The sequence below is a fragment of the Tursiops truncatus genome, chromosome 6 (genome assembly GCF_011762595.2).
Source record: "Tursiops truncatus isolate mTurTru1 chromosome 6, mTurTru1.mat.Y, whole genome shotgun sequence".
Lineage (NCBI taxonomy): Eukaryota > Metazoa > Chordata > Mammalia > Artiodactyla > Delphinidae > Tursiops > Tursiops truncatus.
The window spans coordinates 14,211,673-14,283,761 of NC_047039.1; the positions used below are offsets into that span (position 1 = coordinate 14,211,673).

Here is a 72,089-nt window from a genome sequence, read left to right on the forward strand (position 1 = left end):
TATTGAGAAATATAATGATATCCCTGATTTTGATTCCTCTTTATAACCTATAACTTGCCTCTGAGGTTTTGAGTTCTTCTTTTTAAAACTGGTGATTTGAAATTTCAGTACACTATAACTTTTTTTTAATTAATTAATTTTTGGCTGCATCAGGTCTTCGTTGCTGCACGTGGGCTTCTCATTGCGGTGGCTTCTCTTGTTGCGGAGCACGGCTCTAAGCACGCGGGCTTCAACCATCATGGCTCGTGGGCTCTAGAGTGCAGGCTCAGTAGTTGTGGTGCACAGGCTTCGTTGGTCTGTGGCATGTGGGATCTTCCCAGACCAGGGCTCGAACCCGCGTCCCCTGCATTGGCAGGCGGATTCTTAACCACTGCGTCACCAGGGAAGTCCTTTTTAACATCTTTATTGGAGTATAATTGCTGTACAATGTTGTGTTAGTTTCTGCTGTATAACAAAGTGAATCAGCTATATTACACTGTAACTTTTAAGGTGGGTACTTTCTATCTGGAAACTCACATGCCTTTTTGAAGGCTTCTCCACTCTGCCAAATGGTACACACCTCCTCTTCCTTCCCCTGGGCAACCCCATCTACTGCCTTCCTCCTTTGTGCCTTTCATCACACTATTTTATGACCATCCATTTAGAGGCCTATTTTGCTTTCCCGTGAGGGTTGGGTTTCTTAGGGCAGAGCTTTATCCACCTGTATATCTTCATGTCCCTAGAACAATACCTCCAACACAGCAAGTATGCAATGAATCCTTGTTGAATAATGAAGTAAATGGATAATGAAACAAGAAGAACCTAAATGCTATCAATCCATATTTGTGATTCATTTTGTTATTTTTATGCCATTTTTTTCCCCTCTGAAATTTACCAGGATTATTGGTCTCTGTTTCTAGTTTTTGCTTGTTTGCTTTTAGAAGTGTCACTGAGTGGGGGAGTTCCTAGTGAAGAAGATCATATTTTGGCTGTTCTGTGATCCTGAAATGCTGTTCATTCTAGCACTCTCCTTTCCTTTTTTTTTTTTTTGCGGTTCGCAGGCCTCTCACTGCTGTGGCCTCTCCCATTGCAGAGCACAGGCTCCGGACGCGCAGGCTCAGCGGCCATGGCTCACGGGCCCAGCCGCTCCGCGGCATGTGGGATCTTCCCTGACCAGGGCATGAACCCATGCCCCCTGCATCAGCAGGCGGACTCTCAACCACTGTGCCACCAGGCAAGCCCCGTCTTTCCCTTTTTTTAAATTCACTTGTATTAGAGTATAGTTGCTTTACAATATTTTGTTAGTTTCTGCTGTACAGCAAAGTGAGTCAGTTATCCATGTACATATATATATATCTCCACTCTTTTTTAGATTTCTCACTCTTCTTTCTGAGCGTTCTCTCAGTTGAAGATCCAAGTGAACCCAGGCAGGAGTATGACATTACATTGGCCTTGTGTCTGATAATTCAGTTCTGAAGGTGGGATGTTGAGTGGCACAGGGTCCAGCTGGTGAGATTTTCAGCATAGAAACCTGTTAAAACACCAAAGCATCACTAATGAGATGGGATGAATTGATTTCTATTCTGAATTGCTTGGCAGTGCCTCAGTACTGAGGCATCAGATGTGCTCAGTGTGCTACATGGAAGACCATTTCTTTTTTTTAAATTTTATTTTATTGATTTTTATATAGCAGGTTCTTATTAGTTATCCATTTTATACATATTGGTGGATACATGTCAATCCCAATCTCCCAATTCATCCCACCACCACCACCCCCGCCACTTTCCCCCCTTTGTATCCATACGTTTGTTCTCTACATCTGTGTCTCAATTTCTGCCCTGCAAACCGGTTCATCTCTACCATTTTTTTAGGTTCCACATATATGCGTTAATATACGACATTTGTTTTTCTCCTTCTGACTTACTTCACTCTGTATGATAGTCCCTAGATCCATCCACGTCTCTACAAATGACCCAATTTCGTTCCTTTTTATGGCTGAGTAATATTCCATTGTATATATGTACCACAACTTCTTTATGCATTCATCTGTCGATGGGCACTTAGGTTGCTTCCCTGTCCTGGCTATTGTAAATAGTGCTGCAATGAACATTGGGGTACATGACTCTTTTTGAGTTATGGTTTTCTCAGGGTATATGCCCAATAGTGGGATTGCTGGGCCATACGATAGTTCTATTTTTAGCTTTTTAAGGAACCTCCATACTGTTCTTCATAGTGGCTACATCAATTTACATTCCCACCAACAGTGCAAGAGGGTACCCTTTTCTCCACACCCTCTCCAGCATTTGTTGTTTGTAGATTTTCTGATGATGCCCATTCTTACTGGTGTGAGGTGATACCTCATTGCAGTTTTGATTTGCATTTCTCTAATAATTAGTGATGTTGAGCAGCTTTTCATGTGGTTCTTGGCCATCTGTATGTCTTCTTTGGAGAAATGTCTGTTTAGGTATTCTGCCCATTTTTGGATTGGGTTGTTTGTATTTTTAATATTGAACTGCATGAGCTGTTTATATATTTTGGAGATTAATCCTTTGTCCGTTGATTCATTTGCAAACATTTTCTCACAGTCTGAGGGTTGTCTTTTCATCTTGTTTGTAGTTTCCTTTGCTGTGTAAAAGCTGTTAAGTTTCATTAGGTCCCATTTGTTTAGTTTTGTTTTTATTTCCATTACTGTAGGAGGTGGATCAAAAAAAATCTTGCTGTGATTTATGTCAAAGAGTGTTCTTCCTATGTTTTCCTCTAAGAGTTTTATAGTGTTCCATCTTACATTTAGGTCTCTAATCCATTTTGAATTTATTTTTGTGTATGGTGTAAGGGAGTGTCCTAATTTCATTCTTTTACATGTAGCTGTCCAGTTTTCCCAGCACCATTTATTGAAGAGACTGTCTTTTCTCCATTGTATGTCCTTGCCTCCTTTGTCATAGATTAGTTGACCATAGGTACATGGGCTTATCTATGGGCTTTCTGTCCTGTTCCATTGATCTATATTTCTGTTTTTGTGCCAGTACCATATTGTCTTGATTACTGTAGCTTTATAGTATAGTCTGAAGTCAGGGAGTATGATTCCTTCAGTTCTGTTTTTCTCCCTCAAGACAGCTTTGACTATTCGGGATCTTTTGTGTCTCCATACAAATTTTAAGATTTTTTGTTCTAGTTCTCTAAAAAATGCCATTGGTAATTTGATAGGAATTGCATTGAATCTGTAGATTGCTTTGGGTAGTAGAGTCATTTTCACAACGTTGATTCTTCCAATCCAAGAACCTGGTATATCTCTCCATCTGTTTGTATCATCTTTAATTTCTTTCACCAGTGTCTTATAGTTTTCTGCATACAGGTCTTTTGTCTCCCTAGGTAGGTTTATTCCTAGGTATTTTATTCTTTTTGTTGCAGTGGTAAATGGAACTGTTTCCTTAATTTCTCTTTAAGATTTTTCATAACTACTGTATAGGAAAGCAAGAGATTTCTGTGCATTAATTTTGTATCCTGCAACTTTACCAAATTCATTGATTAGTTCTAGTAGTTTTCTGGTGGCATCTTTAGGATTCTCTATGTATAGTATCATATCATCTGCAAACAGTGACAGCTTTACTTCTTCTTTTCTTATTTGGATTCCTTTTATTTCTTTTTCTTCTCTGATTGCCATGGCTAGGACTTCCAAAACCATGTTGAGTAGTAGTGTGAGAGTGGACATCCTTGTCTTGTTCCTCATCTTAGAGGAAATGCTTTCATTTTTTCACCATTGAGAATGATGTTTGCTGTGGGTTTGTTGTATATGGCCTTTATTATGTTGAGGTAGGTTCCCTCTATGCCCAGTTTCTGGAGAGTTTTTATCATAAATGGGTGTTGAATTTTGTCTAAAGCTTTTTCTGCACCTATTGAGATGATCATATGGCTTTTAACCTTCAATTTGTTAATATGGTGTATCACATTGATTGATTTCCATATATTGAAGAATCCTTGAATCTCTGGGATAAATCCCACTTGATCATGGTGTATGATCCTTTTAATGTGTTGTTGGATTCTGTTTGCTTGTATTTTGTTGAGGCTTTTTGCATCTATATTCATCAGTGATATTGGTCTGTAATTTTCTTTTTTTGTAGCATCTTTGTCTGTTTTGGTATCAGGGTGATGGTGGCCACATAGAATGAGTTTGGGAGTTTCCCTTCCTGTGCAATTTTTTGGAAGCATTTGAGAAGGATGGGTGTTAGCTCTTCTCTAAATGTTTGATAGAATTCACCTGTGAAGCCATCTGGTCCTGGACTTTTGTTTGTTGGAAGATTTTAAATCACAGTTTCAATTTCGTTGCTTGTGATTGGTCTGTTCATATTTTCTGTTTCTTCCTGGTTCATTCTTAGAAGGTTATAGCTTTCTAAGAATTTGTCCATTTCTTCCAGGTTGTCCATTTTATTGGCATAGAGTTGCTTGTAGTAGTCTCTTAGGATGCTTTGTATTTCTGCAGTGTCTGTTGTAACTTCTTTTTCATTTCTAATTTTATTGATTTGAGCCTCTGCTTCTTTTGCTTGATGAGTCTGGCTAATGGTTTATCAATTTTATCTTCTCAAAGAACCAGCTTTTAGTTTTATTGATCCTTGCTGTTGTTTTCTTTGTTTCTATTTCATTTATTTCTGCTCTGATCTGTATGATTTCTTTCCTTCTGCTAGCTTTGGGTTTTCTTTGTTCTTCTTTCTCTAGTTCCTTTAGGTGTAAGGTTAGATTGCTTGAGATTTTTCTTGTTTCTTGAGGTAGGCTTGTATTGCTATAAACTTCCCTCTTTGAACTGCTTTTGCTGCATCCCATAGGTTTTGGATTGTCGTGTTTTCTCTGTCATTTGTCTCTAGGTATTTTTTGATTTCCTCTTTGATTTCTTCAGTGATCTCTTGGTTATTTAGTAACGTATTGTTTAGCCTCCATGTGTTTGTGTTTTTTACGTTTTTTTCCTTGTAATTCATTTCTAATCTCATAGTGATGTGGTCAGAAAAGATGCTTGATATGATTTCAGTTTTCTTAAATTTACTGAGGCTTGATTTGTGTCCCAAGATGTGATCTGTGTTGGAGAATGTTTCGTGCACACTTGAGAAGAAAGTGTAATCTGCTGTTTTTGGATGGAATGTCCTATAAATATCAATTAAATCTATCTGGTTTGTTGTGTCATTTAAAGTTTCTGTTTCCTTATTTATTTTCATTTTGGATGATCTGTCCAGTGGTGTAAGTGAGGTGTTAAAGTCTCCCACTATTATTGTGTTACTGTCGATTTCCTCTTTTATAGCTGTTAGCAGTTGCCTTATGTACTGAGGTGCTCCTATGTTGGGTGCATATATATTTATAGTTGCTATATCTTCTTCTTGGATTGATCCCTTGATCATTATGTAGTGTCCTTCCTTGTCTCTTCTAACATTCTTTGTTTTAAAGTCTATTTTATCTGATATGAGTACTGCTACTCCAGCTTTCTTTTGATTTCCATTTGCATGGAATATCTTTTTCCATCCCCTCACTTTCAGTCTGTATGTGTCCCTAGGTCTGAAGTGGGTCTCTTTTAGACAGCATATATATGAGTTTTGTTTTTGTGTCCATTCAGCGAGCCTGTGTCTTTTAGTTGGAGCATTTAATCCTTTCACCTTTAAGATAATTATCAATATGTATGTTCCTATGACCATTTTCTTAATTGTTTTGGGTTTGTTTTTGTAGATCCTTTTCTTCTCTTGTGTTTCCGACTTAGAGAAGTTCCTTTAGCATTTGTTGTAGAGCTGGTTTGGTGGTGCTGAATTCTCTTAGCTTTTGCTTGTCTGTAAAGCTTTTGATTTCTCCATGGAATCTGAATGAGATCCTTGCCGGGTGAAGTAATCTTGGTTGTAGGTTCTTCCCTTTCATCACTTTAAGTATATCATGCCACTCCCTTCTGGCTTGTAGAGTTTCTGCTGAGAAATCAGCTGTTAACCTTACGGGAGTTCCCTTGTATGTTATTTGTCATTTTTCCCTTGCTGCTTTCAATGATTTTTCTTTGTCTTTAATTCTTGCCATTTCGATTACTATGTGTCTTGGTGTGTTTCTCCTTGGGTTTATCCTGTGTCGGACTCTCTGTGCTTCCTGGACTTGTGTGGCTATTTCCTTTACCATGTTACGGAATTTTTCGACTATAATCTCTTCAGATATTTTCTCTGGTCGTTTCTCTTTCTCTTCTCCTTCTGGGACCCCTATAATGCAAATTTTGTTGCATTTAATGTTGTCCCAGAGGCCTCTTAGGCTGTCTTCATTTCTTTTCATTCTTTTTCTTTATTCTGTTCCATAGCAGTGAACTCCACCACTCTCTCTTCCAGGTCACTTATCCGTTCTTCTGCCTCAGTTTTTCTGCTATTGATTCCTTCTAGTGTATTTTTCATTTGTTACTGTATTGTTCCTCTCTGTTTGTTTGTTCTTTAATTCTTCTAGGTCTTTGTTAAACATTTCTTGCACCTTCTTGGTCTTTGCCTCCATTCCTTCTCTGAGGTCCTGGATCATCTTCACTATCATTATTCTGAATTCTTTTTCTGGAAGGTTGCCTATCTCCACTTCATTTAGTTGTTTTTCTGGGGTTTTATCTTGTTCCTTCATCTGGTACATAGCCCTCTGCCCTTTCATCTTGTCTGTCTTTCTGTGAATGTGATTTTTGTTCCACAGGCTGCAGGATTATAGTTCTTCTTGCTTCTGCTGTCTGCCCTCTGGTGGATGAGGCTATCTAAGAGGCTTGTGCAAGTTTCCTGATGGGAGGGACTGGTGGTGGGTAGAGCTGTGTGTTGCTCTGTTGGGCAGAGCTCAGTAAAACTTTAATCCGTTTGCTGATGCGTGGGGCTGGGTTCCCTCCCTGTTGGTTGTTTGGCCTGAAGCGACCCAACACTGGAGCATCCTCAGGCTCTTTGGTGGGGCTAATGGCAGACTCTGGGAGGGCTCATGCCAAGGAGTACTTCCCAGAACTTCTGCTGCCAGTGTCCTTGTCCCCGCGGTGAGCCACAGCTGCCCCTGGGCTCTTCAGGAGACCCTCCAACACTAGCAGGTAGGTCTGGTTCAGTCTCCTATGGGGTCACTGCTCCTTCCCCTGGGTCCCGATGTGCACACTACTTTGTGTGTGCCCTTCAAGAGTGGAGTGTCTGTTTCCCTCAGTCCTGTCAAAGTCCTGCAGTCAAATCCCGCTAGCCTTCAAAGTCTAATTCTCTCAGAATTCCTCCTCCAGTTGCTGGACCCCCAGGTTGGTAAGCCTGACATTGGGCTCAGAACCTTCACTCCAGTGGGTGGACTTCTGTGGAATTGTTATCCAGTTTGTGAGTCACCCACCCAGTGCTTATGGGATTTGATTTTATTGTGATTGTGCCCCTCCTACCATCCCATTGTGGTTTCTCCTTTGTCTTTGGATGTGGGGTATCTTTTTTGGTGAGTTCCAGTGTCTTCCTGTCGATGATTGCTCAGCAGTTAGCTGTGATGCCGGTGCTCTCGCAAGAGGAAGTGAGAGCAAGTCCTTCTTCTCCGCCATCTTGAACCAATCTCAGAAGATCATTTCTTTTCCTTTCCTGGGCAGCCTAAAGACTGCAGAAGATAATGATATCTAAATCTAAGTCCCTCTTCAGAGAGAGCATCACACACATTTCTGAGATCAAACTAATCTCCAGCTACTTTGCCGGGTGGACCTGAAGAAGCATGTTCCAGAGTCAGGACCTCAGATTTCTTCTTTTTTTAAAAAAATGTCACCTTTCCCGGGCCATCATCATAAACTTTTATATCAAGAGGCTGATCCTGATAAAGTGAGGAATGGAAAAGTTTAAATATGGGATGAGAATGATTTTTAAATGCTGGAGGATTTGCCTAAAATCATTCATGTTTTTCTATCCAGCAAGTCCTTTTTTTGAGTCCTTTTGGAATGACGACAGACCTTTGAATATTTTCTTCCCTCTAATCATTACTTCAAAGAACCTGGAGAAGGTGTGAAAAATGAAATTGATATCTGTTGCTTCATGGCCAAAACCCAGGCCCACCCACTGCTCTTCGTTGGGCAACCCCTTTCTAGATCAAAGTCGCGTTCCCCAGGAATAAACTCTTAGGTCGTTCACCGGCGACCTGTTATGTTGTTGTTACATTGGTGCCTGACTGTTACCCACTCCAGCCTCAAAACTGGAATGGGTGACAGTTCAGATCATGCTTTTAGTCTGAGCCCCGTTTACAGCTGTATGTCTGGGGACCACTTATCATTAGTTTCCTTGTCTATAAAATAATCGTTGTCATAGAACTTTGCAGTGGACATCCCAGGAGAAGTGTGTAAAGGTCTAGCAGGTGCCTGGAGTCTGAAAGGGTGCAGTACAGATACCCTCTCTTTCCTTACCTGTGAAAGGTGACCACTCATCTGGGGCATTTTTTTATTATTATTAAAGCAAGGAAAAACGCTTCATCAGAGGGTTCTGCCTCTTTATTGATGCCTGCCACCCCGTGACCCATCAGCTGCTAAGTGTCAATAATTCTGCTGGTTTTCCTTCCCTGAACACAGATGGTGGAGGCAGCATCAGACAGTTCCCAAGGCATGCTAAACTGAACTAAAACATCACCCAGGGAGAGCCCCGTTCTGTTGAGAAAGCATCGTCCAGAACCTGAAGTAGTTGTAAAACACAGAAAAGATTCCAGGATCACAAGCACCCCCTAGGGAGTGGCCAGGAGAACGGCAAAAGGTATTAAAGCCTCAGCTGTATCCCCAGACACAGCTCTCTGTGGACAGCAGCATCTCAACTAGGGTAAATCAGCTAAATCGTGAGGTGACTCTGCTGCCTGGCTTCCCTTTTCTTTCCTTGCTGTGTTAACCCATGAATCACTGTCCCTGAGGCTGCAAAGGGTGGGAAGTTTGGTGGATGGAAAATGAGAATGGGAGTGAGATATCTTAATTTCCTTTCCAGGAGTCTGAATTTGGGGGAGTCTCTGCTTTTTCCCTATAATATAATCAAAAGTATATTTACACCAGCAGCGTGGGAGTGATTGAAAGCGTACTCTTTGGAGTTAGACTTCCTGGGTTGATGTCCTGACTATGTAATTGAATCAGCTGTCTCTCTTTCGGTGGATTATTTGACTTTTGACCTTGATTTTCTCAAACTATAAAATGAGAATAATAATATTAGTTCACTCAGAATTGTTTTAATTTTAAAATGAAATTATACATATGGAGTGCTTAGAATAATGCTTAACAAAGAGTGTGCACTCAGTAAATGCCGTACTTGCTCTCCTTGTAGCAAATTGCTGGTATCCATGGCAAGAACACTGGGTTTTACATTCAGTTATCTAAGATTCTCTAAGACAGCTCTGGCATAATTTCTTCTGAGCTAGCACTCGGGTGACGCTGAAGACATCTTTTTCTAGGTCTTTCATTCCTGGAGACCTCTGAGGTTTAAAGTTATATGTATCTTCTTTCCTTAGCAATCAATATCCATTACGTATAGCTCACGGTTACCACTTTTCCTGGAGAAAGATGCTAATGGATTCTGTCAAGGCCATGAGGCAGCCACTTCCTTACAGAACGGCTTTTGAGTTTCTTAAAAGCCTGACCTTCAGTTAGAAAGTGATCAGGAAGCTTCCAGTGAGCTCAGGAGTCTAATCAATGTTTCTCAGTCTTTGGTGATGATCAGTTGTCATCAAGGGTCCACCAAAAAGTCATGTCACACAGGCTGTGGCTTTTCCTGACATTTTCTATCCATTAGGTGTCCCTGGAAAAGGGGGAGCTCTTCAAGTTTCCATGGCAGAAGTGGCTAATCTGCCGGCCTTCTAAAAAATAAGGACACAGATAATACAAAATTTAAAAACAAAAGCAAAACCTCACAGGCGTCTTCAGGAGACTGGGTTATTTGGGACTATTGACAGGTCAGCTTCAAGAAGACTGGATTGCAGAACTGAGAATAAATAGTATTTGTCTTTCCAATTTAAAATCTCCAATCATAGCTTTCAGGCTGCCAGCCCAGCTCCCCTTTTGTTCAGTGATAATGATCCCTATTTTTCTACCTCAACCCATGACCCTGGCAGACAGGAAGTTGTGTCTGGCTAAATTCACAGAGTTACCTCCTTAATAATCAAGAACAGGACTTTAATACATTTCTTAGTACGTTTATTTAAAGTCATGATTTTGACGGCCTGGTGTTGTCTGACAAAGGGATGAAATGGTCCAACAAGCTGCCCGCTTACAGGAGATTTAGTTTCCTATGTCGCCACCTAGTGACCATTCTAAGAACTTCATTGATGGGTTGTCAGGTACAGACAGACCTGCCACATATATATGCACGTTTATAAGGAGGTTATTACCTTTCTTTAGAATATATTTCCCAGTTTTAGCACATGTGTGTGCTAAAATGTGTGGATTTTTTTAAATTCCACAATCTCGTGTCAGTACAGATGCTTTGAGAAAGAGGCAAATTGGGTATATGGAGCTGGTTGATATTTGAGAATACAGTCATCCCTTTGTAATCATGAGCTCTGCATGCAGGGATTCAACCAACTGAGGATGAAAAAATATTTTTTAAAAAATTCACAACTTTCCAAAAAGCAAAACTTGAACTTGCCATATCCCAGCCACTATTTACATAGCATTTACATTTTATTTACAACTATTTACAAAGCTACTATTTTCATTGTATTGGGTATTACAAGTAATCTAGAAATGACTTAAAGTATACTGGGAGGATATGCTTAGGTTATATGCAGATACTTTGCCGTTTTATGTAAGAGACTTGAGCTTGGGAGGAGTTTTCTTTGGGGGGCCCTGGAGCCAATCCTCCACAGATACCGAGGCAGGACTGTAATGGATGCTATTGGCAATGCTGGTTTTGTCTTGTTTTCGTTTGGGTCACCATCACTGCATTCCTGGCAGAAATGATGTAAAAATATACTTGAGATTCCTTGGCACTGTAGCATTTAGACAATATATTATAACAAATATGGATTCTGATTTATTTTTTTTGGAGACTTTTTTTTTTTTTTTGCGGTACGCGGGCCTCTCACTGTTGTGGCCTCTCCCGTTGCGGAGCACAGGCTCTGGATGCGCAGGCTCAGCGGCCACGGCTCACGGGCCCAGCTGCTCCGCGGCATGTGGGATCTTCCCGGACCGGGGCAGGAACCCATGTCCCCTGCATCGGCAGGCGGACTCTCAACCACTGCGCCACCAGGGAAGCCCTGGAGAATTTTTTAAAGTGATTTTGTGTGAAGTTAAACTGCAGAATCTATCCCCCAACTGCCCTCCACCCCCTGCAATGTACAGCTACTCACGTCTCTGCTCAGTTTGACTTCTTTTTATATTTTACTGATTTCTGTGGGTTTCCCTGGTTCTGTATCACTCACAGGTCAGAGGTTTGGGCAGCAGTTTGCTCAAATTCTGGGAGCCAATATACCTTTGGCCCTCTGCCTTTGATCTGTGCCTGGGCTGGGGAGCATCGTCAAAGTTCAGCTGGGTTTCACTCATGCCTTGGATTTTCCTCTGTGGTGCTCTCTCAGGTACTCACCCCCCAGGTGGGGGTGGGATGGTGTTGGGGGCTTGTCAAACCTGCCATGCTTCTCTCATGCCCATACCCGCCTCTTCCCATTTCAGGTCAGTCCACTCTCGCCCTCCCTATGACTAAACCTCAGCCTAACTAAGATGCATCTTTGTCCTGTTTGTTTTCTGTCGGCGCTTTTGCTGATCAGTCGTTTGACTTCCTGCTCACCAACCCAAACCAGCCCACTGAATGTCCTTAAAAAATGTAAATACAAAGTTATATAAAAGGTCTTGGAAGGAGCAGTGCATGTGATGGGCCCTGAAGCCCCAGCTTCATGAGCTTGCCGATAAATCTGCCTCTGTCCAGGGCAGAGGGCACATGACCCAGCTGTAAGCACAGCCCAGCATCCCAAGACACAATATCCCAGACCCGTAGCAAGCTCCGTCTAAGTTGAGGCAAGTACTAGCATCAGGAAGGGTTATTTATTCGTGGCAGGGCAGCAAGGCACTTACGGGGCTGAGGTGGGAGGCAGAGGTGCTCGGACAGTAGGTCTAGCAGGTACGTCCATTCCCACCAGGAGTTCTGTCAGTGCCTGTGGGTTCAAGGGAAAGGATTCAAACCCTGGGAGGTGACAAGAGCTAGAAATATCAAGGCTATGAAATCATAACTGGCTCCATAACCAGGGACAGAACTGGGCCTACAAGGGGCCCACTAGTAGGGGATGGCTGTGAAAATGCTTCCTAATCTGTTGACAATATTGGAAGAAGAAGATCCCTAAGAAATAGAGCAGAGAGAGGCAGCATTTGAAAGGACTGTAGGTAAAGTCTCTAAGGCCCAGGTTGAGTAGTATGGGCAAGCATGGTGAATACCACCTGAAATTAAAAAGAGGCTCGATTGTCAGAAGGCCCTTGGGGTTATTTGAAAAACAGGGAAGCAGATTAGAAGACTAGAGTGATTATCTAGGCAGGAAGCAATGAAGCAGGAGGACGTAGGGAATTCCAGACATATTTATAACTGGAGAGAAGAAATTTGAAAAATAAGAAATCACTAGAAATTGGTAGTTAGCTGAATGTGGAGCCCAAGACAGAGGACATGAGTGACGTCCTCGGAAAGGACACCATGAGGGGAGTTTTCTGAAAGAGATATGGGAACAATAAAAAAAAAAAAAATCAAGAAAATGATTCTATTAAAGGGGGAATATCACCAAAATGTACATTGTTCATCAACACGTATTGTTCAGGCAAATATGGATATGTGAACATCCCTTCATTTTGTCTTTTAAAAAAAAATTGTTTATAGTTGATTTACAGTGTTGTGTTAGTTTCAAGTGTACAGCAAAGTGAATCATTTATACATATACATATATCCACTCTTCTTTAGATTCTTTTCCCATATAGGTCATTACAGAGTATTGAGTAGAGTTCCCTGTGCTATACAATAGGTCCTTATTAGTTATATGTTTTGTATATAGTAGTGTGTGCATCTCAATCCCAGTCTCCCAATTTAACCCTCCCCCTGACCCCTGCTTCCCCCTGCTTCCCCTGCCAACCATAAGTTTGTTTTCTACATCTGTGACTCTTTGTTCTGTAAATAAGTTCATTTGTACCATTTTTTTTTTAGATTCCACATATAAGCAATATTATATGATATTTGTCTTGGACATGAGGATTATTTGTTTGCTTTAATGAGGCTAGTGTATATGATATGGAATTTCTCTTTTCTCAAAAATTTACATAAAATATTTCAATTAGTATATTTTGCATTAAGCATGCCTTTATCGGTATTGTTTCTTTCTTTCTTTCTTTTTACATATAAAGATTTATTTTAATCAGGTTAAGTATTCATCATCTCTTTTTTAAGTGTTCGACTTACCCTGTGGAGGATACGCAGGAGACAGGCACTTTTGTGGAGGCCAGAGCACGGAGGCAGACTCTGTATCTCCTACCCAGACCAGACTCATGTCACTCTGGAAAATGGGACAAATTAAATCTATAACACCTATCAATATATACTGTGAAACGTTGTTTCATTACCACAGGCTGGTAAATGCCCTCGGTGCATGAATTCATTGCCCATCCAAGGTGCCAGTTTTGTTTCTTAAAGGAATAGCTTTGATTAGAAAAACAGATGCTTTTTGAAAGCACACTGGGTACAAAGTGCTGAGTCACTGCTGTCCTTTGCTGATTTCACTCACTCTCCCATCAACCAGTCAGCAGAGCCACAGAAATTCACCAAGAACCATCCACTTTCTTCTTTGATTTGCAGTCTTTATTTCATTGAATCAGAAAATTTGCAGTTAGCCCTTGAAAACTTTATTTCAGTAAGTGAAAAAATAATTGCAGATAGCTTTAGCAGTTAACAAAAAAGAAAATAGAGAACCCATGAGAACACTTTGAGGAGCCCCCATATAAGAAGGAGCTGAAATCATTCCCAGGACAATCCCGCGCATCACCGTCAACTGACAGGAAGGGAAGGAAACAGTGCAGAAATCGCACAGGAAGTGCTCAAACCCGTATATTGTAAGGATCTCAAAAGTCCTTCGTGGGAATTGTCTTTCTTCTCTGCTGGAGTCAATTTTCTGAAATTTTTGTAATGCTCTGACTTTTCTGTCACGTTCTTAAGGAATTCTAAAAAATAAGGGATTTTGAATTAACTTCTAGTCATTTAGAATTAACAGGAGCATTTCATGTCCTCTTTGGCTGCCACCACAAGTTTAAGAAGGATTTTTGTAGTTAAAGTGACTATTCTTTTCCCTCTTTCACTGTCTACCTTTTAATTAACTAGTGGAATCTGATGTTTCCTGCACAGATTTCCTTGGCATCTCTACAGGAGAGAAGTTTATTTAAGCCATAATTAATGGTAATTATGTCAGGTTCAAATTAAGATAAGTACTTTTATGTTCCCAAAGAAATAACCTGTTATAAGAGATGTTTTACTTCTTAGACTCAGCGTTGTAATTTACTATCCTCTAAGTTTTGACTCTTCTTTTTTTTTTAAGTAATTAGATTAATATTTTGTAAGAAAATCCTAGAGCAAGAAGAGTATTTTTTGTATTAAGCTAAGGAGCATTTGAAAAATGGTAGATTTTTTTGGTAGACTATGTCTATGCCATTCTACAGGTAAATATTACAGAAGATGTTGTTTCTCTTCACCGTTTTCTGTCTGGATAAAAAACATTGGAAAAACTACCAGAAATATGTGTAGCAAACATCTAGGGAAGGTTAAGACGATCTTGCATCCGGAATCCTCAGCCTAGCCTTGCACGGCCGTTTTGGATATCCAATTTCAAGCTCTAAATAAAAAGCGATGGTTAAAAGTAGATTGTTTTCTGCAAAATCTATAAGCATGTTATATTTCATTTATATCTACTAATTACAGTAACCTTCCTGGATTCTGTTGTACTTCATTTATTCACATTCTCCCAGATCGCCTTAGCCATGGCTAATTAAGCCGTCATTATAAAATAAAATCAACAAGCCTATCACAAAAGAAAGAAAATCATTTTATTTTTCAATACAAGAAGCCAGTTTGCTTGCACTAAGGAGCATCTCTTTCTACTCCCCAGTATGAGACAGGTTCATCCTTGTGGAGTGGAGGGACCATTAGAAAAGTCTTGTCTTCTCCATCCCAACAGGGAAAGTGTATTGGGCAGTAGTTCTAGTAAGAATGCTTTCTTGGGGAAAGCTTCACATTAACCCAGTACATTGCAGGGACTCAACAAAAGTCACTGAATGGATGAATGAAGGAATGAAAACAAAAACTCTGAATGCTCATTTTGTCTCCCTTTGGCAAAAATCACAATTTTTTGATAAATATTCTGACATCAGACCTAATAATTCAAAAGTGAAATCATTCCTGGGGCATAGTCAGTTATTGATTTGTAAGTGAAAACTTGGACAAAGTAATCATGAAAAAAACTGTTCCATTAGAAAGGATACCTCTTCTATGATTACCAGTACTGTTATGTCCTTTAAAATACCTCATGAGAACCCATGGGTATGTATACTCTATCCAAGAAAAGTTTGAGAAAGAAATTTTGTTTTTGTTGTTATTTCTAAAATGTATTCAGACTCTGACACTGTTGAATTCTAGCTTGCTCCTTCAGTCAGGTTGAAAACTCTTGGACTAAAACATGCACTGCTGAATTATCAGTTAGAAATTTAAGCATATCAGGGGAAACAATTTCAACCTTCCTAATCTTTTGATAAGAACAGAGGATCTCTCCAATCAATGAGTAGACAAAGAACACAAAAGGAGGCTAGCATTTGAAAAATCTGTGTCAGGAACCAAACCAGATTTCACACACAGGCACACATACACATGAGCACATATACACACAGACCACCTCTTTTTGATCCATGAAAAACCTAAGACTGTAAATCGCTAGGGAATGGAGGGGTTGGGGGTGGGGTGAGGCAATGATAGTTCAGGATAAGTGACGTTTTATCAGAAGCCAGGTTTCCTTGTTATCCTGATTGTAACTCTCTCCAACAATATATTTGGTAAGATTGCCAAACATTTTTCAAGTACTAGAGCTTTCCTTCAAAAAACATCTCAGTTGAAATCCCAGTAAAACCAATTTATAAAAAGGGACCGTGCTGGTGGAGCAGGGCATGGGGAGATATGCTCATTCTGTGCCACGCTGACTATACAGCACGTTCTGAGACCCTTTTGTGTGACAGGCAGATTCTGTGGAGCCACAGACTGAACACTACCTTAATCACACCCTTCTGGCCATTGAACAATGCGTAATGAGAATTGCTGAGTTTACAAAGATGTAGTTGAGAGTCTCGGTGATTTCGGCGTCCAGTTCTGAATAGGAAGTGTTCTGTGTGACCTTGAGGATACAGGTGTAGATAAAGGTACAGGGGCTCTTAGAAACCTGGTAATATCTCTTTTTTGGCTCCGTGTCTCTCGTGCATGTGTGGGCTGATTTAGCTAATTTGTTTCTTTCTCATCAATATTTATTCAGGGAAGACATCTCCTCAGTTAGCGGAAAGCCCTCTCCTGATCAAGGCCTCTCTGGAAGCTGTCATTGGGTTTGACCCCTGAGAACCAGGGCTGGGACCAGGGCGAGGTGAGCGAGGCATTTGTCCCAGGAGCAGCATTTAAGGGGTACAAACAAACTCTGTGATCACAATCAATAATACGTTAATGTGTTGTTTTTAAAAAAAAAAATCAGAACTAATTCCCAAGAATTCATGATGAGCACAGTCAGTATTTTAAATATGACGGTATCTGACTGTGTGCTTACAAGAGTCACTGTGCTCGTTATCACCCTAATCCCAGCCCTGCTGAGAAGTAGGACGTTCCTGTTTCTGCCTCAAGTCAGAGAGCCATGTTATACTGTTGGAAATTTTCAAGGGACCAATGAGTGGTTAAGAGGTACCAAGATTATTAGTGAAATGTACACAGACCAGCACAACCAACAGAAAAGAGCCAAGGGACCGTACCAGCGTGATGCAGTGCGGACTCAAGAAACTGGTTGACATCTCTCCGAGGACTCTGCAGTTCTTGGCTGACGAAAAGAGATACTCTTAACCTGCAGTTAGGGCTCAAACAACTATGACTGTTTTCCGAGCCTACAAAATACATTTGCTAGTCGTCTCTAGGATACAGTCCTAGTAAATGTACAGATATTGAAACACACAGAGACCATATCTTGCCTAGGTTGTTCTCTTGTGATGGATGAGTCTAACAACTTATCTGTACATCAAGCATACATATAAGAGTGGGAGTTTCTTTACATGTTATGATATGAGTAGTTCAAGGTCAGTCTGTTAACTTCCAAATCTTAGAGTCTCTAATTGTCTGCATGCCTGAAATTCCACAACCAGGCACATCCCTTTGGACCTTGGAGGTCTGTGAGGATTTCCAGAACTTACTATTGTAATGCAGATGTACCCTGCGAAGTTACCCTTTTTGAAGTGCTTTCTTTTAAACACCCCCCCCCCCCCCCCCCCCCCCCCCCCCCCCCGCCCCGTGGACATTAATACAACCAGGCAGTATGGTTCAGTGGAAACAGGACCTAGGAGAGGCACTGGGTACCAGACAGAAAAGCTAACCAAATATCATTAATGTAACTGGGAAAGGACACCAAACACAGATCTTTTCCAAACCACAATTTTGCTGAGAACTGGCCTTTGATGGGTAACTAATGTATCAGACAGGAGTCAGCTAAATCATTATTATTCATATAATTTTATGACAAATAATACAAAAAACCTAAACAAGAGATTCAAGGACCCAAACTGTCCTATACAATCTGTATTTATAATATATTATGCTATATGGTTAATTAAATTCGTTCATATATTTAACAAATATTTATTAAGCTCTACTTCTAAGTTCCCCCATTTAACTAAAAATCCAAAAAGCCCTTAAGGATTTTGTATTCAATATAAATATGCCCCAGGCTCTATTTGAACCTCTGATGACTATCTATCATTGATCATACGCTCAGGCTAACTTCACCTGAATCCGTTCTCTGGGAGTGCAACTGTTTTGCACATTAATTTAAAGAAAATGTAATTAGGGAAGTTACTGTGACAGTGCATGAGGCATAGTAGACACTTAACACATATTAAGTGCTAAATATATACCAGACACGGTGCTAAGTGCATTTACATTCAGTTTCTTATTTAAACCTGATATTAGCATCCTGTGTTCTCATATCAGAAAATCTCAGTGTAAGCTTAAAAAATTATTACACAATATTTTCCTTTCATTTGCGCGGACAATGTAGACTTGTTGATTTGGGTCACCACTGGCATAATAAAATGTATGATTGGATAAAAATGATCAACCATCATATTACCAGAGAAAGGGTAACTATACAGACATAAGTAAGAGAAGTTCAGTAAAAGCCTTTCTACTATAATGTCATATATGTGTTCCTGGGGGTAGGGTGGGAGCTTGTTCTGTAATATTGTACAGTAAAAAGCACGGGGCTTTTGGGACATGAAGAGTTGGGGTAAAGCATTCAGAATCTCTGGAGACGTGGAGCAAGATTACCACTAACCAAAAAAAAAAAAAAAATCCTAATTTTAAAATACTAGCACCATTATATTTTCATTGGCATTTGCATCTAACAAGGATCAGTTCATACTTCCTTCAAAACTTAGGTCCTAGTGGGCAGTTTCATCGGTATAATCTTATCGCAAATTCTTTCCTCACTGGTTAACTTTTTTAAAAGGAATGCTTTTGTAGCTTCCTAACCAGCACTCACATTTTTTTTTTTTTTCCCACTGAATCAAATGCTTTGGAAATCATAGCTGTTGTTAAAGGTGCTGAACAAGCCACTGCTTGCAGGGACTTTTACAGGATTGTCACCTTTTTTATTAGGTTTTCATATATTGCTATGGGTGTCATTTTAATAAACTTTTCTTTTAATGTAAAAGATACACAAAGAAATGTACAAACAGAAAGTATGAGGTGGGTGAATTTTTAAAAATGAGCACCTATGGGTAACCGAACCCCACCCAGATCAAAACATAAAACTTTAACCGTTCCCTCTGAAAATCTTCCCTGTGGTACGACTACCCTGACTTCTAATACCATAGAGTAATTTTGTCAGTTTGAATTTATATAAGTTGAATCATACAGTTTGCTTTTAGGTTCGGTGTGTTGTCTAAGAGTGTGTGACAGTAAGATATCACATACAATAGTATGTTGTAAATGTCAGTAGTTTGTTCGTTTTTCCTTCTCTGTAGCGTTATTGGACATTCGTATTATTTTCACTTTTTGCAAATAATGCTGTTGGAACATTATTGTTGATGTTTTCCGATATACACATGTACACATTTCTGTTCGGTGTGTTCATAATGACAGGAATTGCTGGATTACAGTGAATGTGTATGATCACGTTTAGGGTATAGTATGAATTTTACCTATTGGTTGTACCATTTAAAGTTTCATTAGCTTTTATGAGAGTTTTTACTCTCTATATCCCCACTAATAATTGGCATTGTTGCCCTTATTCATTTTTAGTCATTTCTTGGGAAAATACAATACAGATAAAAAACACACACAAAACAGATTCATGGCTTAATGAACCATTTAAGGTAAATATCCTTGCAATCACTGCACTGATTAAGGAATAAAACTTTGCCATTTCAAGTTTCCTATCATTACTGTCACCCACTTCCTCCCCCCAAATTAGCCACTTTCCCAACTTATAATAGTGACCTCCTCCTTGCATGTGATTATACTTTTACCCCCGAATATTTATCTCTTAACACTATCATTTAGTCTTGTACATTTTAAATTTTTTACGAGAAAAAGATTTTTCCCAGTATTTTTCTCATACTGATCTCTAATAGAATTTTATTTTGAGAACATATTTTGTATGACCCCAATTCTTTTAAATTTATTAAGATTTGTTTCATATCCCAGAATATGGTTTATGCTTGTACATTTTTCCAGTCATGCACAAATTAGTATTTTATTTAACCATTCTGCTCTGAAATAGTGTCTTGGTATGTTTGAGTCCTGCCGTCCTCTCCTTCCCCACCTGTCAACGGAAGGTTATTGGTGTGGAATCAGGTTAGACCATTCTGCATTTCCCACCTCACTTAGCTTAGGGATAGTTCCACTTCAAACATACATACAACTACTTTTTAAATTGATTAACTAGTGCGAATGATATTTTCTTACATGTAGGGGGTGAATACCAGGTAAGATGGACTCAGTCCTTGTCTGCTGCTCATCACCAAAGTATCCTTTATTCTCCACTCCTAGGGTTTCTCTCGGTGGGCTGTCAAGAAAGGAATTGAATGTTGATACCAGCTAAAGTATGAGGTAAGCCAGTGGTTAATATTAAATCATCTTGGAGATTTTTTAAAGACTGATACTCATGTTACACTCTATAACAATTAAATCTGATGGAGGAATCAAATTTAGTATTTTTTTTAAATCTCCTTTTAAAAAAAAATTGGAGTATAGTTGCTTTACAGTGTTGTGTTAGTTTCTGCTGTGTAGCAAGGTGAATCAGCCACGCGTATAGAAATATCCCCTCTTCCTTGGATTGCCTTCCCATTTAGGTCACCACAGAGCATTGGGTAGAGTTCTCTGTGCTGTACAGTCTGTTCTCATTAGTTATCTATTTTATACATAGTAGTATATGTATGTCAATCCTAAATCCCTTTTGATTCCAGTGTGCAGCAAAGTTTGGGAGTCACTGGGATAAACATTTCAATGAGAGCAAAGTGTGTAAAAGCCTGACTTATTACTAATCTACTTGGCCTTCAGTAAGAGGCTTATACTTTTCTCCCATCTCTATGGCCATAAAGCTTACATAGTCTCAGTCATGGTCCCCTTCAACACAGAGAGAATACAGACATACCTTTGAACTTGCTTCAACTTTAATACATTTTTTGTAACGAATTAATACTATGACAACCACGACACCAATAATAACCAGGATGAGCCCAACCACCAGGATGGAGATATCTGTAACATTAAGACACATGAACTTCAGCCAGGACATCAACTTTAGGACGATGGAATATTAACACTTAACTGAGCTGTTACAATTCTGCTTATTCCTTCCTTAAAGGGCTTTAATTCTCCCTCCACCAGTTATTTTTTTAAATAAAGTAAAAGACCAAAACATTGCACAAATTATTATCTGTATTAACAATTAACACTCCACCCAAGATTCCATTGTGTTTAAGGGAATCACAGTCAGCAGGAAAAGTTGGATTGTCAGTTATTGACTATAGAAAAGGCCTTACTGTGTTACGGGTTCTTAGAAGAACTCATCCAAATTTAACTAGAAGGAGATACGTTCATTCTAAAAAGAAATTTTAGTAAATTCAAACTTGGGTATTTAAATATCCAATGTACCAAGAAGACCATACAAATCCATACAGAAATACAACATATGTGCAGTGGACTTAGAATATAAGCAAAAAGCATTCTCACTGGTGAGGCTTTTGATATATGAAGGATATTATATTAATCTAGGATGCTCACTGGTAACATTTAAGGTTTCCTCCCATTCCGCAGATGCCTGTACTGCCTCACACTGGCACTCAAGTTCACCATCATCCACCTGGAAGAGCCGTAAATCATAATTCATCAAAGGACTGAGGTAAGTTGTGTTTTGAAGCTCATTTAGCTTAGTGCCAGCTCTACATCAAACACACACACCCAAAAACACACACACCCACGCACTCATGAACTTTTTATTGATTAATTAACTAAACATACCAAAATCAACGTTGGGAAAAATAAGCAAACAAAATACAAGGAGCAGCTGTCTTTGAAGATGGCCTTGGAACAAGAGAATGATCCTGACAAATTCAGAACCAGATGAGCCAGGTAGTTTGACTTATTTTTCCAGAAGCCATAAATCTTATTAAATGAACAGCCCGGCTAGAGCTGGACATGTCATAGCCAAAGAGGAGACTCTAACTAGGCTTAGTAACAGTGAGATAATATTAATGTGGGAAAAGAGTGATGGCATAATGTTTAGTTCATCAAAGAGCATTGTGTAATGGTTAAGAACACACACTCTTTCTGTCCTGAATTCTCAGCTTTTCCTTGCGCATACCATCAGTGCGACTGGTTCGCCATCTCTAAAAGTGGGCATAGAAATAGTACTTATCTTTTAATGTTGTTATGAAGCTTTTAAGATTTAATGTATATGTAAAATAATTGAAAGAGTACAACTCTATATACGTGTTACTGATTAATTTGGCTTAGGAAAGATGTTACCCACACATGCAAACTGCTAGGTACTGCTAGTATTGAACAGTGTTAAATGAGTGAAAAAAATTGCTTTTATTGTTTTTCTCAAAAGCTTTAGGCTAATGTTGATATTGGTGTAATTTAACTGTAAGTGAAATTATGATAGATCCAATGTTAAACTTCAGGTTTAAACTTCATTCATATGTAAGCTCCTGGGTTTCTAGATTACCAGTCCAATGATAAGACATATACTTGCAACACTGGCATTATCTATGTATAATACTTGGTTTGGCTTTTGGATCAATATTATTGATGATACATGAAAAAAATGGATCCCAAATGCGTATTTTATTTAAAAATCACTATACGTACGTATATACATACATACATACACGCTCATACGCACACCTGCACTTATACATGGGCTCAGGAATGAAGTCTTGTGTAAATAAATGACTGGTAAGACACTAATTTTAAAAGGAGTCAAACCTTACAGAATTTTCATTGCACTGAGAGGAGCAGTTGGTTGAATTGTAGGCCTGTGCAGTAGTCACACATTCACCATTGCTGCACACCTAGAAATGAAGTCACCAAGATGAATTAGAATTACTTGCTCTTAGAATTTGCATCATTTGTTCTGTTGTGAAAAACCACATGTAGAATCTTCTGTGGAAGAAGAAATCTTCTATAAATATTCAATGGTTATTTGAAATGTGTACTGCACATTCAAATACTGTTGTATACAAACATTAATTATTATAATGCCTATGTCCTTATTAATTCTTCAAATGTTAATCTATCAAAGATTCCACCATTGTAATTGCAGCAATTTCTTCTATTCCTTCTATGAGGTTTTTTTCTGATTTGATAAGGATCTATGATCGTTTATTTCACAGTTGCTGGTTGGGCATTTTGTCAAAATCAATTAATCTTCTTATTTATACTTATTACTTTCGTTTTAAATTATGCTCGTTTTGGGGGGTAGGTTTTATGACCAAATTACTGTTGTTGTGTTGCTTGTGGTTATTGCCTGGCTTATCTTAGCTCATTTATTTGTCAACTGTTATTTTTAGTTTTACCTGTTTCTTTAGAAAAAAAGCTTACATCTGGAAATGTTTTTCCAACTCTATTGAGGTATAATTAACAATTAAAAATTGTATATATTTAAAGTGTATATCGTGATGACTTTAGGTACTCTTATACATTGTGAGGTGACCACAAACAACCTAATTAACCCACCCATCACGTCAAATAGTTACTTTTTTTGTGATAACACCTAAGATCTACTTCTCAGAAAATTTCAGGTACACATTACGGTATTATTAACTATAGTCACCATGCTTTACATTAGATCTCCAAAAGTTATTCATTTTATAACAGAGAGTTTGTATCCTTTAACCAATGTCTCTCTGTTTTCCCTACCCCTCGTCCTCAGCAACCATCATTCTCCTTCCTGCTACTGTGACTTTAATTTTTTTAGATTCCACATATAAGTGAGATCATACAGTATTTGTCTTTCTGTGTCTGGCTTATTTTGCTTAGCATAAGTGAAATATCCAAGTTCATCCATGTTGTTAAAAAGGATTTCTATTTTTTAAGGCTAAATAATATTCATATATATATATATATATATATATATAAAGTCACATATATGTGTATATAATCACATTTTCATTATCCATTCACCTGTCCAAGGACATTTAAATTGTTTCCATTGGCTATTGTGAATAATGTTGCAGTGAATACGAAAGTGCAGATATCACTTCAATTTAAATTCATTTTCCAGTTGGCTGGAGTACTTGACTATTCTTCTTTTCAGAAAATAAATGCTGTCTAATTTTACTGTATATTATCTTAATCATAAGGTTGTGCGGGTGTTGTTCTATTACTTTACACTCTGAATAATAGCTTGGTTATATATATGGTTTTAGGGTCACCATATTTCTGTTTCCCAAAACTGTGGATTTTGCTGCATTATCTTCCGGCATTTTTTGTTGGGGATACATACGATGGTAACTTGATAATTTTTCCTATTGAAAAATAATACTTGCCTTCTTTTGTGCTCATAGAACATTTTCTTTATTGTTGACTTCATGGTATGAAGATAAGTCTAAATGCTCATTTATTTTTATGATTTTTTCCCGGTACTGAGTTTTTACTTTATTCATTCCTAAGCTCAGGGACATTGTTGAGTATTATTTCCTTAATTACATTTTTTTACCTCTATTCTGTTTCCTTTATCTAGAATTCCTATTAACACTGTATCAGGTTTGCTTTTATTCATTTTCTTCTATTTTAAAAAATTTCCTTATCTTATTTTTCTGTGTTAAGAAGTTTAGCTTCCAATTTCCTTTTTTTTTTTTCCCCTGGAGTTTCTATTCCATGGCTTACTGCAGAAATTGCATATAAACAGGCAATCACGATTCATTTTGCACTTTGAAGGCAGTGCTTCTTGATTTCAAATTATATCATTTTTATAGATTTAATATCCTTCTAAATAGTATAAAATATAAATTTAACTTATTTCTATAGGATTTTCGTCTTTTTAAAAATGCATCTGTTTCATAGGAGACTATCATCTTTGATATCTCACACTGGTCTCCTTTGTTCACTGTACTGAATTCTCTTATGTCTGTTGTTTATCTTCTTTCCTTATGCTTTTAGAATGGGTTTTCTATATACATGATTAAACAGTGAGAAACATTGTTTTAAAACCCACGTAGACCTCACTTCAGGTATTTCAGGCTCAACTAAAGGAAAATACTGAGATGTATTTTATTTTGATTTTGCTGTTCTGTATGTTTAATAAAGAGATAACTACAGAGACAGTTTTTGAGCAATTCTTCTCTGGTAGAGAATGAAAGAATTAACTAATTTCCTCTCTTTCTTCTCTTCTCTCCTCTACTCTCATTCTCTCTGCAGTCTACTATCTTTCTCTCTTACTGTTTCTCGTCTTTTACTTTTCATCTTTTTTTCTTATCTATGTTGTAAGTTCTATAGTATAACTAAGGAAAAGGGCACCCAGGGGTAATGGGATATGTTTGTCCTCTTTTCCCATGCCAAATTAAAATTTACCCAGAAAGAATAACTACTAAGAGAAACTAGAATGTTTTTAGGCATTTAAAGTTCCTCAAGTCTAAAAAATAGTATCTCAGAATAAATATGAAAATGACAAATTCTGTCAGTAGTGTCCTTGTGATACCTCTACAGACTAGCGTTTGCTATGCATAGATTCCCTCAATAGGAATTGGTTCAAGAATTGGTACCATTGTGAGTGGCGCACTTCTGTACTAAGATTTCTCTAGAAGGAATTAGGCACTCAATGTGGTGGTACATGGTCGTGATGTGTTTGCACAATCACGAAGTGTTCCTTAATAACTGCTCCCCTATCAACTTCTTGGCTTAATTCCTGCCATTCTGTGAAAGGGATGTCGTACGTTTCCTTTGTACCTCTGGCTGATTTTCCTTACCTGAAGTGAGTAGAAAATTATTCGATATTTTCTTCAAACCAATGCCTCATATACTCTATCTTACTGAACGTCCTTGAACTTTCTAGTTTGTGGTTGGTACACATACCCAAATTTTCACAGCTATTAACTCCTCGCCATTTTTATGTTTATTTAGTCTTTCAGTGGGAAACTGTATAATTAAATCTATGGACTTGAAATAGAGGTCTCTATGAAATTATTAAATTCTGATTCTGCTTTTACATGCTGAATTTTTACTTTCCAATTCATTTATCTATCTCATTATATGAATGATACTGTAATGCTTGTGGATGGCAGTGTCAGGGGGTGGTGCATATCACAGAAACTGCTCAACTTCAAAATTGCTGATTTTCTCTACAGCGTTATATTTTTTCAAATATTCTTTTGTTTATAAACCTTGATGAGATGGCTACTGTTTTTAGTTTACATTCTCACGTTTTCATCTTGGAGTGATAAAGCCTTTCCAATCAGGCTTCACTCTACCTGTTCAATTTAATTTTTTGCCATTTCACTCGGAGTGCCAGTCACTCTGAAATTGTCAGCTACCTGTCTATGCCATACACTTGTACCTTTGCGTATTATGTAGGTATATTTCTTTTTAAAAAGTCTTTTCTCATCTTCTGTGTGTTGAAAAATGTTGTTCATAAAGTCAAAGGTGAAATGTTGCTCATTTAATGGCATCAGAAGATGCCACTCTGTGTTCTACAAGTAAAGTCAGTCACTTCCTTTGGACTCGTGCACATTGATCACATCACCATGAAAACAGTTGAGTTAGATTGTAGTGATACACTTAATTTAATCTACGAAATTCTCAAGTACACTCATCTTTACATCAAGTGTGTCCTGCACAGACACTGGCACCATAGTATGTGCCCAGTAAATATGTCTGAATGAATAAAATAAATGAAGATTCTATGGCTACTTCATAGTCAAATGAATTTTTTAAAAAAATCAGTCTGTAATTTTATTGAGCATCTACTGTAAGACACTAATTAAGCACATTTATAATATTTTCATAATTTGTATAACAAATATTAAGCAAAATGAATATTTACTATAGTGTTATTGCTACTCTGCTCAATTAAAAAAAATACTGCAGAGTTTTTTTCTGTGTTCCCATATATAAGCCCTCTGGAACCATTTATAGGATCCAATGAGGTTTTAAGTGACTGGACAAGCAGTTTTAATAAAACAAAGGGCCCTCATCTTACCAGTCCATCTCCACATTTTGTTCCAGGAGCAACCAGGCCAAAATCCTTAGAATCGTGGTATAAAAAAAAAGTTTTGCATTCAGTGGCATTCTGCTTCAGAGCCTTCTTAAGGTGATAGATCTTTTCTTCTCCAAGGACAGAAGAATGCTGCCCACCTGTGCAGAATATCTTTCCACATTTGATACCTCTGAAGGAAAGGAAGAGTATTCTCACACTTGGGACCAGAAATACAATAGAACTTTAGAGACTAGGTTGGAAGTGAAGTGGCCCGGTCATGTTTTTCTAAACCAGGCTTGTCAGAGAGGAGAGGCTGGGTAAACTGTTGGACCCTGTTTCCTGACCCTGGAAACTGAGATGAGTAGACAAAGATGTAAAATGATTGTATTTCTTTATGATATCTATGTAATTCTCATAAAGCAATATTAGCTCAAGTTTACAGGAGAATATTTCTTATTAGTAATTTGAATTAGCATAACTTGAATCAGGATATTAAGATTTCCTTCTTACTCTTTCTTGCGTGGAGCACATCAGTTGATTCTCACAACAAATCTATGAAGTTGCTATCATTATAACCCCCCCCTACAGATTAGGCCGCAATTGGAAGTGAGAGAAGTTAAGCTACTGCCCATTTTTAGGATTATATTTAGAAGCAAAGTTGAACTTGATTCTAGGTTTTTATTATTGTTGTTTTCAGTCCAGATCCTGTTTGGGGGCACACAGAAAGCCTTGCCAAATGTCAGAAACAAACCCAGAAGTGGGGGTCAGCACATGCTTTTTAAAAATCAGATCTAACATCCAATTGTCCCATTCTGTCTTCAACTTCAGCGTCTACCTTTCTTTCTTCTGATGGCTTTCCTTCTTTTTTCCTCTTCTCCCCTTTTCTACTTATTTTCGCCCTCCTTCTGTTTGCTTCTTTCTCTCTTTTTTTTGTAGCTTCTTTTCCTCCCTTTCTTCCTAAGAATCTTAAATCTTTCCCATCTTTCCTCCTTGTGTTCCATGACTTTCAGTTACAAAATACAGAACATAAATGCCTGTTAATTCCATCAGGGATGTGTGCTCTCTCCCTTCTTGCTTCCCTTTCTTCCTAATCTCCTCAGTAAAAACAGGCTGGCAGCTGTCAGAACAAGAGCTGTTCTGATTTTGCAAAACACTCTGAGAGGGCACGTACTTTTCTTCACAAGGAATTAATACGTGTTTCGTGTGTTTGCAGTATCCAAATTTATTTCCAATTTTATTCATCTTGTAGCAGATATCAGAACTGTCTTTTGCCTCTGGGACCCAAAAATGGTATGATAAAAGTAAAACATTGAAAGCATGAATATGACAAATCATAAAATGCCTTACTTTTCTAATATAATTGAAATTTCAGTGTCATGTAGCAGTGAAGCAGAATGGGACAACTAAATAACTTAAAAACTATCCTATTGCCTCGGGAGGATATTTTAGGAAGGAATATGAATATAAAAAAGAAAGAAACATACCTTAACCCACATACCGAGCTAGTCAATTAATATTAGAGGTAAAGTCAATGAATATGAAAGGTATTATTCAGAAAGGTGCCAGGTAATACCTGCCACAAATGGCATTATCTCCAATCTTGTCCCCAGATTCCTAAGGGACAGTAACAGAAATAACGGCTGTTATCTTTATCAATCATTCACTGTAATTGTCTCTCGCCTTTATCAAACACTTCAGAGCACTGATCATCCCGGGTGGGACAATTCCCCATGAAGCAGTAGCCTTTTGCATTCTTGCAAGGAAATCCATTTATTTGGAATTGGTCCTTAGGACACCCGGAAGAGTGGCCAGTACACATCTCAGGAAAATCACACTCATCTTTTGCTGGTCTGCATATAGACGCTGCTTTTTTCAACTGTTGAAGAAAAATGAATAGATTGAATCTTGGACATCCATAGGTTAGGAAAGGTTCAGTAAGTAGGAGGAAGTAAGGAGGTTGACCCATTTAATTTATCTAAAAAAGTTTTAAGGATGGATCATGACTTCCCTCTCCACTCCACTGAGAATTATTAGCATTCTTGGTTTTTATGTGATTTTAGGAACGACAAGTTGGTGTTTTTGAAATTTGGTATTAGAGCAGCACTGAGAAGAGTTGGAATGGACATAAAATGGAGAAATGAAGCATATGTTTTGTTCATCTTGCCTTCTTCATCCCTTTAGTACATGCCTTTCTCACACCCCACCCCACCGTACACGCGCAGCTGGGAACGCCTGACTCTAATGAGGAATCACCACTCCCAATAAATCAGATCTTTTCAGATGAACTAAAAACATACCCAGGCTCTCACTGCTGGAGGGCACGACATGGAAATATTCTCTCTCATTCAGCCATTCAATATGCATTTAATTTGTGCTGGGTTTTGGAAAAACTTGGAGATGAATAAAACACACTTCCTTTCCTTTGTCAGTTCGCAATCTAGTGGCGTGAAATAAGTGTCAATAAACCCTTAGACAGAGGCATTTGGACTTTTGGTCATCTTTCCTAGGAATATATCTCCAGCTACTAGTCACTGTCACTTTCCAATTCCAGGATAACCCTTTTCCCTTTCAGTTCACTGTTGTTGGGATGCCATTTTCCCCCTCAGCTGAGGTCAAATAGGTTGGTAATGATCGACAAAAAAAGCAAGAATCATGTTAGCCGTATAACTCCACTCCTAAAAGTCCAAGCACTGCTTACCTGCTTCTCCACTCCCCAGACCATAACACTGCTTAGTATTTAGAAGTCTGAGCATCTCAGAAGAGGCTGTACTGGGTACGAGCAATCTTAGCTCCAATCTGGGATTAGTGGTGGAAGGTCATTCAGTGGCCAGACGACTCTTTGGTTCTATGTATACTTAATAAACTGAAAACAGAGAAACCCAGTCCTAGCAAAGGATCTTACCTGTCGAGATTCACAGCATTCTCCTTCTGCACAACTAAATCCTGGCTTCAACATACATTTGTGTGCCTCACAGCAAGGATTAGTGCATTCCTGGCAATAATCAAAAATGAAAAATTAGAAGCAGTTTGTAGTTTGGCTCCTGTTTGAAGAGTTAATTTGTGGTGCTTCTATGCAATTTAGCCATAATTGTTTTTCAGAGTTAAATCCAATACATGGTCCTTGACTATGATATGTATACAAAGACTACTGCGTGCAACTGGTGTTTGGGACTTTTACTTTGTTTCCTTCCCTTGTGCTCTTCAGTACTCCACAGCTAATGATTCTCACTGGTAGCATACAAAGCCCGGAGTTTGTGACCTTCCATTCTCCTGATGACTTCTGTTCTCTGGAAGAGTCCTGCTGCTTCTCATGCTAAATGTTGGGTGTGAGATAATACAACTTCTGATTTTATATTGTCCTCAAGATGCTAAATATTTATGGCTGAACTTTTAACAAAATGCATCGTTAGATAATAATAACAGGGTGGACACTTAGACCCTATCTGCTGAAACAAAGTTAAGACTGCAAAATATTGTCTGCATCCTGTCATGTAAGGTACTTCAAGTGTTGGAATGAAACTGTAGGACTATTCCAAAAAATGCACATAGGCAAAAGCATCACTTTCCAAAGTTAGGATTCTCTTTCCATTTAATCTGAGACATTTGAAAAATAGAAGCTGTAACCTCTGGACCTTCGCTGCCTCTGCTCTGATCTTGGAGTCTCTTCATAGCCAGAGTGAATTTTGAATTGTGCAGTGTCTAGAAAATAGCTACTTAAAATGTGGTCCTTGGACCGGCGGCCTTAGACAACCTTGCAGGTTGGTAGGAATAGGATCTCAGTTCCACTCCAGACCTACTGAATCAGAATCCACACTTTAACAACATGCCCAGGTGATTTATGAGCACTTGATAATGTGAGAAGTCATTATCTAGGACACATACCTATATGATGACCTCTTGAAAGAAAAAGCTCCTATGTTAGAGAAAAGCAGAATAAGAATTAATTTAAAATATGCCTCCAAGGCTTATTCTAAATGTACCAGAGACTGCAATGAATATGTGTAAGTTTAGAAGGTTTCTGCTCAATTAACTTTTCTAATAATGTGAACTGGTCAACAGGGATATAGACTAACCTCATAAGACCCTGAGTAAAACTCGATTGACTGACTGTGAGGGATTTTGTAGAACAGATTCCTACCGTGCATGAGAGATCAGACTTAACGACACCTATGAGCCCTTCTCACAAGAGGAGCCAATTAATGTATAAACCAGGCTAATGTGATGCTTTGAATCTCCAGCAAGATCATTACATGACTTGGTAAGAAGCCTCGCATTGAGGCTGCACCAACAACTTGTTTCCATTTTTTTTTTTTAAAGCACAGTTTTTAAAGCTTTACAAGAATTACCATGGTTGATTAATGGCTACATCCCTGTCTAGATTCTAGCTGAGGTTACACTTTGTAAATGTAAAGGCAACATCATTTGCAAATACCTGAACAGGGCCACAATCACACTCTTCTCCGTCGTCCAACCTCTTGTTTCCACAATATGGATAATCACTTAACTTATCAGAAAATGGAATATTGAACATGCACGTTGGCTTGTAATCCTTGAGATATTGCTGGTACTGGGTTTTGCTGCATTTACTGAATTTTAGTGCAGGAATGCTAGAGGTAGGACGAGTTAAAAATAAAGATTAATCATATCAATGCATAGTGGTAGAACAGCTATGAAAGTTCTGTGAAGAATTTAGAACAAAAAAACATACGTAAATGATAGACTCAAGGTCCATTTACCTTTTTTACTCTTGTCTCACTGTTACAGCAGAGTAGTAGCTGGGCTCTTTATTATAGAAAATGTCTTATTGAAACACAGCCAACACATACTATTTTAGTGAAAATACTCAGACTATATATCCTCCAGAATATCCTTCCTGAAGCCCATGGTTCCGACCAATTGTGCCTGCTGCTCCCATATCACTTTTTATTTGCCCCACTTGAAATAATCTATATATTTGCCTACCATCCATGCAAGAATACAAGCTTCTCAATACAGGGACTGACTCGTGTTCAAAGTTTTTAAAAATAAGCACTAGTTAACACAGTGCCTGGCGCAAAGTAGTTCTCTATAAACATTTTCTGAAACAAACTATTAATATATAGTACGCTCTTACACATCTTAGGAATGTGATATATTTCTTTTTAAGCTGAAACTTGCCTCCCTTCCATCTTCCTTTTGTTTTGACTCCTTTGTTATTATTATTGATACAATGATTGGATACAGATGGACTTTTAAAGTCTTGGATACGTTTGAGTGGGATGTTATGGTCCCCCCAAAATATTACTAATTATGTAGATAATGATGTAAAATTAGATATCAGTTACTGAGTTCTTACCCAGGAGATATCAGGAAAATTCCAGATAATAACCATATGTCCCTACAATATTGAGTTTTACTCAAAGCCACTCCCCCAATATTGAAATATATTCTCTATGTTGTTTAAGCCTCACCTTCCATCACTATCCATCACGCATTTTCCCAAAGTACAGGTACATGGGTAATCATCATGCCGCATCCCAAGGTCATGCCCCAACTGATGTGCCATTCTGCTTGCAATGGCATTTAGGTCACAGGTCAAAGATCCTGATGCCAAAAAAGATGTGCATTAGAAAGTTCTGTAAGATAGTACACTACAGTACATAAAGCTTTGAACTAGTGGTTGAGAGCTGGTTTCTAGCTTCCGGTTAACTAGTATTTTATCTAAGAGGTCATGGACTTAGTTATCTTCCGTTCTTGCACCTTAGTTTCTTCAGTTATATAATGAGGTTGGACAAGTAACCTTTTGGATGTCTCTAACACTAACACTTTGAAATTTTTTCTTTTTTTGGTGCAGTCATTGTTGGTTTTATATAGACTCATTTTTACAAATAGCTCAAATTTATTAATTAAAATCCTACACAATAAAATAAACATTATTGATTGTCTTCTATTATTAGATATTCAAAGGGAGTAAAAATAAAAATATGTGAGTTTTGGGTTTCCAATTTATAGTCTCACATTAGGCGATAATGTTATACAATCATGAAGAGGCAGTTACCACTATGAAAAAAGTCAGAAGATCAGTAATGTAAAATCCAACACAGAGTTGATAGTTATCTCTGTTCTTAGTTCTATTTCATGTTTTAATCTCTATATTAATGAAAAAAATTAAATTTCCAAAGAGGGGTGGGATATCAGGTTACTGTAAAAGTAAAACACCCCTAATTTGGTGATTTCATCTTACTCATATGACATTTAAAATGTGTCCTGGATGGGTTATACTGTCATAGTTGGAGTGGACAGCCTATATTAGATTAATTTGACTCTATTATGCAAAATTTTGTTTCTAAAATACCATGGGCAAAGGCGTAATCATAAAAAGAACCATAGGAATAATAAATCAGGTAGCCATTTTAATAAGTACTGGCTTTTAAGTTCAAGGTCTTACAAGACTTGCTTAAGCATAACAACAATTAGGCAGAGACACTATAGGAAATCAACCCAAACCTTGATATCTTTTTTTTTTAAACAAATTTTGTAATGTATTTTCATAGTCTTTGTGCATATCCTTTTTTTTTTTTTTTCCTTTCAAACCTTGATATCTTAAAGAATGTCTTAGTGTTATTTGGGCAGCATTTACTAGAAGTGTAGTGACTTGGGAAAGGATCAGGTAAACAAGGGGAGTCAGCAGTATGTAGGTTTTAGGCTTTTTGAAAGTGAATGGTAAAGCCATCTACGTATGATATTTTCCACATAAGAACAATTATCCTTACTTGCTAAACCAGCCATCAAGTTTTATGTACATCACGTGTCCTTATAAATAACTATATTTAATATGCAAAAGAGATTTCCTAATCTTTGTAGGTTAATTTGTGTATGACATTCATATAAACTCGGAAAACACTGGTTTATCTTCATTATTTATCTATAGTTTTTAATAAAACATTTCCCATTTAATAACGGAAACATGACAGTTTCATCGTGACATTTTGGTGGGAATGTATGACAGGATGCATACATGGTCCCTTTCAATAGGACACAGAAGATTACAGAAATCTAAGGTAAGCATTTTGATTAAGTAATACAACATAAATAAAACACAGCCCACCTTAACGACACTGGAGGAATAATAGGGCAGGCATATACCCCCTGAATAGGAAGTTCCTTGTGCATGTGCTTAGAGCCACTTTCCACTATGAACGAGATATAAATAAACTCGTAGTTCAGTTAACACAAACACTGAAGTGCCGTGAACCCCCCCAATGCTAGTGCCTTGGCACTGGAGTTCTGGAATTGAGGATGACCTTGGTTGATATGAAGCTCATTTTAAACCTGTGGTATTTTAGAGGCATTGAGAAAGTCAATGTAGTCTTGAGTTGAAATCATAAAAGAGTACTTTCCCCCCAAAAATAATAATAAGGTCAGAGTCCATTTGACTTGACTTTAGTTTGCCCTACACTCAACTTTGGATAACACCACTTAAAAGACCAAAAAAGTTTAAAGTGTTCAGAGGGTAAAATGCAACATAGTGAATGGACTCAACACCACGATTAATTTGCCGTGGTGGAAAATTAAAACAAAAAAATTAATCAACCGTAGAAACTCATAGAGGATTTGATAAGTATAATCAAACATTTAAAACACTTGTCATGTGAAAACAGGTCTATTCCTGGGTTATCTAAAAAGACAGATGTACATGTGTATATTAAAGGGAGCCAAATTTCATATGCTTTCAAGAAGAATATTTAGAGTTGGACCACTTTAAAAAGAACTATCATAGGCTGAAGGGCCGTACGTAGAGTATAATAGAGACGGTTCAAATACAAGAAAGCTAGTCAGGCTAGATGACCCCTTTCAGTGTTTAACTTTTCTGATCAAGGAGATATGCTGTATTTCTTTCTTCACTACTGATATGTTTCTGTCCCTACATTTTAAAGTCATTTAGTAGCACTCCCCCATATCTCTATTTGTAGACATACTATTGGTGGTGAAGCTACTGCTCAGAGTAAGAGACACACATGGAAGTAAAAGATTGTCTACTTATACCAAGTTAATTTTCCTAGGCTAATTTATTAAGTATTTTAAGACATACATCCAAGGAATAGGCAAATAGAGCTAATCTTGCCTGCTGTGAAGGTCATGATAATATTTTACTGTATCTCCATAATTTTGGGGCACAGTAGTACGTGAATATCTGAACCCAACCACTACTCCCCTGGAGATATGTGTTGTGGACCATCCTGGATATGAAAATCAGAAATGATATTTGGAGGTCTGGTTCACTCATCAGTCTGCCAAAGGGCTGAACCTGACCTCTGACTATGGGCATTGGAAGCTTCACAGTTCTCAGTTCAGACTGAAAGTTAACATTTAGATAACGATAGAAAGCATATTTGCAGGCTATGTTTGTAGACTTTAGGAGAAATACTGGTAATATAGGTAGATGAAATAGTTAAAGTGGATACCACTCTTATATAGTAGCTTTAAGGACATCAAAAGAGATGCTAAAAGACTCCACTGCTTCAAATTTGTTCTTCCCTAATTTAACATTCCTTATGGTGACAGGACTATGTGAAACACAAAGTTGATGTCAGATCAGTTCCACCATAATTTATCATTTTCCTATAGGCTGAATAGTGTACTAGGTATTTTGAATGACAAAGTGGTAAAAATAGCCCCCCTTTTAAGGAATTAATGACCTAGTATTACAGAAAAATCCAACCCTTTACTTAGGAACATTAAAGCTGTGGCAGGTTTAATTTATCAGATTAATAATCTGTTATCTTAAGTATAGATGCTCTTGAAGAGCTGGTCTGGATGTGCACACTCTGTTGAGGGAAAATGTCCAGAAAATGAAGTGCTTTCTCAGAAAGGTGGGTTTCGGTGCAGTGTTGAAATGGCATGGCGTGGAAGGCTGAAGAGAGTTCAAATTGGATGCTGATAAGTAAAGTAAATGGATTCTAAGGGTGCTTTGCTTACCTAATGACATTTTCAACTCTGCCCAGCAACATGAATATTTCAGGGTTTTCATTTCTGATATTAATCATTATTAGGAAGAAAGGTTATTTACAAGCTCACCTGGAAATGTTCTGTATAGCTACACATAACATTTTTGTTCCTGTGGCTTTTATCCAAAAATCAGCTGCTTTAAAAAGTATTTTGGTTTATTTGTTTTGTTTTCTTTTTTAATAATCCACCTAAGATGTGCAGGAAAATAGAGCAGCGACATACCTGAGTAACATAACATGATCAAAATTCTTCCTCTTTTAAAGGATTATTTCTTGCCAAGCCGAAAAACGTAATAAGGTCGTTTCTATTTTAGAATCTATACCTATTTTGTCTCCATTTGTCCATATTTCAAGGCCAACTAATGTCACTTGAATGTCCAAGGTTTTATAAATCTGTTCAAAGGAGAAATAATTTTTCACAATGTCAAGTTGCAGAAGGATCCTTTATCATGGCTATATTCCTTTACATTAAAAAAAGTAATTTTAATGTGTGAAGTACATAAGCAAAAGTTTAGACCTCATTTTACAAACAGTTGTATTGAAGCAGAATGTAGAGTTGAATCGTCCAGAATACTGGGTGAATTGCCGTGACCAACAAAGAAACTTGACCAAAAACACCTGATTCTCCTTGAACTATTATAATCCTTACATACACTGGGCTCAGGATATGTCTAAAATAAATAATTTACTAAAGCTCTGAGATTATACCTGACCTGAAAATATGAATTTATGAACAGTGGCACATAATGGAATGAATGTTCTTTATTCATCTCTCTACTTAGGTCATGAGTTTGTTCTGTAGCAGATTAGAAAGTTGATACTGTTTTCAAAAACCCATAGCTTAGCTTTCATGTTTGTTCCCCATGTTTGATTTTTGGAACTACTTTGTTGTGTAAGAAATCTTATTGGGGATTGCTCAAAGCCTCAAAACAGACAGAAATAGTTGTAGCCCAAGGATTCTCACCCCTACTCCCATCTGCTTTTGTAAACACCTAGTTGATAGGTACTTTGATGCCACGACAAAAGAGTTTAAGAGTTTAAGTCATTTCATAACCGTGAGAACTATGGTTCTCATAAACTTTTTTTTTTTTAACATCTTTATTGGGGTATAATTGCTTTACAATGGTGTGTTAGTTTCTGCTTTATAACAAAGTGAATCAGTTATACATATACATATGTTCCCATATCTCTTCCCTCTTGCGTCTCCCTCCCTCCCACCCTCCTTATCCCACCCCTCCAGGCTGTCACAAAGCACCAAGCCGACCTTTAGTTAAATCATGATCTCAAACCTAACTAGATGTCCATTCCTTTTGGCTCTGATCGTATTGTGGAATAAACCTTATGAATTAGGTCCCACCAAGCAAGATAATTTTTTTAACCTTTGAATTCTCTACATTCGTGGGTGGGCTTTAGGTCCATAAAACTGGATTCAAGTGCAAATGGGAACAATATTTGTTATTCTATGGATGTATTCTCTTCTAGTGAAAAAATATCCTATAAAATAAAGCCATATTTTATCTACAGAATGCTTGGATGGGTTTGGATATACATATTTGGAAGGTTGTTGAGAAAGAACTTTGGAATTTCTGAGACAAAAGAGGTGAAGACATGAAAGTAAAGTGAGAAAGGATGCAGTGAAATAATGAGTGTGGAGGATAAAGGGCCAGTAAGAAGAGATATGACGGGAAGAGTCAAGGACTTTTAGACTGTGCTACTTTAAATTGTTTGTGGTATGAGCCCCCAGTCTGAACTGAAAATCTTTAGTAAAAGTTCAGCAATGTGCAACAATCTTGGAGATGGGACCCCAAGGAGAGAGTTAGAGTCTTATATTTGGGTCAGTGTTAGAGGAGTAATAAAGACAATTGCAAGATATAAGAAACAGGAGAAGCAGCACTTGAGATCACCCCCAGAGCAAAGCCAGTACTGGGTGTGGGAGCTCCCCACTATGCCCAGGAAAGGGATTCATTTATATCCAAGGCTAATGGTAGCTCTCAGCCCCTCCAGTCCTGTTTGGGAAATTGAGAGTACCCTGAAGCAATTCCTCCGCCTCCTGCCCATGCTAGGGGGCTGAGACAGCCCCGCGCACTGTGGAGACTGTTTTCCAGCCCCATCTGACCCGAAGGGCTGGTGAGAACACCTGAAAGATATGCATCCCAGCGGTGCTCAAGCTGAGATAAGGGCAGACAGAGCCAGTAGTCTGCAAGCAAAGCCAGTACTCCTATTCAGCTGGGAAACTTGGGGTCAGCTTGAGTTAAGGCAGCAAACAAAGAGCTTTACCAGTTTCAGGGCTGCTTCTCCTGCTGTGCCCAAGCAGGGAATTTAATTTGCAGCCCCGCTCATTGCTGAATATAGACTTCAGCCTGTCTGACCAGGGACCCTCACTGTGAGACGCTACATAGCCCATTCAACTGCGGAACTTGAACAGAGTTCAGCCCGTGGCTTCCCCCGTCTGCGGAGCAAAACTGGTGGCCTCATCTACCCTGGGAATTCAGTGCACTCAGGTCTGATTCAGGCCCCAAACATCCTAGTGAAAAACTAGAAAAAGATCAAATGTCCTTCAGCTGGTGAATGCAAAAACCACTGATCTAAAGGAGCGATTTCTTACAGTGTCTTTCTTTGGGGCCTCTTTATCCTGGTAATGGAGCTGGTCGGAAGGAGTCAGCTTTAAAAAGATGTGTATAATTCACAGTCTTGCTTCTTTGACAGGATACTAGTTCATTTCATGTTAGACGAATTAATCATTTTAGCGAATTTTACAGAAATATTTCCCCTGATTTCTCTGTCTAAACATGGGCAATAAATTATAGCTTGAAAGACTTTTTGCTATGCAGAGGTCATGGAAGAGTGATTTAAAATAGTGGATTTGATCTACTCATGATGGGTATTCAAATCTTTGTACATTGCTTTATAAATTTTGTGATAGTGACCAATATTTGAAACTTATGTAAATATTAAGTGTCATTTACTTAGAAAACCAAAAACTTAGGGCTATGATGCATTTGTTGCTGTGATTTTTTTTTCAATGGAATTTTGCTAGACTACTTGGTGAACTGTTATGTTTTGGGCTGTCTTAATATCAGTATTACTACAAAAATCCAGCAGAGATCTATCCTAAAAGTTTCTTTCCATTTGTGTTTTTGGCTTGATTCAGACTGTATCAAATCTTACCATGTTGACAAAATTGACCGTTCCCCAAACTCGATTCCTCAGTTTGTTAGGGTGATTATTCTTGCGATACTGGAAATATAGACATCAAATCAATACTCATTAATCATAGGAGTTGAATAAAAATTCAACATCATGAGATATTTCGAAGAAAAAAATTCATTGGCTTTCCTTCCAGAGGGCTAAAATATCTGGGCAACTTATGCAGAAATAACATGTTTTATATAAAGTAACTAGATATAGCAGTTTCAAAAGTCATGCTTCACCTTGGCACTACTTTAAGGTTTTCTTTATGACTCTGTTCCCTCTTCACATTAAATATATTACATTACGTTGATTTATTAAACCAACTGATAAGTGTGCTTTAGAGTCCATATTCATAACAAAACTTACTAAAGCTCCACAGCAACCATTATATTGCAAAAAACAACTTTGTCTGCACTCCTGTATCCATGGTGGCTACAAACTAAGGAGCATGTAATCAAGGACCTGGAGCCAGGGATAGGATGGAGAGGGACAAGAAATTGTGGTTTCCCCTCCTTTCTCTCCAGGAAAAGGCTAAGAAGACAAAGCAGTTTCCTGCTCCAGCTAATTTTCTATGTTGTTCTCTTCTTACAAATGGATTCCCTATTTGTACTTGTTCTCAACATTATCAGTTTAGACCTAATAAAATACACTTAATAATAACATAAGGTATCCCGTAGAGATACATGCAAGTGGTCAAGCTTCTTTTATAATAATAATTTAAAAAATGCCTTTTCTGAATGCTGCAATTATCCTATAGTTAACATTCCATTGCTCGCCTGTTATCTTAAATATCTGAATACCCCCAAAGATATTACATTAGAATCCCTTTAATTTTCATTTCCTACCCACTCCTCAACTTACTACTCATTGATTTAAATGCCACTATTCTACTGAAACTATTCCTGATAGGCCCATAAATGTCCTCTTAATCATCAAATCCATTGCATTACTAGAGTAAACCTTCATTGTTATGCACACTTTTTCTTTTGATATGTGCTGGATTGGGTTTGCAAATATTTTTAGGGTATTTGCAGTCGTATTTGTAAGTGAGATTGGCTTATAATTTTACTTTCTTGTCTGGATTTGTTATCAGTATCATCATAGGTTGTTATGGTAATGACCCTTAAGGAATCACTCTTCCGGGTATCTGCACCGATGTGTGGTTCCCTCAACCATTGATTCTAGACTTGGCCATATGACTTTAGTTAATAAGACATTTATAAGTGTCCTATAAGCAGAAGCTTGAAAAGCTCTTGTACATTGAAGCCTGGTCTCTCATGATGTTTTGATGCCCAGCTATAATACCAGAAGAACGGGCTTGTCTACTTGGGACACGTGGGCCAAACCCAACACTATGTACCAGACAAGTGGCTAAGGCCAGGTTACACCATCCAGCCAGCCCAGTGGAAACACCAGATTACTGCAACTGTATAAATGACCCACACTAAGTTTTGGGTAGTTTGTTACACAGCAGTAGATAACTAATATGAACGTTATAATAACTATGAAATGTGTGAAGAATGTTTCCTATTCTTGAAAACAGTGTATAAAAAATGGGGTTTTCTGTTACAATAAATTTTGGTAAAATTTGTCTTTAAACTCATCTGAGCCTAGTTATTTGTCAGTAGATTGTGGACTACTTGTTTAACTTTAAAACTATGTAACATTCTTTTTGGAGTTTCCTATTTCTTCTCAAGTCAGCTTCTTAACATTGTACTACATTCTTCTACTCATAAATTTATTGGCACAAGGTTGTACATATATTTTTTAATGATATACATATAACCTTTCCTATATTTATAGTTATGTTTTTCTTTCATTCCTAATTTTATTTGTACTTCTATTTTTGTCTTAATAAGTATTGTCAGAAGTTCCTCTATTTCATTTATCTTTCCAAGGGACTAGCATTTGACTTTGTTTCTTTTTGTCTTGTGCTTTTTATCAATTTTACTCATTCTTAAAATTATTTTTCCTTCTCTTTTTTGGTTTTATTCTGTGTTTATGTTCTAACTTTTCCAGTTAGACTCTTAATTCATTAAATTTCTTTCTTTTTTAATATAAATGTTTGTCTATAAATGTCCTTCTAATTACTGTTATGCCACCTGCATCTAGAAAAATTTATCTCAACTAATGTTTTCTTTTTGCTATTATAAATATTTCATACTTTCAGATTTGACTTGTTTAGTCAATTAATATTTGGCAATGTATTTTTCTTTTAGTTTCCAAATCAATTTTCGTTTTGTAGTCTAGTTTAACAATTTTTTTGTTATACCTTCCAGTTTGGTTGTGGTTAAAAAAAAGCGGTGATCTTCTCCATATATATCTTTCCTATCTGTTTTACTTCCTTTGTGGCAAAATGTCAGTTTAATTCTTGAAAATGTTTTGTTTGAACTTGAAATGAATACATATTGTCTTTTTTCTGGTTGCAGTATACATCCATCAATTGATTAGATCAAACCTATATTTATGTGGTTTAAATCTTTTCTATTTTTGTTGAATTTTTTCCCTGCTTAGCCTAAAATTTTCTAATAGAGATGTAAAAAACAACCCTTCTTACCCTGTAACCATGTTTTTTGTTGTTGTTGTATATCTTTTTATACTCTGCTGTAAGATGTATAATCTGAAATATCGTTGGATGATTTGCAGTTCTTGGAGAGCTCATTCTTCTTTTCATTATGTTGGTTGACTCTTCCTCGTGTGATTAGTTTTACCTTGGATTATGATTATAGGGCATTTTTGACTTGGAGTCTAGCAGTTTACCGAATTTCTGATCAGTTTTTTTGTTGAAAGCTTGGCGTGGCATTTCTGTGTCTAAAGAAAAGTATGTCATGCTCCACATCAGTGCAGGACACAGGCTTAGGATTTTGTTTTCTCATGCATAACATTTTCCCTGCCCATTGCTACAGGCAGACAAACAAAACGTTTCCTTTCTCTCTGCAGTTTCACTAGAGAGCTTTTCCAGTTTCCTTTCAGAGATGGGACAGCCCTTTGTGGCTCTGGGCCTTATGCAATATATTCTGTATACTGTGTGTTGTGTCACCATGCCTTTGAATTTTAGTTACTGTTTCGATGGAGATTCTCTGCCTCATTTTTAGCACTTGGAGATTTTCTGTGTTTTTTTTAGCTCAACTATAGATGGTGAACATATTTTCAATTTTTTGAAATTGTTCAAAATTTTTTGAACATGTTCATGATGTGGAGGGAGGTTCTATTTTGGTTTAGTCTGCTGTACTGCCAAAGGACATTATCATCTCTTATATATGCCTGTTTGGGGAAGCTAAAAACAGAACATGGAACCTGGAATGGAATTCTGATTGAAATACTACTTTCTCTTTGTTAAAAATCACAACTATAGTTTTATAAGAATGAATGGGGAGCAAATGTTTCTCTGAAAACTTACCATGTTATCATCAGCAACAATGAACAGTTCAATATACTTTTCCTTTTCCATACTCTGGAAATTTATGGAAAATTGAATGAAGTACGGTTAATGTCTCTTATCTTAACATTTTAAGCTAAAATTTTCAAGGTGAGAAATGTTAGTATTATTGGAAGTTGACATGCAGGAGTATATCTAATAATTCTAGAAATGTAGGTAAATAAAACCCACTATATTATTAAAACGTGTGGTTCTATGCATCAGATTCTAGTAAACCTGAAACAACATTCCATATTTTATTACCCTTTTTATTTTTGTTTAGTCTTTCAGGTAAAATAAGGATTATAAACAAAGAATCATGAATCCAGTTTTTAACATTTAGGGTTTTTTTTAATTTACAAACTAAATGCTTACTAAGTAAGCTCATGTAAAAGGACCATTTACAGTTGAGAGCAAGACATATAACTGGCCAACAGGAGTGACTGTATTCCTTCTACTCCTCTTCTATCTCCCAGTCTCCCTTTATGGGAGTGTCAATTCCAAGGAAAGATATGAAAGTTGTTATTTATAGATCTTTTATTTTATAAAACACAATACCAAGAAATTCTAAGTTTTCAGCTTTCAGTGTCATGCATTGAGGTACATGCATATGCTCTTGAATATAAACCAGAGGCATATTGTTCAAATATTTGACTGTCATTCTTTTCTGAACTAAGTGATCATTTATTTATTGATTTATTCAATCAAAAAACCCCATCTATTAGGCATCTAGTAAGTTTCAGACACAGTCTACACCGTGGATATGTGAAGAAAATAAACACTCACACATCTTAAAGGCTAACATGTAGAGGGGATTTAAGTTGATATGAACAAGTATAGAAAAGCCTAAAATATGGAGGACTATCATTGTGCCTTCATTCTACTAGAAATTCCACCTTAACAATTAGAATATTTTGCGTGATGAAAGGGGGATAACCTGGCTTATCATCAACATCTCCTCCCAAAAAAGTGGCAGGAAAGACAAGGAAAGAAAAGATAATATCTAAGAGAGATTTCAAGATGTAAATTTCATTCTTTCCAACCACTTATAGCCCTAATACTATAAATCTATATGTAGGATTGTAGATATGCCCCTTCTTAGAAACTGATGAGACAAACTGGGATTTGCTGTAGGGAATGAACACTTTCTGTATAGATAACAAAAACAAAAGTTTGACATTTCAGATTTCAAACAATGAAGATTCAGATTCAGGCAGCCTATACACTTCATTAATTGGGCTCATAATCTCTCTCTTGAGATCAGTAAGAAAGTAAGAGGCATTTGACTTGGGATAAAGATAATTTAAAAATAAGGCACTCACTTCCATTTTGGAGTCTTCCATGGATTTAGTATTGTCATTTGGAACAGCTGTCCTGGTAAAATTGAGCTCTGTACAGGAATAATTGGCAGGTTGCTGCATCTGGGGTTTATATTTGAACACCACATGTTCTCCTTCATCTGAATATTTCACTGGTTCAATGAGGTACCTTCGGTCACTCACCCTGAAGAACCCCCTGTGGAAATTGGGAATACAATTGTCTCTTTAAGATCTCTTTCATTTTACTGCTACATTACTTACACAATATTTCTCTGTTCCACTTTATGGAGTTTGCCTTTTCAAGAAAGGGAAACTGCAGAGTCAAGGCCTCATGTAAGCATGTAGCCAGGTATTCTGAGAGACAAAGAGGTGAGATGGCATGTAACCTTTGACTCAATAACTTTTCTAAGAGTCAGCTCATCTGGATTTTCAGAAGTTTAACAGCCCAACCTCTCCTTTGAAGCATAGGTAGAGTAACAATTCCCACCCAGGGTTGAGGACCTCTGGCAAGTGTGAGTTCTTGCAAAAATTTTGTGAATTTTCATGTCCATCATTCATTAATTACAGAGTAAATATATGAAGGTACAGACACTATTATGTGGTAATTGTGTCATTAAAGGGTTTCTCATTCTTTAAAATTCTGGGACCTACTCAAGTAAAATCCTCAAAAATGAAGACACAGGTTTCTTGCTCTTTACTCTTTGCCACCCCACATCTTCTTCCTTTGTCCTTGAGCCCAAGATCTAGAGACAACAATATAGGCTTTACTTCTGACATTTTTTACTTTCCAGAGTCTGGAAACACTGCCTAATTTAGTAAAAAGCTGTGAAGCGTTGTGGTGTGATGCAGTGGGAATTCACAGGCCTACAAATTAGGAGGCCTGGTTTTTGGACCGAGTTCAACCACCAGCAAAATGAATGCTCAGGAGCAAGTCTCTGATGTCAGTATCCTGATCTGTAACATGAGAGGACAGGCTGGATGAGTTCCAGTCACCTTCCAACTCTGAATCCCTTGATCATATACTGAAAAACTTGTCTTGCTTAGGGCTGTGCTTTACATCTTTTTTTCAAAAATGAACATAAACAATGGGCTGGAGTGGATCCTCATGCTGAAAATATACAGTAGCTTTTTTCCATTAATTTTTCTATTTAAAGGTCTTAAAAAGAAAAGAGACGTGAATGTCTTTGAAAATTCATAGGAAAACTCATAAAGGTAGAAAGATACGGTGCATACCTCAGACCGTTACATGTGCTGATACTGGCAGCACAATCAAATTCATGTATGATGGATCCTTGGTAAAAACAGTGATCCTAAAATAGATAAGAGGCTACTGATGTAAGTACATGTATTGATATTATATAAATATTAATACCTACATATTTTATGTTCACAATACATCATTATTTCATTTTCACAAACTACACTTATGTTCATTTCTGCATTCATTCATGCATTCGTTCATTGGAAAATTTCGAAGCTACTTTAGAAGCCTTTTATTTTAATTGCATGATTACTTTGTGTGAAGCAGTGTATGAATTCTTCTTTCACAAATTTAAGAGTCTATTAGTTGATGCTAACCTCAGAAATGTGACCCTTTTCCTTTGAAATATTACTTTTTTAATCCATCTTAAAATCCTATCAGACTACCCCTCCTGTGCTATTACTATAAATTTCCCCCAGTTGCCTATGAAATAAAGTCAAAATTTTTGATGATCGCAGAAATTAGGTCTCACTCTCCAACCAGGTCCCCTCGTGGCTTTGTCTCCTGCCTCTCTGCTTCGATCAAGTTGGTATCTTTATTACTCCCTACTGGGTGTTCCATCCATGGTGATTCCGCCAAATAATTTCTCTTTCCATCAGTTCCTTATGTTCAGCTCCTGCCTATGTGTGACACTTTCCATGGTCCTGGACCGCAGACTCTCACAGACGAACAACCACTCACTGTATAAAAGAATGTTACCCAGTTTTCTTACTGTTCTATTTTACAAAGATTGCATTATGACTGAGATTTCATAGTTGATAGCTGCCTTAAACAGAGGCAATATGGTTTAAAAGTATACATTTAATAGAAGAGAATAAAGTCATCCTTGGCTAGAAGGCTGCAGTGGGCATGTTCTGTAAAGGGGAATAAATATAAAAATAGAACTCATATCCATTGGAATAATATTCATGATTAATGAACAAAGATTCATTTGGAGAATGAAGGAGAGGATTCAGTGTTGGTGCATCAGAAGGACAGGGCAAGAGGATTTGACTCCCATAAGGGTCAGTTAGATGGAAGTTTTAAACTTGTTTCATGTCTTGAAGTTTTATCCTTTAGCTTAATTACTATTCCATCATGGTACCTTATACTTCTCTGGTGTCCTGCTTTACCCTTCCTCCAGACTTAACCCCATTTTGGGTACATAGAAGTCAGTGTGGTAAAGGAAAATACATTAGCAGTCATTGATTTGCTTGTTAGGCAGTGATCAATCTCCTTTAGAGGTCAGAATGTCATAGTTTCTGTTCTAGAATCATTCAGTGATGGTAGTCAATGCAGGAGTAATTTCTGATGTAACACTTTCTGAAGCTGCTTGTAAAGCTAGGATGGGATTTAAAAATCATACGAGGAAACAATAGTTTCAGAGAAGAGACATAGGAAGGTCCCATAAGATACCATGATCTGAGGATGCTTGGTGATCTGCTCTCCTTTTGTGGAGTAGTATGTCTCACTGTAATCTGAGGCTAGGAACTGCCTGGAAAAGAGGGCAGAGAGGTAGTGAGATTCGCTTATTCTAAAAAGTTAGCAGATAAAACCTGTTATGTGAGAGTGAAGGCTCTAGGCTGCTTTCACTTCTCAGCAAGATCCTCTTATGCTAAAAGCAAATAAGCAAAATCAATCCCAGTCACATGAAAAGCCTTTCTACCTAGATTTCATGGTTTGATAAAGATGGTAAAAGATTCTGGCAGTTTTAACAAGGCATCATTTTGAGAAGAACCTAGAGAAAATATTATCTAAGTAAAAATCTTCTTGCCTTAAGCGCCAAAATTAATGCAAAAAATTGTGATGTATATGTATCATATGTATAAATGTATATACTATATATGTTTTATCTAAATATACAGCTGTTGGGTTAATATGTATTAAGATATATGTATCATATGTACATAGATATGGATTTAACATGATTGCAAAGTTTTTACATTTTACGTGAAATTATACAATATTAACTGTAAATATTGTAACCTCTAAAACAAAAGCTTTAAACTAAAGCAGAGAGATATTGCTATAAAAACAATCGATAAACAAAAAGCCAGTAGATAAGAGTAAAAAAGAAATCAAATAATTCGAAGATCCAAAGAAGGGCAGGAAGAGAAAACCAGAGGAACAAAATGAGAGGCAAACAGAAATTCAATATTAAATACAACCATATCATTCATGACATTAAATGTTAATGGATTAAACTTTCCAATTAGAAATCAGATTGTCAGAATCCACTAAAAAGGCAGAACCCAACTACTTGCCATCTTACAAGAGACACATTTTAAATGTTAAGGCACAGGTAGGTTGGCATGAAAAATAGTACATTATGGAAACAGTAAATATGTGAATGCGGAGCTAAGCTGTATTGATATCAGGTAGAGTACAGTTCCCAAAAAGACGGGCATTCCATAATGGCATAATGATAAAAGAGTAAATTCACCATAAAGAAAAAATAATAGTACATGTGTATAACCTAATAGCTAAGCTTCCAAAACATGAAGAAAATATTTTAAAAATTGAAAAGATAAACAATTCCAAATCATAATTGAATGTTTTGACATTCCTCCCTCAGCAGTTGACAGAACAGATAAACAAGTAATATAAGTAAAAATAGAAGATCTAAATAATCCTATCAACCACTTTGTCCTAATTGTTGTTTATAGAGCACTTCACCCAGTAACTGCAAAATACATATTCTTTTCAAGGTATGTTTAACAAATTAGAACATAGGTTTGGCCATAAAACAAATTGCAATACATGTTTTTAAAAATGATATCATACAAAGCTTGAGAAAGGGTATGTAAAAACTACCAAATATTGGAAATTAAATAACCCACTCTTAAATAATCCATGAATCAAAGAAGAAATCTTAAAAGAAATTAGACAATATTTTGAAAGGAATGATAATAAAAATAAAAGATGTCAAGGTGTTTGAATTGCATCTAAATTAATGCTTGAAGGAAATGTCATGGTTTTAAATATTTTAAATACTATGACAAAAAGATCAAATGTTTGCATAAAAAAGTAAACACTAAATAAGTGGAATAAATTAAATAATAAAGATAATAGATGGATTCAGTGAAATAAACAGACAGTAGCAATAATAAACAAATTCAAAGGGTGGTTATTTAAAAAGATCAACAAATTGATAAACCTCTTTAGATTTGTCAAGAAAAAAAAGAGGGAGAACTCAGATTACCAATATTAGAAATTATAAAAAGATTATCATTTAAGGTACCACAGATATTAAAAGAATAATCAGAGAATATTATGAAATACTTTATACCAAAAATTTGACAACATACGTGAAATATACATTTTCCTTGTAAATTACAATTTAAAACTGACATAAAATGAAATAGAAAATCCGAATAACCCTCTCAATAAAATTGAATTTGTAATCATAAAACCTCCTCCACACACATACACACAAAATGTCCCTCAAGGTAGTTTCATTCGTGAATTCTATTCAACAATCTAAAAATAACATTCTTCAGAAAATATAGGAAGAGAGAACACTTCCCAATTCATTTTTAAGAACACTTCCCAATTCACCTCTTAATATTAAATATGTGACAAAGACATCACACACACAAAACTAAAAATGCAGAATAATATCTATCATTAACATGGTGTCAAAATCCTTAAGAAAATCTTCGTGAACTGTATACAGCAAAGAGAGTTTTATCACAGGGATGCAAATATGGTTTAACATTCAAATATCAATCCGTGTAAATTACCATATGGACATTTCAATGGATACAGATGAAATGCTTTCAGTAAACTTCTCAGGAAGCTATCTTAATCTCATAAAGTACACAAATGACAAGTCTATTGGCAATATAATATTAATCATTCAATATTTATCACTTTTCCCTTAAGATCAGGGATACTGTAATATTGCCAACTCTTCTATTTCTACTCAGATTGTACTGGAGTTCCTAGCCATTACAATAAAGCATAGAAATAAAAGGAATAATGACTAGAAAGAAAGATATACAACTGCCAATACTTGCTGATGAACATCTCTAAGTAATCTATGAAACAATAGATAAATCCGTAGATTAAGACCTCACAACAGAAAAATGAAATAATAAAAAACAATTCTGCTTACAAGAGCACTGAAAGCATTAAATATGTAGAAATACATCTAAGCAAAGACGTCTGAGAGCTGTACACTGTAAACTACAAAACATTGTTGATAGAAATTAAAGATCTAAATTAATATAGAGATGCAACACGAAGACTCAATATTGTTGATATCAATTCTTTTAAATTCATGTATAAATTCAGTAAAATCACAACCAAACTTCTAGCAGGCTCTTTAAAAAATAAAAATTAACAAGTGAGTTCTAAATTTTATAGAGAAATGCTAAGGATCTAGAATTTTTTTTAATTCTGCAAAAGAAGAGCAAAATTATATGTTACCCACACTGGCTTTTAGACTTACTTTAAAGCTGCAGTAATCAAGACAATGTGGTCATAGCTTGGGGATTGAAAAGGAGGTGAACAGGATAAAATAGAGAGCTCAGAAATAGTCATTTGCTTTTGGTCAAAGGTGCAAAAGCTATCCAATCCAAAGAAAGGCAATTCAACAAAAGAGGCTGGCTATGTATATGCAAAACCAAGAACCTTGACCCACCTTCAAATTACACACACACACACAGGCACACACACACAAACACAAACACAAATTCAAGATGATAATAGACCAAAACTAAAACCCTGAAAACGTTAGAAAATTTAGTAAATTGAAATTTCTTCAAAATTATAAATTTTACTTTTTAAAAGAATATTAAGAAAATGAATATAAAAAGTAACAGGATGGAGAAAACAGTTAACAAGAAATATATCTGACAATTTGGCTAATCTCCAAATTGTATGAAGATCTTCAACTCAGATCTTCAACAACTTCAATTGTATGAAGATCTTCAACAATTTTTTATAAAACTAAACATATACATACCCTGTGATCCAGAAACTTCACTCCTTGGCGTTCACCAAGGAGAAATGAAAACATATATTTATAAAAGGACTATACAAGAATGCTCATTCAAGCTTTACTCATGATAGCCAAGTGCTGGAAACAGCCAAGGTCTCCATCAATAGAATGGATAAAAAAATGCTAACGTGTATATGTGTGTGTGTGTGTGTGTGTGTGTGTGTGTGTGTATACATATATATATATGTATATACACCCCCCCCCCACACACACATATATATATATACGTATACGTACACATCATGGAGTAGTACTCAGAAAGGAAAAGAACCACACTTCTGATACATGAACTACATGAATGAATCTCTGTCTATGGAATGCTAAAATAAAGAAGCCTTACACAAAGGGTACATGCAGTGTAAATCTATTTATAAAAACTTCCAGAATGGACAGAATAATCTATGATGAGTAAAATCTCTGTGAATAGGTTTTGAGAGAAGTTGACTAGGAAGGAGGAGGAGGAAATTTTCTGAGTGACAGTTCTTTTATAATTCACTTGTATAGAAATTTGGGTAACACAGGTATGTGCATTCATCAAAATTCAATGCATGTACACTTGAGGTTGTGCATTTCATTGCATGAAAATTTTACATCAAAAGAAAAACTGTCAACACATATTAAACTCTAATGATATGCTTGCTGAAGTACTTAGGGGGAAGTATACTAATGTCTGCAATATAATTTGGTATGCATAAAAATAAGATGGAGGATGGATGGATGATAGAGGAATGGATAGACAAAGAAATATGATATAAAATAAATATAGTGAAATGTTAATGAGCATATTTGTATTTGTATGTCTTGATGGGATTATGGGTATATGTTTATTCATTTATTCAACAGTGGTGCACAAGATACAGGTCACTGCCCTCAAGGAAGCCACAGCTTGGCAAAGAAAAAATCAAGCAAATGTAATTGGGTATTATAAGCATCATAATACGAGAAATTCAGTGACTGTGTGAGAGATATTGAAAAGAGGGGTCAGGGGCAAGGAACAGCACATGCAAAGGCCCTGAGGTAGGAAGAAGCTTGACACATTTGAAGGACAGAGAGAGGTTTAATATTGCCAGAAAATCAAGTGTAAGTTGAATAGAAATGAGAAACGAAAAGTTAGGAAAGAGTCAAATCATGTACAGCCCACTAAGTCACTTAAGAGGATTTGGACTTTAGCCTAAGAGCAAAGAGAAGCAAAAGGTTTAGGCAGAAGAATGCAGAAGTTGGTCTGGTATTTTAGATGGCTTGCTTACTATGGATAATGGATCAGCAGAAATCACGACTGTAGGCAGAAAAAGAATTTACAGGTTATTGATGGTGTACAGGTGATTTGAGCAGGGGAGTGGCTGCAGGAATAGTGATGAGTAGATGATTCCAAAGACTATTTACATACTAGAATCTTCAAGGCTTAGTGATTGCTTGATAGAGGAGGCAAAAGAAAAGAGTCAAGGATTGCCCCAGGTTTCTGGTTTGTTTAACTTTTTCACCACTGAAAGGTGGATCTTTTGAAGGAGGGGCAGCTTTGAGGGAGGAAGAGGGGAGGTTTGTGTTTGTTGAATGTGAGGAACGCATTAGTTAGGACTTTTTTGATTACAAGTTTAATATAAAATTAGAACTTTATTGTAAAGATGCAGAATTCATAGATGGCCAGACAAGAAACTAGGTGCTCAATCAAATAAGAAGGGTTGAATCCCATCTTACGACATAACTATATGTATAGGTGTGTGTGTGTGTGTGTGTGTGTGTGTGTGTGTGTGTGTGTGTGTGTAACAAGATGTTATAATGGGACTTTTGAAATTTCAGTGCTTGAATATGGATTTTATATTAGCTAATATAATGAAACTGTTGTTAGTATTGTTAAATGTGATAATATTGCTTTTCATCTTGTCATTCTGCTGTCAATAAACAAAATTTTCACTTTTTTTATTTTAGAATTATATTTATTTTTGTTTAATTTTGAATTCATTTTAATTTTAGAAGCATTTTAGATTTAGAGAAACATTGGATAGACAATACAGAAAATTCCCATGGACCCCACAACTCAGGTTTTCCTGTTGTTAACACCTTATATTACTCTGGTATATTTGTCACAACTAATGAACCAAGATTGATATTATCAATTAAAGGCTACATTTATCCAGATTTCCATAGTTTTTGTCTAATGTCCTTTTACTGTTTTAGGATTCCATCCAGGACACATTATATTTAGTTGTCATTTCTCCTTAGGCTCCTCTAGATTGTGATAGCTTTTCAGACGTCCGTTATTTTTGATGACCTTGACAGTTTTGAAGCATGCTGGTCAGGTTTTTTGTAGGCTTTCCCTCAATTTCGGTTTTTCTGATGTTTTTCTCATGTTTAGACTGGAGTTATGGAGACTTGATAGAAAACAAAATCAAGTGCCCCTTTTCATCACATCAAATAAAAAGTACATGCTGTCAACATGACTTATTACTGATGTTACCATGGACTGCTTTGCTGAGGTAGCATTTGTCAGCTTTTTCCACTTTAAAGTTATACTTTTTCCTCCTTCCATATTATTCTGTCTACTCTTTGAAAGGAAATCACTATGCACAGCCCATGCTCAAAGGGTAGGGCTCCTCCTGGTGGGGGCGGGGGGCACGTTTCTACATCAGTTTTTTGATTCTTCCTTATGGGAGATTTGTCTATTCTCCCTCATTAATTTACTTGTTCGGTCTTTTATTTATATCAATATGGGCTCATGGATATTAACTGATACTTTGTGTTATGGTCCAAAACCATGTTATTGCCTTTGTTGCTCAAATTGTCCTTTTGGCCACTGAGAGATCTTTCAGCTGGCCCCCTGTGTTCTCTTGACATATTCCCATCAATGTGGGTTTGGGTTTGTTTTTTCGTTTGTTTGAGAGCTTCCTTACTTTCTAGAACTACAAGATGCTCCCAACTCATTTCGTGCCCTGTCCAGGCTCATCTTGTAGATTCATATTGGAAATTTTCATATTAGTCTGGATTAAGTCTTAAGACAGTAGTCTCTTAAGACAAGAGACTAGTTCTCTCTTGTTTCTATAAATGTACTGCCCATTCCTCTAAGGTCTACCCACCATTAATATATTGGATTCCGTTTCTTCTTGTCCCCTAGCCCCAATATCATCATTCTGGCAAGTTCTTTCTCGAGACTGAATACTCTCAATTAGTATATATACAAATATGCTGCCATTTTTATATCTTTTCAAAAAGCATTTCTTCTTTTACATCACCCTACCTTCCACCCAGCTACTACTGCTTTCCTGACTTCTTTTAATAGCACAGCTTCTTGAAAGATGAATGTACAGTTCCTCTCTCCCCATTTGCTCTTGAAATTACTCCAAACATACTTTTCATCCTTTACTCAATGAAACACTTCTTGTCAATGTTACTGCTGATCTGCACCTTTGCCAGATCCAGTGGTCAATTTTCAATCTTCACTAACTTGACCTTTTACAACCTTTGACACTGTTGATGACTTTCACCTTTTGAAGAGTTTAGCTCATTTGTGGATCTCCTCCGTGCTTATTCACTGCTTTTTCTTAGTCTCAGTTGTTGCATCATCCTTCCCTCCTCAGTATCTAAATACCTCAGATATCCAGGGCTCGATTCTTGGAATGTTATATACAGTCACTAACAAGGTGGTTCTCAACCAAACTAATGGCTTTTTCTTACTCTGGTACCACAAATCTAGCAGTGCCTTGCATATACACACTGTATTCAATATAAATTTGTTGAATGAAATAAACCTAATTTGCAACATGATTATTATCTGGCTACATCCACGTGTGTTTCTAAAAATTTTGAACGTAATTGAAACAACTTTAATCCAAATGAGCATCTCTACCAGTAGAGTTTCTGATAATCTTTCAGGTCATTACAAGAGATAGTTGAAGACTGATTGGCGTACTCAGCATATCTGACCCATCACCAAACAAATACTCATCCACATATCAAATGGAACTTAGCAGCTTCATTCACAGTGACAGTTAAAGAGAGCATTTTAAATTGGGTGATAGGTTGGAACTATATTGAGCTTGCCTTTATTACAGTCTAAATTGTGGAAACTAGAATAAACAATGTTTAAAATACCAATTGTGAAATCCCAATTATTTATGGTGTCATGTTAAAGGATAAGGCTTAAAGGCATTTGTCTGATGCCTTTAGTTATGGCTGAGCTAACTTTCTAGCATGTCTATAAGATTAGAGATGTGACATTATCCATGGCTAATCCAGGTGAAACAGCCAACAACTTTCAAAGAAGAAAAATTTTTGGAACTTACTCGTGACCCATAATCAATAAGTGAAAAGCAGACATTAAGATAAAATTTCTGCATGGCTCTGTGTTCTTATTATACACTAGTGCTTTTTTTGAGGGGAAAAGAAACTTTATTTTTTCTCATAAAGCTCTATCAAGTGACTAGTGTGGAATAGTGCAATATTATAATATAACTAGTTTATAATTTATTCTCACTCTCAGGTCACAGCTTTCTGTGTTTAAATTAACATCATCACTAAAGTATATAAAGCTTTAGAAACAAACAGTGATCCCTGAAGCAGATTTCTATCAAAGTGGCTCTGGGAAGTCTGCTTATCAGACAAAAGCAGATTTTAAAAATTAGACAAATATGAGAACGTTCTGTCCGCTCATATCTTAGCTGCAAATTAGTGAAGCAACCTCTCATATGAGGTTCTCCGATCGAATGCCATCTTGGTTTCAGGGAGGGGTTTGGAGGTTGTACATTCTTGTGTCCAATCCTTATCATTACTAGGATCACCCTTTAACAAGCAGTGAAGCAGTATGTGTCTTGGGGGCTTCCCAGCTTTGTGAAGCGCATGTCCACTTTCTCCCTTTGACCTCCCTCACAATCCAGGTACCCCTTCAGGTTTGCCGTCCTGAGCGTCCTTCTCTCTTTCTTTCCCTCAGTCCACCTCCCCCTCTCCTAGCCAGCAACTTAGAGAGCAATCCCTCACCCCTTCTTTTTTTTTCCTTTTTTTTTTTTTTGTGGTATGTGGGCCTCTCACTGTTGTGGCCTCTCCCGTTGCGGAGCACAGGCTCCGGACGCGCAGGGTTAGCAGCCATGGCTCACAGGCCCAGCCGCTCCGCGGCACGTGGGATCTTCCCGGACCGGGGCACGAACCCGTGTCCCCTGCAACGGCAGGTGGACTCTCAACCACTGCGCCACCAGGGAAGCCCCCCTTCTTAAGGACTTAACAGAGTGAATTCACAATAGTGGAGGCCCAGGAAGCATGACAGATGATAAAGAATATATTCTAAGTCAGAAACGGCGGCGCACTCTGCAGACTCAAAACGCTTATTCTTGTATGTCCTTTGCCAAGAGAAACATGAAGAAAAGGGGCAGTAAATTCAAGTGAATGAAGAGAATGAAGTGAATAAAAAAAAATCTTATTCAAATTACAATAGAAATGGCAAAAACTTCACACAGAAATACTGGAATAAAGGGTAGCGTTTTATGTCTGACTTTAAAAGAAATATCATTATAAAGTACTCCAAAACCACGTTAATTAAGGGGAACTTGCAATTCTTTTTGTAGAAGCTAGTTTCAGCCCATTAATTGTGTTTTAAGTGCATTGAAAAGAACACTAGATTCAAAATCAGGAACTCTGTGTTCACCTGTGACTAATTCTGCTACCTCTGCCAAATCACTTATTTTCTGGGCCCCAGTGCCTTATTTATAAATTGGGAATATCAGATTATTTGATCTTTAAGATTTTTTTTTAACATCAGGATGCTATGTTTCCATGCTTTTACTGAATTTTTTTCTCCTTTCCCAAGACCTCTTCACTGTAAGTAGAAATTTTGACTTGATAGAATAATGACAAGTTCGGAGTTTTTTTTTTCATCATTACCCTACTTTCCACAAATTAATATGCATAGTAAATGTCATGTTATAAATGCAACAAGAGCCATAAAAAAATTGACTCACTCTGCTACCCAAAAGGACAAGGTTATTCCTGGGGAATGGCAGACCCAGACTAAAAAGAGTGCATAGAAATTTCACCTCTTAATTCTGAAAGTCACATTACTTAACTAGTGACATTGAACAAATTACTTAATATTCCTAGAGTTTTGGTTTCCTCGTGGCAAATTAAAGATAATAGTGCTTCCTACACAAGATCACTGTGTAGATTAATAAGATAATTAATGAATAGTGCATAATACATATACGACTCTCAATTTTGTTGAAGGGTTGACATTATTTCTCACCTTCAATTTAACTGTTTCATAAGAGCTTTAGGGAATACACTAACTTCGGTAAGGTCAAAATGTTTAAACAACATAGATTTAAAGCCAAGTGGTGACAGGGTATGAAATGAAATGCAATTAGATTTTCTGCAGTTGCATAAGTGATAGCATTCATGATCCTATCCACAAGTCCAATTCCTACAGAACTATGTCACACCTTCACTTCACTCCTCAACAAGCTGTAATTTTCATTTTTAAACAATTTATAGTAACTCTCTTGATCTCTCATGCCCTTCCAGAAACCTTGCTATTTTCCTTTTATAGCAAAAACTTCTCAAGGAGCTATCTATAATCACTGTTCTCAGTTCTTCATTCTCTCTTTAAGCCACTCCAGTCAGGTACAAGAGACAATCTCTTTTGTACCCACTACTGTACTGAAATTACTCATCAAGGTCACCAATGATCTCCATATTTTAAATTTGTGGTTAATTTTCAGTCCCAATTTCATTTCTTGGTCATATTCAATTTGTCATTTGACCCTCTCTTTTTTTTTGATACACTATCCTTACTGGAAAGGAAGCCCTGCTTTTTCTCTCTCATTAGATGCTTTTTTTTTTACTTTGATTCACTCATTTCTCCACATGTCCCAGACCTTTAAACATTGGAGGGTCTCAGGTCTCACTCTTTGAACTTATTCTCTTTTCTGTCTATACTTATTCCCTTGGAGATCTCAACAAATCACATGTCTTAAAAACTATTGCGCTGCTGTTGATTGCCAAATTCATAGGTCCCAGAATTATTTCCTTGACTCCAGTTGTCCATTTGGCATCTCTATTTTGATGTCTAGTGAGCATAACAAATTCAGTATACACAGAAACAAAACTCCTGATTTTCATCCCCAAAACTGCACCTCCGCACATCCCGCTCATCTCAGGAAATGACAATGCTGTCAATCAAAATAGCTACTCAAGCCAAAGACCTTGATGTTGGCCTGGGCACCTCTCTTTCTCTCATATTCCATACACCATCTCTCAGGAAGCTCCAGAAGCTCTTCTTTCAGAATATACTCTGCATCTAATCTTTCTCCTCTCCTCCACTGCTACCACTCTGAGCAAATCCACAGTCTGTTACTACAGTAACCTCCTGACCAGTGGTTTCACCATGTCTATCCTTGCCTCTCCCTCGTAGTCTCTTTTCCAAAAGTAGTTAGTGATCATCTTAAAATGGAAGCAATGCCACGTCAATTCCTGTGTTTGGTGTCCTCCAGTGGCTTGCCGTCTAATGGTGAGTGGCAGCTAAATTCCTTGTGGAGATTTACAAGTCCCTACATGGTCTGGAGCCCTGTGACTCTTGGACCTCATCACTGGCTCTTCTCAGCTCTCTTCAGCTACTCTGTCCTTCTCCCTGTACCCAGGATGGACACGCTAGCCCATTGTCGCTTCAAGGCAACATCCCTATGGCTCCCTCCCTCACCTCTTTTAGCTCTTTCCTCAGTACCTTTTCACCAAGACGTTCTCTGTTCACTCTATTTTAGATTGCACCTGTCTTTGAACAAATATCTAAGCACTCCGTACCCCCCTTCCCACTTGGTGAATGAAGGCTTCTTAGTACCTGGTCAGTAAAGACTTTTATTCATGTATTTATTTTTCATCCTCTGCCTGTTCTAAAATGTAATGTAGAGATTTTTTCCTGTTTGGTACTATACCCCCAATGCTTAGGCTTGTTCCTTGCATTTAACAGACTCTCAATAAACTTTTTGTGTAAAGTAACCATTTATTTCAGGATATTGTCCATAGAGCTTACATTTTCTTTTCAAGAAACTGAGTATTACCAATGAATGACTGAGATTCTGGCCTCTTCTGCCTTTCTGAAGAGGATTTCTTAGTAGCATGGATGGTCAAATGTAAGGAGACATAAGTTATCCTATCTAGCCACTGTTTGCACGATATTTTAAGATTATCAACAAAACGGTGTAAGGACTTTACTTTTAGCCAAGTGACCGTTTGGTTGGTTGGCCCGTTCAGTTCTTGGTGCCCCTGCTCCTTTTATCAGCATGCCTGTGGGAGTTCTCCTACACAGTTGGCCCTCCTTTCATCTGCCTACAATTTCAGCTGAAACATCTTTGTTCAAGGTTGATTAAACAGAACTCAGAGTATACTTGTCAGTCTTTTGTGGCTTCATCATATGCTTCATTCTATGCCACCCTTTGCCTCCAATTTGACAAATATAATAAATCATTGTCTGGGGTGAGGGGCCATCATCCCCTGTCTACCCTCCCTGAACCCAACACATCTAGTACCACATTCTTCATGATACTTCTATTACCCCTATTCCCAGCATAGCATGCGCTGCTCCTTCCTTCCCCTGACTCCTGATACCCTGCCTAGCTCTGCTCTACAGTCTGCATGTTGGTATGTAAGTACCTTTGAGTGAGTCTTTCTCCTCTGCTTGTTATGGTAGACTAGATATAGTGGAATCCACAGTATCGAGTAAGTTTGTTTGTTTATTTCTTAATAAAGTGATATATCTGAAGTTACCCTCTGCCTATCACTGCTCTCAAATATTCGCAGTCATAGGAATTATTAGTATAATTTTCACTTTATCTTCTGAAATATGTGCAAGCCCTTTGAAGACAGAGACCACGGCGAGCATTCACATGTCACCTGCGGAGTCTAACAGTACCAGACCTTGCATGTTGTTGGTACTCAATAAATAGTAATGTAAGAACTTGATTATAATTTATCATAACATTATTGCTACACTCATTTTATAGAACAGATGATAAATATTATGGATTCACTGGGACTGAACAAAAATTTCACAATAATTCTCATTTTCCTGAAAATGGGAGCTTCTTTGGGTCTCTGTGTAGCTAACCTAAGCCTGCTTAAAAGCCCCCTAATCACTGTGACTAAGGGCTATTCGTGGACCATCAAGTAGTAGGAGTCAGGGTCATAGTAATATTTCGAATAACTTGGATATCGATCGTGCCTTTCTTCTGAAAATGGGAAAGAATGTGATACCATCTCTACAGTCTGCCCATTCAAACTCTGTAGACTGCTTTCACCCACAGTAATACCTTCCGGCACAGCTTGATCTCGATGTTACTGTACCAGCAGCACTTCATTAATCGTGGAGCAGAGGCTGGGAATGGCCCTCAAACCTGTGCCAGAAGCTCCCCATGGGGCCAAAGTTGTCACCTCACAAAGAGAACATTAAGGGAGGGAGGGGTATTGGCACCTGGATATTCCTTAACTCAGAATGCACAGTCTTGATTCAGCCTTGAAATTAAAAGCTTGGTGAAATAAAACTTATACCCTGAGCATTCACTCTGTCCGTCACTTGCTCGTTCAGTGTTAACAGTATGTGGTAGTTAAATAATAATTTAGCCAGTTTACAGATGAAAAAACTGAGTCTCAAAAAGGAAATTCACCCATTCAAGGGTAATCAGCAAATGGTGGAGCTTTGTGTATGCCCAAGTCCCTTAGACAATGTGTGAGGTTCCCATTATCCTGCTCTCTCACTTCTGAGCATAACAGAGAAATCCTACAGTAGTGATAATCTCAAAAAAAAGAATACTTTTAATCTTTCAAAGTAACCAGCCCCTGCATAAGGTTTGAAATTCCCTTCCAGTTTCAAACTCTAGCCACGTGCCATACAAATATGGAGTATTTTGAGCCTTTGCTTTCCACGGTGCTTTGTTGGTGATGGTCCTGCTGCCTGCCAGTGGCCATGGTTAGAAGCAGAAATAGAAAGAGAAAGTTGAGATTGAGAGTTTTAATTTTTTTCATTGGTTTCTTCTTTTAAGAATCATACTTATTTTTCCCTAATTCTTAAGGAGACATCACCCAAGAAAATTATTTATTCTCATTCTCTTCCTATGAAGTGAGGAAGTATGCTTTTGTTTTGTTTTTGTGTTATGTTTTCCTCTTTTGTTTGTTGTTACGGCTTGAGCCCCTCTAATCTTTGCTTCTGCCATTCCTTTGTTGAACTTTCTCAGTTGCTTCAACTGAGTAATACATTCTTGTAGAAACTGTAATAGTCTTTTAAGCAGGACAAAAAAAAAAATTAGTTGGATATTAATGGAATGATGAGATTTGCTCAAAGGTATGAACTCTGTAGGAGAGTATTGCTATGAAGTTAAATGAAATTGTTTAAAAACAATGTAGATGAAGTCAACTCATATCTAAAATTCTGACAGATCCTTTGATTGGGTGATCAATGGGGATGTTAACAATGGAACATGTTAAGTGGGATTGGGGAGGTGGATTGTGCCATGAAAGAAGGCTTTCCAGGTAGGTTGAAGATGGAATATGAAGAAGTCAGTTTGCCAGAGTAACAGAATGATACTTTATCCTGAAGACAATAGCTGTTAGAATTTTAAACACAGAAAAAATATTGTCAGACCTGTTTCTCATATGATAAGGACATCTGGCATGATGGATTGGAGTGGAGAAAGGAGAAAATGGTGATGATTGTACCAGATCTTCTGACCAGGAAGGAGAATTTAATCAGTTTTATCTTAATTTAGTTTTCACTCACATTGGTAAATTTCAATCCTATCCCTCAGATGGAGGGATTTTATTCCTGGGAGTTTTCCTTGCTAGAGACAGGATATTCCAGCTGTATTTAGTGTGGAATATTAAATGTAATGATTTGTAACCCACTATTTGGAAGGTTGCTCTGTGATATTCCACAAAATTAAGAAATAAAATTGCATCCATTGTATTTTATGAGCCAGGGGTTGTGATATGATGGTCTGTGGGCCACCAGTTTTATAAATAAAATTTTATTGGAACTTAACCACACCCATTTGTTTATGTATTGTCTATGGCTACTGCAGAGAAGTAGTTGTTACATCAGAGACCACATGGCCCACAAAACCTAAAATACTCGCTATCTAGTCCCTTACAGAAAATATATACCAACTCGAGTCTTAGGCAATGTTGTTTTTGTCAGTGTATTTTTCCTTCGTTTGTTTTTAAAGTTTTGAACCATTGAGGAGATAAATATTCAATAGTATTGAGGTTGCTGCATTACATTTTACTGATCAGAGCTCTTAAGAGGAACTGAAATGGAAATCTGGAGAAAAGAGTTGAATAGAAGTCCTCTCAAACAGCCTAAGTTACAGAGTACTGCACATATACACACAGACATGTACACACACACATAGTAAAAAACAGAAAAGCAAGAAGAAACAAAAATGGAACAATTTGTTTTGCTCACTGTGTTACATAACGCTTTATCTTTTTTGTTGAAAGAAAGCCAAACTTGTCTTTTAGAGTATTTAATCTCATAATGAAGTTTCTAGGCATTCTTTTCCTGGACACTGAGGCACCACTCTTTGTTGAAAGTGTGTAAATGGTCTTGTCAGTATAAGTGATGCAAACGAATGCAGTCCTCAAAAGATGCACAAGAAGTTTTCCAACTGTGTCCTGAGTTACCCTCCTGTTGGTGAAGAAGGCAGAGCTATGGAAAGTCAGAGATATTTAGATGGTCCATCAGAGATTGAACAAAGAGAAAAATGATTTCTATTTTAGAAATTTACTAAAGTTATTTTCCATGGGTTTAGTGCTTACTGTGTCTCACACACACAGCTAGCAATTTATATATCTCTGTTAAACTGCCAAAAGTTTGCAGCATGTAACCGTACTTCATCCAGTGCCTCTACATCCTGTGTCCTCATGTATTAATGGGGGGTAATTTCATAGGTGAGTAAACCTATCTCACTTTCTAATTTCATACAGGTGGTAAGTGGCAGAGTAAGGATTCCAACCAAGTCTGTATTCTACAAAGCCAGTGCTTTTCAGGATATCACACTGACTCTAATAAAGGTCAATACCTTTTTTAAAAATCCCAAGCATCTACCTCCTGTCAACATTTATGATTTACAAAACAGAAACAGACTCACAGGCTTCAAAAACAAACCTATGGTTACCAAAGGGGAAAGGTGGGGGGAGGGATAATTAGGAGTTTGGGAGTAACATATACACACTACTTTATATAAAATAGATAATCAACAAGGACCTACTGTATAGCACAGGGAACTGTACTCAATATTCTGTAATAATCTATATGGGAAAAAAAATCTGAAAAAGAATGGATATATGTATATGTATAGCTGAATCACTTTGCTGTACACGTGAAACTAACACAGTATGGCAAATCAACTATACTCCAATAGAAAATAAATTAAATTTTTAAAAAGATACACTAATTTTAAAAGATTTATGATTTAAAGCAGTTAGAAAGCCCATCTGGGTAATAAGAACATAGAAAGGTAACTGGAAATATATAATTCTGAAGAAACACAAACTTCATCAGTACTACAAATCAGTATGTATCCTAGACATACATTTTCTAAAATTAGCTCTGATTCCATTAGGGTTGTTAAATACTGAAGGATTCTTCTAGCTTAAAGTGCTCTGTTCCTAATAAGGAAATCTGACTTCAATAACATGCCCTGGGCAAAAAGCCCTTTATCTGAAAAAGTAAAAATCAAAAGAACATTTAAGTCAACCTGATGAGTTTTTCTCTCTATTTTACAACAAAATATTTTGGTTCTCTAATTTCTGTGAAGCTTATTTTAATTTCCCAAGTGGAAGTAAAACAAAAACAAAACAAAACATAGTCACTTCTTTTGAGTGAAAATAATGGATTTTTTTTCTGCTTGGTTGTTTTCTGTGTGTGTATATGCACAGGACTTGTGTATATGCACAGGACTTACGTATATGTATTTTACTCTAAAGAGAGAGTAACTAACTAGGAAACTAACTAGGAAATTAGTTGATTTCTGAGATTTATTAAAAGAGAAATTTCAAGGACTTAACCTAGAGCTACTTTCTCCTACTTTTGCTGTTCATATAAATTTTATGATCTTGCCATTGTATGACTGTGCAATATAGAGAAAATATTTTTGTGTTTCTGCAGATCAAGGATCTTCTGAATAAATTTTGTAGAAATTTTGTACTCTGACCTAAGAATAAGCCATGAGAAGATAATACACCAGTATAGAGAGTGAGAGAACTCCAGTGACATTTATCTAATTCCATAGGTACAAGTATGAGTTAAAATTTCAATGGAAAATGAGACCTGGGACCTTGGAGGTATATCTATAGGTCATAGAAGCCTGAAAGTCTGGGGCATCTCTGGCCTTTGGAGGGATATATTTATATTCCAAAAGATTAGAGTAAGAACTTAGAAACTTTTCCATCCTGTCTCTAAGGAACAAAGGTTTTTCTGTCTTCTTTTTGGACTGGAGAGAAAGACAGCCATGAGACAGCTGAGAAAATCCATTTTTCTCCATTTCTTGCTTAGGGAGTATCTGACCACTCAAATAAGTTTTCCCATCTGGCTTTCATTGTATTGTCTTGGGGTAAGAGTGGAACAAAGGAAACAATACAGCTATTATTATGGAAATACTAATAACTAATCTCTCTCTGATCCAGAACACCTCTTATTCACATTGAGGACAAAATTAATAAAGATGAATATTTAAAAACCCAGAGGTTTACTTTTTGTTGCTTGCTTCAAATTGATGTTTTCATCTTCGTGTATTATGTATCATTATTAGTTACCTTAACAACTTTTTTAACTACCCAGTGTAGGAATAAGTAGGTTGGTATGGATAGGATGATAGATTAGAAGAGAGAGAGAGACCAGGCAATAAGCTTTGATATTCATATTTACTAGTTTTTTTCCTTTTTATTTTTAATGTGGGTTACCAATTAAGGGAGATACATGATTTTTAAAAAGCTAATTTAAATCTGAGGATAATGAATGAATATTTGACTATACTAATTGGAGATCCCATTACTTTTCTTAATGAAATGCATGCAAATGTTCCAATTCTCCATATAGTTAAAATCAAATGCTTTTCAGGAAGAGAGACTCAGGACATACACTATCAAAGTAACTTCTTAGTAACATAAATATTCTCACATACATTATAATGGCTTATGTCAAGGACATTGGGACTCCACAAACATGTGTATGATATATATATAGCTCAATACATCTAAAAAAGGTACCTCATAGATTATCTCATGTGATCCTGGTAATACCTTGTAAGCTAGTAAAATAGAAATTATCCTTATGTCTTAAGCTATGAATAGTGAAGTTTAGAAAGAATAAGTGGCCAGGCCAAGGCATGCAGACCAGGCGTGTAGAATTCCCATAAAACAAACAAAAAATATTTACAAGCATACCTCATTTTATTGTGCTTCATAGATATTGTGTTTTTTTAGAAATTGAAAGCTTGTGGCAATCCTGCATAAAGCAAGTCTGTCAGTGCCGTTTTTTCAACAGCATTTGCCCACTTCGTGTCTCTTTGTCACATTTTGGTAATTCTCTCAATATTTCAAACTTTTTCATTTTCATTCTATTTGTCATGGTGGTCTGTGGTCAGTGATCTTTGATGTTACTGCTATGACTCACTGAAGTCTCAGATGATGGTTAGCATTTTTCAGCAATAAAGTATTTTTAATAAGGGTATGTACTTTTTTGGATATAATGCTATTGCACATTTAATAAACTACAGTATAGTGTAAACATAACTTTTATATGCATTGGGAAACCAAAAACTTCATGTGATTTGCTTTATTTTGATATTCACTTTATTGTAGTGGTCTGGAACTGAACCTGCAGTATGCCTGTATTGAATGGAAAAACACTGTGAATAAAAAGACATATAGTTCTGGTTTGAATAAGAACTTCAAGAACTGGAAATGATTGCATTTCAATCATGAGATCGATGTACAGTGCTCTAAAATAAGTTTCTTCCTGCCCTTTTATCTAGTGATGAGAAATGGAGTACATGGAATAGTTTCTGTGAGTGGGAGGTACACTTATGTTTATAAATTCATGATGCGTTTTATCTTTGTATTTAGCGTTTATTTAAAGGGATTGGATTTTTCTTATATTTTACAATAAGAACAAAGTTTTGTTAGGATAACTGCATCCAAATACCATATGTTATGGTTAAAATGTTATTCTTCACTGCTTTGAAACTATAGGTGTTAAGGTGACAAATTAAACTTAGGTGTTCTTTTCTCCAAAACCCACAGATAACTGATGAATGGAATAAGAAAAAATAGGTCCAAATATTTCCAATTTCCTCATTACGGGGTATTGAAATTTGGGTTTATACTATAGACAACCAGAAAACAGAACAAATTATATGTAATGATATTTTTAGAAATTAGACAACAGGCTTCCCTGAAATAAGGGAAACAAACAAGGAAGCCCCACAGTAACCTTGATTTCAACCTGAAATGCAGCACAAGAAGAGGAAACACAAACATAGCCTATGGTTCTGCTGAATTGAGGAGAGAGTTCAATTGGGTGGGAGAATCCTTAGGAAGATAGGATTTGTAGATCAGTGTAGCAGAGAAAGTGCTCCAGAAATCTGACATTGGGTCCATAGAGTTCATGGATGAACAAAAATTTGTGCATGTGTGTAACAGAAAACTTCGTGAATCAGGAAAATAGTGACTTCTGAAGAAAGAATAATTACAGAGGAGTAATAAACCAAACAATTACAAAAGCTCAGCTAGTAATTCTACGAGCTAAATTCAGAACCAGAATGGAGAGACTTTGTTCATCACTCAGAACATTCAGTAGAGTAAGGGGGGATCACATCTTAGTAGTAAGGCTAAGCTAGTGCTAGATTCATGCTCTAAAAGGCTACTCTAGATCCATGCTAAAAGTTCTAGAGTCCATGCTGAAAAGACTATCAGAGGGAAGTCCAGTACACTTTATTTATTTATTTATTTTATTGGAGTAAAATTGCTTTACAATGTTGTGTTAGTTTCTGCTGCACAATGAAGTGAATCAGCCACATGTACACCCACATCTCCTCCCCCTTGGACCTCCCTCCCACACCCCCATCCCACCCACCTAGGTCATCACAGAGCACCGAGCTGAGCTCCCTGAGCTGTACAGCAGGTTCCCACTATCTATCTATTTTACACATGGTAGTGTATTTATGTCAAACCTAATCTCCAAATTCGTCCCACCCTCCCCTTCCCCCCCATGTCCATTCTTTACGTCTACATCTCTCTTCCTGCCCTGCAGATATGTTCATCGGTACCACTTTTCTAGATTCCACATATATGCGTTAATATACGATATTTGTTTTTCTCTTTCTGGCTTACTTCACTCTGTATAACAGACTCTAGGTCTATCCATGTCTCTGTAAATGGCACTCTTTCATTCCTTTTTATGGTTGAGTAATATTCCATTGTATATATGTACTACATCTTCTTTATCCATTCATCTATCGTTGGACATATAGGTTGTTTCTATGTCCTGGCTATTGTAAATAGTGCTGCAATGAACATTGGGGTACATGTGTCCTTTTGAATTATGGCTTTCTCAGGGTATATGCCCAGTAGTGGGATTGCTGGGTCATATGGTAGTTCTATTTGTAGTTTTTTAAGGAACCTCCATACTGTACTCCATAGTGTCTGTATCAATTTACATTCCCACCAACAGTGCAAAAGTGTTCCCTTTTCTCCACACCCTCTCCAGCATTTATTGTTTGTAGATTTTTTGATGATGGCCATTCTTACTGGTGTGAGGTGATACCTCATTGTAGTTTTGATTTGCATTTCTCTAATAATGAGTGATGTTGAGCATCTTTTCATGTGCCTCTTGGCCATCTGTATGTATTCTTTGGTGAAATGTCTATTTAGGTCTTCCACCATTTTTTAATTGGGTTGTTTGCTTTTTTGGTATTGAACTCCATGAGCTGTTTGTATATTTTGGAGATTAATCCTTTGTCCATTACTTCATTTGCAAATATTTTCTCCCATTCTGAGGGTTGTCTTTGCATCTTGTTTATGGTTTCCTTTGCTGTGCAAAAGCTTTTACGTTTCATTAGGTCCCATTTTTGTTTTTATTTTCATTACTCTAGGAGGTGGGTCAAAAAAGATCTTGCTGTGGTTTATGTCAAAGAGTGTTTTTCCTATGTTTTCCTCTAAGAGTTTTATTATAGTGTCCAGTCTTATATTTAGGTCTTTAATCCATTTTGAGCTTATTTTTGTGTATGGTGTTAGGTAGTTTCATTCTTTTACATGTAGCTGTCCAGTTTTCCCAACACCACTTATTGAAGAGGCTGTCTTTTCTCCATTTTATGTTCTTGCTTCCTTTGTCATAAATTAGGTGACCATATGTGTGTGGGTTTATCTCTGGGCTTTCTATCCTGCACCATTGATCTATATTTCTGTTTTTGTGCCAGTACCATACTGTCTTGATTACTGTAGCTTTGTAATACAGTTTGAAGTCAGGGAGCCTGATTGTTGCAGCTCCTTTTTTCTTTCTCAAGATTGCTTTTTCTATTTGGGGTCTTTTGTGTTTCCATACAAATTGTAAAATTTTTTGTTCTAATTCTGTGAAGAATGCCATTGGTAATTTGATAAGGATTGCATTGAATCTGTAGATTGCTCTGGGTAGTATAGTCATTTTCACAATATTGATTCTTCCAATCCAAGAACGTGGTATATTTCTCTTTTGTTTATGTCATCTTTGATTTTTTTCATCAGTGTTTTTAGTTTTCTGAGTACAAGTCTTTTGCCTCCTTAGGTAGGTTTATTCCTAGGTATTATACCACTGATGAACATAGATGCAAAAATCCTGAACAAAGTACTAGCAAACAGAATCCAACAGCACATTAAAAGGATCATACACCATGATCAAGTGGGGTTTATTCCAGGAATGCAAGTATTCTTCAATATATGCAGATCAATTAATGTGATATACTACATTAACCAATTAAGGAATAAAAACCATATGATCATCTGAATAGATGCACAAAAAGCTTTTGACAAAATTCAACACCCATTTATGATAAAAACTCTCCAGAAAATGCATATAGAGGGAACCTACGTCAACATAATAAAGGCCATATATGACAAACCCACAGCAAACATTCTCAGTGGTGAAAAACTGAAAGCATTTCCACTAAGATCAGGAACAAGACAAGAATGTCCACTCTTGTCACTCTTATTCAACATAGTTTTGGAAGTCCTAACCTCGGCAATCAGAGAAGAAAAAGAAATAAAAGGAATTGGAAAAGAAGAAGTAAAACTGTCCCTGTTTGCAGATGACATGATAATATACATAGAAAATCCTAAGGATGTCACTAGAAAACTACTAGAACCAATCAATGGATTTGGTAAGGTTGCAGGATACAAAACTAATGCACAGAAATCTCTGGCCCTCCTATACACTAATAACGAACAATCAGAAAGAGAAATTAAATCAGAAACAAATCCCAGTACACTTTAAAGGAACACAACAAAGCCCAGGATTCAACAGTATAAGTCTACAATGCCTGACCTCCAATAAAAATTACTAAACATGATAAAGAAAAATATTACCCAGTACCAGGAGAAGATCAACCAATAAAAAAAGAACTAGAAATCACAGAAATAATGGAATTAGCCCACTAGAATAGTAAAACATTGATATGAAATATATTCAAATATTTAAAAGAAAACGAAGTTAATAAAGTGATAAATGATACAAAGAATACAAAAAAGGAATTATTAGAAATAAAAAAATTGGTCTCAAAATTTAAATTTCTGTTTATGATTTACAGTAGATTAGGCATGCAAAAGGAAAGATCAGTGAACCTGAAGATATAACAATAGAAAATGTCTATAATGGAGTGTAGAGTGTAAAAATACTGAAAAAAATAAACAAAATTTCAACAGCTTATGGGAAAAAGTCAAGATTTCTAATATGTATATAATTTTAGTCCCATAAAGAGAGGGAAAGTAAAAGTAAACAACCCAATCTTAAACAACCAATGATCAAATAAGAAATCACAAACAAAATTTAAAAATACCTTGAAGCAAGTGGAAATGATAAAAAAAAAAAAAAAATTCAAGAAGCCAAAGGAAAAAAACCTTTACCTACAGAGGAGCAAAGATAAGATTACATCTAACTTCTCCTCAGAAACTATACAAGAAAGAAAAGAGTAGAGTAAAATATTCAAAGTATTGAGAGAAAACACCAACTATCCTAGAATTGCGTACCCAGAATAATTACTTTTTAAAAGTGAAGAAGAAATAAAGACTTTCTCAGACGAAAAACACTGAAGGACTTTTTTGCTGGTACACCTGCCTTCCAAAATGTGTTAAAAGAAATTCTTCAGAAGGAAGGAAAATGATCAAGTCAGAAACTCAGATATACATAAGGAAAGAGCATTGAAGGAGGAGTAATTGAAGGTAAATAAAAAGTTTTATTGTTCTTATTCTTAATTGATCTAGTGGATAACAACTTGTTCAAAATATTATCAACAATGTATTCAATTATGTTATGCTTATGTATATATCATATAATGGTTGTGATATATAGATATAGATAGATAGATATAGGGTGTGTGTGTGTGTGTGTGTGTGTGTGTGTGTGTGTGTGTGTGTGCGTGAATTGAATGGTAGTAATCAGGATGGGACTGGTGAGAAATTAGAATTATTTTGTTGTTATAAAATACACTACCTGGGGCTTCCCTGGTGGCGCAGTGGTTGAGAGTCCGCCTGCCGATGCAGGGGACACAGGGTTCGTGCCCCGGTCCGGGAAGATCCCACATGCCGCGGAGCGGCTAGGCCTGTGAGCCATGGCCGCTGAGCCTGCGCGTCCGGAGCCTGTGCTCTGCAACAGGAGAGGCCACAACAGTGAGAGGCCCATGTACAGCAAAAAAAAAAAAAAAAAAAAAAATCCCAAGCATACGTCATTTACAAGAAATCCACTTGTCATCTACAAGATATATATAGCTTAAAAGTAAATGGATGGAGAAAAAAATACCATGTTAACACTAATCAGAAGAAAGCAGGAGTAGCCATATTAATTTCAGACAGAACAGACTTCAAAGCAATGAACGTTATCACAGTTAAAGAGTATTACATTATGATAAAGGGGTCAATTCTCCAAGAAGGTATACCAATTCCTACTGTGTAGGCACCTAACAACAGCGTGTTGCAAAGGCTGATAGAACTGCAAGAAGAAATAGATAAATCCACTTGATAGTTGATAGTTGGAGGCACAACACTCCTCTCTCAGAAATGGACAGATCCAGCAGTTGAGAACCAATTAAGACATAGCTGAAATAAACAGCACTATCAATCAACAATAGAGTTGGCATCTATAGACTACTGCATCCAACATCAGCAGAATATACATTCTTCTCAAGCTTGTGCCTAACATTCAGCAAGATAGACCGCATTCTGGGCCATAAACCACACCTTAACAAATTTAACAGAATAGATATCATACATCTGCTCATGGACCACAAACTAGAAATCAATAACAGAAGGATAACCAGAAAATCCCCAAATACGTGGAGATTAAACATTGAGGTATTAAGGTAAGGCTGGACCTCAAACTTTACTTCTGTTTTGCAAAAGACAATGTAAAGAGAATGAGAAGACAAGACACAGACTGGGAAAAAATATTTGCAAAAGACACATCTGATAAAGGACTGCTATCCAAAATATACAAAGAACTCAAAATTCAATAGTAAGAAAACAAATGACCACATTAAAAAATTGGCCAAAGTCCTTAACAGACACTTCAGCAAATACTATCTACAGACGGGAGAAAAGCATATGAAAAGATGCTCTATACCATATATCAGGGAAACACAGGTTAAAACAACAATGAGATAACACTGCACAACTATTAGAATGGCCAGAATCCAGAACACTGAGAATACCAAGTGCTGTTGAGGGTGTGGAGTGCCAGGAACCGTTACTCATTGTTGGTGGGAATGCAAAATTGTACAAGCACTTTAGAAGATGATTTGGTGGTTTCTTGCTAAACTAAATATACTCTTTCCATGTAATACAGCATTTGCCCTCTGTACTACTTTCCCAAAGTTGATGACGACTTAGGTTCACACGAAAACCTATATACATGAGTGTTTATAGCTCTTTTATTCATAATTGCCAAAACTTGGAAACAACCAAGTTATTCTTTAGTAGGTAAATGGATAAATACACTGTGGTACATCCAGACAATGGAATATTATTCAGTGCCAAAAAGAAATGCGACCTCAAGCATGACAAGACATGAAAATACCTTAAATGAATATTAATAAGTGAAGAAGCCAACCTGAAAGGGGTGCTTACTATATGATTCTAACTCTATATACAATATTTGGAACAAGGCAAAATTATGGAGACAATTAAAAGGATGATTAGTTATCAAGGGTTGGGGCAAGGAGGAAAAAGATCTGCAGAGCACAGAGGATTTTTAAGGCAATGAAAATGCTCTGTTAGATACTATAATGATGCATACATGTCGTTATACATTTGTCCGAACCCTTAGAATGTACAGCACCAAGACTGAACCCTAATGTAAACTGTAGATTTTGGTTGATAATGACATGTCAGTGTAGGTTCCTCGGCTGTAACAGATATGCCACTCTGGTTTAGGACTTTGGGGAGACTATGTGCATATGCATGTCAGGGCAGGGGCTATGTGGAAAATCTCCCTTTTTCTCAATTTTGCTGAGAACTTAAAACTGCTCTAAAAAATAAATACTTAAAAAAACAAAAAGAAATAAAACCCTTTTTTTATTGAAGTGTAGTTGATTTAGCATGTTGTGTTGGTTTCTGGTATACAGCAGAGTGATTCAGTTATACATATATATCTATTCTTTTTCATATTCTTTTCCATTATGGTTTATTACAGGATAGTGAATAAAGTTCCCTGTGCTCTACAGTAGGGCCTTGTTGTTTATCTATCCTATATATAATTTGCATCTGCTAATCCCAAACTCCCAGTCCAGCCCTCCCCTGCCTCTCTGTCCCCTTTGGCAACCACAAGTCTAAAAACAACAATCCTTTTTTTTTTTTTTTTGGAATTTTTGAATTT

At 36.9% G+C, this 72,089-nt stretch overlaps 1 protein-coding gene across 1 annotated transcript; it reads right to left on the bottom strand.

The window, feature by feature from the left end:
• Positions 1-11,568: 11,568 nt before the first annotated feature.
• ADAM7 (ADAM metallopeptidase domain 7) lies at positions 11,569-59,337 on the bottom strand. Its single transcript, XM_019941396.1, is given in 22 exon segments — positions 11,569-11,713; positions 11,972-12,080; positions 13,332-13,425; positions 20,115-20,214; positions 20,803-20,822; positions 20,824-20,909; positions 21,435-21,513; positions 22,646-22,726; positions 26,851-27,037; positions 28,019-28,121; positions 28,528-28,723; positions 29,750-29,839; positions 31,280-31,454; positions 32,298-32,430; positions 33,928-34,019; positions 36,058-36,227; positions 39,003-39,071; positions 42,427-42,480; positions 43,767-43,959; positions 44,997-45,073; positions 46,420-46,537; positions 59,282-59,337. Coding segments are annotated over 22 exon segments (2,427 nt in total).
• Positions 59,338-72,089: the final 12,752 nt, after the last annotated feature.